The 70,927-nt window shown below is 50.6% G+C and overlaps 1 long non-coding RNA gene across 3 annotated transcripts; it reads left to right on the forward strand.

The window, feature by feature from the left end:
* The first annotated feature begins 16,787 nt into the window (after nucleotides 1–16,787).
* On the forward strand, nucleotides 16,788–26,579 carry LOC138121706 (uncharacterized). Of its 3 annotated transcripts, none has more exons than XR_011156227.1 (3): nucleotides 16,788–16,869; nucleotides 21,376–21,517; nucleotides 23,741–26,579. It is a non-coding gene; the product is annotated as an uncharacterized lncRNA (long non-coding RNA). The 3 variants fall into 3 exon arrangements; XR_011156226.1 differs by adding an exon at nucleotides 19,404–19,543 and having other exon boundaries at nucleotides 16,804–16,869; nucleotides 21,376–26,579; XR_011156225.1 differs by having other exon boundaries at nucleotides 21,376–26,579.
* Nucleotides 26,580–70,927: the final 44,348 nt, after the last annotated feature.

Consider the following 70,927-nt stretch of genomic DNA (forward strand, 5'->3'; position numbering starts at 1 on the left):
TATTTCAGAAGGAATTCTGCTCAGATGTTTTCCTTCCACGTACAAGCACCTGTGGCAATGATTCTGGTAATTTATTTGGTTTTTTTTAGCTCCTGCGCTCTTCCCTCTCCTCAGTCTAATCTGTTTTCTTGTTGAATTTTCACAGAAACCATACAAGAATTTGCTCACACAATCAAGCAGGAAATTCCAATTATTTTTGACACAGCAAGGAAGCAGCAAACTGAGAAATACCTGGAGGTGGGAGAGGGCTGAAATGTGTAAAGCAGCTGCCACAGAGGTGCTTTGTGAGTTTTGCAGCCTCACCTCACACCCTCCACTCTGCACATCCCATGGCAAAGGCTCTCCTTGCCACAAAAACCTGGTTTTTGTGCAGCCTGTCCTTGTCTTTTCCTCTCCATCCCTCCAGTGCTGGGAACAAGACCAGGGACAGGCCCAATCTGGTTGTTTTTACAGCACAGTTCAGAGTTCTGGGCATTTTTTCTGCACCATGAATGATGTAGGAAATCTGGGGTTTGAGTAGCAGTGAGTTAATGCGACTTTTCCTTCTCCTGGTTGGTTTTTGTTGGGTCATTTTTTTAAAAGTCAACTTTGCAGTTAATTAACTTTAAAAAAAAAAAAAATTCTGACAAATTATTCCAGATAACCCCTTGCTCTGTTTTCTACAGTCCCTGGCAGTCAAGATTTAAGCTAAAATAACGAATTAGGAATCAAAACACCAACTGTTAATGCAGGATGAAGAGATGCCCAGATTGCTCTGGTGACAGCAGCGGTCGCGGGTTGTCTGCAAGGGCAGCAGCTCATCATATGTTTTTGGGGTTTGCTTTCTGTGCAGGATGCTGCAAACAGCGGGGGAAGTTTCCATCAGCTCCTGGGCTGGAGGGAAGCAGCAGAGTCCATCGGGGCAGGAATCCATCAGGAGTCTGGTGGTGACAGCATCGTATGGGTGAGTTCAGTGGTGGGAATGCAGGGCAGGCTGAAAACACTGGGGAGCACAAACACAGCAGAGGGGAAATGGAACAGCCCGAGCCAGGCAAATTAACCAAAATACCATAATGAGGCTTGATCTCGCTTCCTTGGTGCCTACGAACTCCAGCAGAACAAACACAGGATTCTCACTTGTTGACTCTGACTCTGGCCGCAGAGCCTGGTGGTTTTTATCCCCAATTACGGGAACAAATTAGCACAAAGACATTGCACTGCAAGAAGGAAAATAATTGGGAACTGATGAACCGCCACGGGTGTAATTTGACCTGCAGGACCCAGGGATGGGCAGGCAGCAGGTGCTGACCAGCTCCAGGTGTCCGGTGCCTTCAGACCCCTCTGACAAAGTGGAGCAGAGCAATCCCTGTGTATAACCTGAACAACTTGATCCCATTTCCACTGAGATTTCTGAATTCTCTCCCCAAACCCCTCAGGGCTGGCACAGACCTGGCTGGTGCCTGCTCAGGGCTCTGCAGGGGCAGTGCCAAAGTGAGGAATTCCAGTGTGGAATTCTGCTCGGGTGAGGCTTCTGTGTCCCTCTGCCCAGAGCAGAGGAGCAGCCAGGAGAATTCCCAGCTCAGGGTGAGGTTTCTGTGTCCCTCTGCCCAGAGCAGAGGAGCAGCCAGGAGGGTTCCCAGCTCAGGGTGAGGTTTCTGTGTCCTGCTCAGAGCAGAGGAGCAGCCAGGAGGGTTCCCAGCTCAGGGTGAGGTTTCTGTGTCCCTCTGCCTGGAGCAGAGGAGCAGCCAGGAGGGCTCCCAGCTCAGGGTGAGGTTTCTGTGTCCCTCTGCCCAGAGCAGAGGAGCAGCCAGGAGAGTTCCAGCCTCCATCCATGGCAGCAGCAGCTCAGAGCAGCAGCACTCAGGGACTGGCAGACCCAGGAGGTTTAATTTCCCAGCATATTTATTTATTCAACTGACTATCATCAAATGCCCGTCACCCTGGCAACCAGGCACTTATTTACAACTCTGGGAGCTCAGAATGGCACCAGGATACCGACACGGAAAGGAACATTCTGGGAAATGGCTGTCACGGCTCTCGCAGAAGGAGCTCCAAAAGAGGAGCAGGAGGGGGGAGGCACAGGAAGACAGAACACAACCCAGGAGAGTCTGAGGCATTTATTGCTTCTTCCCATCGTAGGTGTCTGTTATTTATATTTCTGAGCGTTGGAAACCATCTGCAGTTAATGAGGAATGAGCTCCCCAAGAACCCCCTGGATGCCACGGCCTCCAGCAGCTGCAAGGGGGGATGGAGAACATCGGAGTGATCCCTGCTGGAGGAGGAGGCAAAATTCAACCCGGACACTCTCTGTGCAGGGCTTCAGCTGGAGATGGGGGCAGGACTGATTTGCTCTGCAGAACCTGGCCAGCACAATCCATTTGTTCCTTTGGGACCAAGCTCTAACCTCCCTTTATCCAACCTACAAAACAGCTGGAGGCAGCCTGCAGCTCTCCTAAGGCAGAGCAGCTTCCCCTGCACAGCCGAGGAGTCGGGGTTGTTTAGAGGCACCAAAAATCAGCAGCCCCCATGTGGAACAGAAAGACCTAGGTTCCCTTTCCAGTGGCAGTTTCGTTTTTCCAAAATGAGAATAATTTTGCTGATGAGAACAAACAGCATCTAAACCCTGAGATCTGGAAGTCTGGTTGTGTGTGGAGGTAGGGAACAAAGCACTCACACCCTGCCTCTGCTCAGACTTCCCTCCAGAACAAACAGGAGTCCCTTCATCCACCCTCCCAAAACCCACGAGTGTTCTTGGACCATAATTTTAGATTTGTGGAACATGGGGCATCAACAGCTTTTTTTGTTCTTCTTTTTTGTTTGTTTGTTTGTTTTGTTGGTTTTGGGGTTTTTTTTATCTTTTTACAGAATATTATTGACAAAACCCCAAATCAACTCCTCAGACTGCGCCATTAAAATAAAAACAAAGATAAAATTTGGGACATTCGCAGGAGGCGTTTCATTCAAGGTAATCTCTGCGATATCCCTCACAGCCATATAAAATACAAATCTAAATGCGGAGTATTGGCGAGCTTGAAGGGACACCTGCTGCCAGCGGGTGACATTACAGCTCAGAGGATGCCACAGCCTCTGCCTGTGCGAGGATCAGCGGCACTTTGGGAATCCAGGATCCTGCCCGGCAGGAAACATCCGGAGCTGACAGTGGGAGGAGGGATCTGCACCCTCCAAGGCTGAAATCAGAGTGAGCCCCGTGGGAGATGCGGGGGAGAACAGGGAAGAATGGGATCTCCAGCAGCAGCAGGGGAATTTGGAGACCTCCCCTGCGTGAATTATTGAGAGTGGATTCCACATCGCGGTGATGCAGCACGAGTGGAAGGACAGGTCCTTCCTTTGTCATGGAGATTCGCCCCCCTCTCCCTTTTTTCCTCCTAAATACAAAGCTTTTCAAGCCCTTTTGCTTCAAGCTGGTCCTTGTAATTAAAAGAACTGATAAAACCCCTTCGTTAAAGGGATCTGTACATATTAGAGTTCATTAAAATGTAATTCCCACAGAAGAAGACATTTTAATCTATCCATACTTGGAAAAACAGGGAGGAAAATGAGATACATCCTCCCTGCCCTCCCCTCCCACCCCTGCATGTATCCGTAGGCCATATGTGTTAATTACGACTTCCTTGCCTAAATGAGAAAATTATACATTAGCAAGTGGTTAACCAGTTATTAACTCAATTACACTTCAGAGACTTGGGAGAAGCTGCATTCCCAGACAAGGTGTCCACTATCTGTTGTTATTTTCCATGTTCTTCAGTCTCCAGAGAAGTCATCGAAAGGATTTAAATCACATTAAAAACACTGCGTAGGGATGGGAAGTCACACAGAGCAACAACCCAAAAGCATTTTACAGGGGGCTCCACGATCCTCTGTATTCCTTCACACAGCCCTAAAAAGTCCTTCAGGTACCCAGAGGAAGCCAAGTTCCTCAGTAAACAAACCCCGGAGCCATCAAGGCTGCTCCCATCTCCCTGCCCAGTTAAGGGCTATTTGGCAAAAGAAGAAGAGACCCCTCAGCAATTTGGCAGAGAAGTTCTGAGGAGATGAACTTCTAAAGCAGATTATGCAGGGCTTGGTTCACACCTGGCTGGGGACAGTGGGAATAAAGCTCTGCTTTCCTTCTGCTCCACATCCCCAGCGCAGGGAGACACCAGAGCCGAGCTTGGTTCTCAGATTTGAATACGCAGGGCTTGGCTTTGGAAACAATTATTCCTGTACCAGCCCTGCTGCTGCCAGCCCCTGCTCCTCGGGCATTTATGGGCTTTATCCTGCACCACACCTCTCCCTGAGGCAGGGAACGGGGACAGCGAGCACCATTCCCAAGCGCATCCAGGTCACCCCTGTGTCTGACCCTAAAGCAGCTTCCCAAACACCAGATCCGGGTGTAAACCTGGAGAGTGTCCCTTGCCCTGCTGCCCTGAGCTGTGCCCCGGGTTTGTGGACTGAGCTGCCAGGGGTTTGTTTTCCACGGAAAACTTTTCCAGGAAAAGTTTCCTTTTCCAGTCTGGGAACTTCCCACCCCTTCTCCCGCAGGCACTTCTGGATTCATCCTCCCCCCACTGCACCGAGCCCGATAAAAACTCCCAGGGAATTAGAAAAATTTGCCTCCCACTGTGTGTATTGGATCTTAGATGATGAAAATAAATAAATAAATAAGCCCTCGAGTTTCCCTCTGAACTGCAGTGTAAATACTTCTTAAGAGTCAACCAAGTGGTTTGAAGAGCTTGTTTCACTTGTTCCATGCAAATATCAAGATTAACAGAGAGATTAATTATGTCCCATTTTTCTTCTTACAAAGGATACAGGCAGATTTAGAATAACAAAAATAAACCCTCTGGATTAATATTCATAACACAATGCTGAGCGCTACAAAAGCAACTCATTTTTTATGTAGAAAGGGGGAGAAAACAAACCGTCAAGAGTGCTCCAGAAGCATAAATACATATTAACGAAGGAAGTCTCACAGGATGCTCTTCCCCAGCCTGCTGGAGGAGGGCTGGGGGCTCAGAGAGGGCGTGCAACATGTCATGGTCTGAGGGAATAAAACCCAGTTCAAAGACTCAGACTCGAAATTTCATTTGGGTCATGTCAAAACTCTGCTCCTGCTTGAGTTTTCTGTTCCTCCTCACGAGGGCTGAAGGCTTTGGCTGAGGGCTCTGCTCCGAGGCCCTGGGTTGTGTCTGTTCCCAGTCAGGGCAGCGAATCCCACTGGGAACGCTGGCCAAGCCAAGGAAGAAGCGTCCCCATCCCTGCCCTGCCACTTCTGTGACAAACACCAGCCCCGTTTTCAAACGCTGGAGGAGAAGAATGTAACGCTGCCTGAGGAACAAAGCAGTCTCTCAGTGTACAGCAAATTCTGGGAGAACTTTCTGACCGTTTTTAAGTTCTCACTCCGCCCAAGCCTGCACTCAGCCAAGAGCTGCATGTTAAATACACGACTAAAACACATTTCCATGCTGATAACTGCTCCTCTGTGGCAGTGGTGCCAGGTCTTGGAGTTCTTTGACAAGCCTGGAATGATTTCATTCAGCATTTCCAGCTCACCATCTATTTATGAATTTTGTCAAGGAAACTTTGAAAAGACGTTTATTTAGACAAGCTTTTTGTTTCACCCTTCACTGGTAATCAGAAAAATCAAGGAGAAGTCAGCCCTTTAGTGACATCTTGACTTCTTTTTTGGAGCAGTCTAAGGTAACAGCCCATTTCATACATTGGATGCAACAGAGACAGCATTTAATACATATAATTATGCAGTTTGCAAATGTGACAGCTCTGATGTTGCTGCAATACAAGTCTGTGCCGTTAAATTAGAATTATAATGACAGTAATTACACTAATTAGTCTTTTTTTTCTAGTTTGTTACCAGCAAAGTTTTGCATATTTACGTGGATAACAGCTACTTCTGCTTTCTTCTAAAATCCACCATCACCAATTCACGGGGAAGCTCATTTATCCCAGCCCTGTATGACACGAGCAACATCCACAGATGAGAACGCAGGTGCCAAAAGGGCAAGGCTTAAAATCTGCAGAACGTTTCCCATAAATTATTTACGTGCACGGTCTGCAAGTGTGATGCTCTGAAGTTTAGTCAGGCACAGGGTGAAATGCTCAGTGCAAAGCTCAGGCAGCAGCAGGATTTGGGTGTCAGACACACACAGAGCCAGGGCTGCTCTGCAGTGACACAGGAGCAGGAGATTTCCAGCTCCCTGGCAAGGAAACGAGGTTTGGAGCAAGACCTGTCCAGCAAAATGCTCTCAAATCCTATTGCCCTGCTGCCATATGGAAAACAGAATGCCCTGCTGGCTCTGCATGCAAATAGATCCTGGACAGCAGCTGGGCACTGAGCACACAGAGAGCTCTTCACAACCTCAGAGCTTCCTTCTCCTTGGATTTGCTGCTGCGTTCAGCAGGGGATGTGTTACTGGAATTAAAGCAGTGCTTAAGTGTCCCCAGGGTGTGCAGGACAGCACCAGAGTTCCCAGTCCCAGCACCATCACCAGTCTGGTTCTGCACCAAGTAACGTGCTTATCCTCAAACCTGGGGGAAAAAGATTGGAAAAAGCTGAAAGTTGAGGTCTGGCTCATATTTTATACAATAGCCCTGATTATCCCAAGGTGCTCCATGCCCCGGAACATTCCGGTGGAGCCCGTGAATGTCACACAGGCCCCATGAACAGCTGCTCTGTCTTTTTGATAACTCCATTACTTGAGTTCAGAGAAGGTTTATGGACTAGAAAGCCTCAGATACGGTCATGAATGTTTGATGCCTTCACACACAGTGTTACGGCTGTAACTTCGCTCCCCGTTGGAATTATGACATTCCGACAGCCTTTGGTCATTACAGGCCAAGGGGAGCAGCAGGAGCCTGCAAATTATGGACTTCCCACACTGCTGGATTATTTCTTTTGCATTGAAACTGGTGCTAACTCGTTCAGGGTGGTTTTTTTTCAGAGATAAAAGTGTGAGTGTGGTGTTTGAAGCTGCAAAGGAAACTGCAGCTCTCGGTGTTTGTACAGTGCCTAAAATCAGGCCTGGGAGTGTGAGGTACCTTCAGATCTTGTACAATCTATTTAGAATGACTGAAGAAGCGGAAAACCCCAGAAATGCACAGGATTGTTTGAATACTGCAGGAAATGTGCCATTCCTGCCTTTGTCCCACTGAAGAGAGCGGTGCCCATTTCACCATTTCAAAGAGCCCAGTTGCAGGCTGAGGTTCATTTCCTGCCCTGCGCACCCTGTCCTGGGGGGAGCAGCTCCCAAACATCACCAGCAACAAGGATTTAACGAAGGGAGAGCGGCCAAAGCAACTTCATTCTAAAACCAAATTAAAATCCTGCTTGGAAGCTCCTTGGAAGCTTCACCTTCCTCCCAGAGCTCGTGCATCCCACAGAGCCCTCAGCCCTACCCAGCCCTGGCAGGGCCCAGCCCCATTATCACCCCCGGGATATTTTTTATTGCAGCATTACCTGTAAAAGGCTTCAGTCATTTTCTGTCATTATTTGTCACGGCAACGGCGCCCGAGGCTGCTCTGCCCTGGCGTCCCCTGGGAGCTGCTGCTCCTGGAACAGGCAGGGGATGGATTTGGGCACCTCTGAGAGCCCCTGGCTCCATCCCGGTGCTGCTGCCACTCAGCCCAGCTGCTTTTCGTCCCCAGCAGCCCCCCAGAACCCAGCCAAGGTTCACCCCACTTCCATCACCTCCCCTCCCACCCCAGTGCAGGGGCACCAGCTGGAGCCACGCTCCCATCCGCAGCCATTCCCATCCCGACAGCAGGATTAGGATTCCTCATCCCCAATCCCCTCCTGTGGGGCTGCCTCCAGGAGGGTGCTCCTGTTGTGATCCCAGAATTACATCGTGCCCAAGGGCAATTCGAGCAACTTCTACTGTAATCCTTTTGCTTTATCTTTATTCTGGGAGATGAAAAGTTACCACAGCTCTTCATCTCCGCAGCTCACCTTCTTCAGCCCTAATACCAGGCTGCACATCGTTGGGAATTGTTATGAACCCCCTGACACCGAGGTGCAGAAAACACCATTTGCATTTTATCTTTATTCCAGCATTTGTTGGTCATGGGTTTTAATCTCGACTGGTACTGAGGAACTTAATGAGATTAAACCAAAGAAAAATAGGATTATCTGAGTGCTCAGGGTCTCATCCAACCTCACAGATGGGCGCAGCCAGCACGAGCAGTTAAAACAGACCCCAAAAACAAACAAAGCACCAAAGCCAAACCAAACCAAACACGTGGGAAAGTGCAGTCCTGGCTCTTCAATGAGACAAGACTAAGCACCAATTAATGCAACTGTTCCTTCTTGCCCCTAATTGTGCATTCCCCGAACTGATCCTCCCACAAGGGCCACTTTATTTATCCTTTTAACAGCAGTAATTGTTTTTTCCCCCACAGGAATTAACTACATTTTACCTTTCTCTCAGCCACATCAGCCCAGCTCCTGCTTTGGCTGTTTCCAGCTGTTCTGCTTCGCCTGTTCCATAGGAGACTGGGGAATTGTGTGGCAGAAACTCTGGGATTCTCTTATCAAGACAGTTTGATAGTGAAGTTTCATTGATCTGCTGCGTGCAGAGCTCTAAGGGTTAAATGAATCTGGTGTCCATTGTAAGTAACAGCAGTTTAGCCCCTCACTGCGCTGCTGATCCTATTTTCTAAAAGGGAGTCCCATAAATGGCGTTTTTTTCAGCACTGTGGGAGTCTTTTATTACTGCTGTAATGCAAATCGAGCAGTTATGGTCCCCACAAACCGATCTTAGGAGATTAAAGCCCCGGGGACAGAATTATCTGCTGATGAATTCACCCAAATGGATTTTGGGGGCTCTGATGATCCTGCTGGTGGTGTCTGTGTGCACATGTGGCATTTTCCTCCGGCAGAATTTACATTAAGACAAATGAAGAATGAAAGAACAAACCCCGATTGTGGATATGATTGTGTCAGCATAAACATACTTTATAATTAGATTGCTATTACCACAGAGTAGGGGAAGAAGCAAACCAGAGTAAATCACTTTTATTCCAACCTCATTGCAGCCACCGAGGAGTTCAGAGCAGCATAAGTCTTTTCTAAAAAATATCCTCCCCCTTAGCAACATTATTATTCCAGTAAAATGTAAATGCAGACTAGGCCTTAGATACCAATTAAACTGCACTTGACAGAGATGTTATTGTCTAAATCAAATAAATGTAACAGAGCAAAAAGCAAAATGAGTAATGAAATAAGAAAACCCATGAGCAGATATCTGTGCTGTGGTCAGATTGTCCAGTGAGCCAATGAGGAGTGTGAGGGGAAATTATGATTACATAAATCAGTTAAGCAATTTCTCTGCTAAGAGGATGCTGCAGTTTGGTGAGGGGCTGTGAAATCCAAATGCACGGAGTGAATTCTTACTGCCCTTTGTGTCTCTGTGAACTCCTGAGAACTCCTGAGAACTCCTGAGAACCTGAAAAGGGACCTTGCAAGGTCCCACGTTCGCTGCAGTGATGTCCAGTCATCCCAAAAAGCTGCGGGAACTCCATCTCCTGTAGAACCCGGCGTGGCTCAGGACACTGAGTGGTCTCGGCAAAGAAATCTGTGATCAGCTGATTCCTGGGACCAAAGTGCTGCTGTTGTAAAGGAGTTTATTGTCACTGCCAGCCCCTCAGCAACTCCCACACTGCAAAGCACTTAAAGGAGTTGAACTCTGTGTCCAGAGTCTGTTAATTCTCACAGTGCTCTCACCTCCAGCTTTCCCCACAAAATCTGATTGCTTTCTGCTTCTTGCTCCTTTTCCCCCCTTTCTTCCTGGTGGAACCACTGGGTTCTTCAGAGCAAAGAGGGGGAGAAAGGGAGGCAGGGAAGAAAATGAAGGGCATTAAAAGAGCCATGGAAAAAGATGTCAGGGAGATTTATGGGTCACAGAGAGGCTGCAGGTGGTGAGGAACTGCTGTGGCAGTAATTTATAGTCGCTGGCTGTGACAGACTCCCAGACTGGGGATGAAACAGGTGCCATTAAACAAGAGCAGGTTATGGGCTGCTGCTGTAAACAGGAATCCTCTTATCACAGCTGCTGCAACCCTCAGCTGATCATTCCCTGGGAAATTAGCAGAGCTGGAGCGTTTTCCAGGTTCTCTCTGGGGCCCTTTGAGTCAGGATTCCTCTGATCGCTCGCTGCACTGTCTGAAGTGATAAAGGTGAGGCAGAATAAAGGGCAGAATAAAGAACATTCTGGAGCTGGAATTTTGCTGGAGACCAGAGCTAAAATCTCCGTATTCTGTTCCAGCTCCAGCCTTTATTTTCCTTGGATTTGGGGGGGTTATTTTCTCTCTGCCTCTTCTCCCCTCGTCTGTCCAGTCCATGAATTCCCCGAGTCCCCGCGAGCAGAGGCTTTGCCGGGCAGCTCCCGGTGCATGGGCTGCCCAAGCATTCTGTGAAATACCATTTCCTTTCAGCTTGCAAGTGAGATGGTTCAGAGGGTTCAAAGAAGGCATTAGAACAGTAGTGAGGGTTTGTGGGGAGCCAGTACGAGGCCTGACTGTGCTCCTGAGATCTCCTAATCACTTCCCCAGATTCTGGAGGGGGGAGGGAGGTGCTGCATTCATATTCAGGCACTCTCTCAAGCTTTAAATTTGTCTTTCAATAAAGGCTGAATTTCAGAGCCTTCCACAACACGCAATTACAGAAAAACAGAGCTGAAGGGAATCTCTGGAGGTCGCGTGTTCAAAAGCAGCATCAGCCAGACTTGGCACTCCTCTCGTGTTTCTCTAATCTCTCCTTAAAAATCTCCAATGGGAGAGAGATCCAACAGATTAAGCATTACTTGCTGGATATTGTATTCTGCTTTTTAACTACTCCAGCCATTAGAATACGATTCCTGAAGTTTTTATCTTTACAACTTTCAGCTCCTTCTCTAATTAATATTTCACCAGTGGCTCCTCAGCGTTCAGCAGGAGAGGGGCTGCCATTGCAGCTCCTGTCTCGTGCTTGCTCTGATGGCTGAGGTGAGCAGTGCCTGCATTCGCTGCCTTTGTTCATCCTGTTCTTCTGCAGTAGAGCAGAGTGTTCGTGGTGCCAGTGTGGGAACCCAAACTGCACAATTCAAATTAAAATTCTTCCCCCATGGAGAAGGCAACGCCCTGGCAGCACTCCCCTGGCTCCCAAGCAGCCCGTGGATCTGCCTGCATCCATGACAGCCACTGTCTGGGTTACAAACAATAAATTCTCTGCTTTCAATTGGGGGTGTGCAATAGCTGATGGCTTGGTCAGGTCACGGATCACAGCAGGTGCTCTTCCTAACCCCTGGAAGTCACAGGGGCATTCTTCTCTCATTCTCTTCATCTCCTTCCTTTCTTCCTCCTTGTTCCCTCCCTTTCCATCTCCCCCTTGCCAACCTGCACCTCTCTTGTCCCAGCTGTAGGAACACCACCACGAAATCCCAGAGATCTGAATTCCCCTCCAGCCCATTGCTGCTTCTGAAGGCCCTGTGGCTTCAGCACAATTATTTTTTCTCTTCTCTGCGGAGTTTAACAAACAAGTCCTCCCCACGCCTTTGTTGCTTCCTCTCAGATACCCAAGTGCAAGTCCCCAGTCACTGCAATTATTGGAGTATTCCTGGAGAAGATTGCAGCAGTCTCCATGAAAGGGCTCCCTGCAGGCCGGTGGCCAATTCCCCTTTAAATAAAAGGCACATGGAGCAGTCAGGAACTTAAAGTAAGAGAAGGGAGAGGGAACAAACAGGATTCTGAGGAGCAGCAGGATGGTTTGCAGCGGTCAGGGACAGAGAGCCATGCTGAATTATCGGGGTAATTAGTCTTCATTAGCAAACTGGAGCAAATTATGTTATAGTGCCAGGCTGGATGAACAGTTTGGGATAGTTTTTTTTTAAATCTGGGCATTGCCCAGTTCAGAATAACACAAGTCTTGGGTCTGCATGGGCTGCAGGTCAGATCACAACAAACCCAACTCACGAACCAGGTGAACACTCCAGGACATAGGAGCAGTAAATGTTGGGGGAGCTGAAAGAACTGCACAAAGGACCTGCTGGGAGCTGCATCAAACCAGAAAAATCCAGGCAAAGTTCCATTTTCCAGTCCCCATTAACAGGTGGGAGGAACAAAGGACGAACGGCGGGGGTTCCTCCAGGTTTGTACCTCCCACACCTGGGTGCACATTCGGAGCTGGAGCATTTGCACTCTCTGTTCTCTGCAGCACCCACGCTCCCACCCCTTCTCCTGAAATCCCTGCAGCTTCTTTGGCTTCTCCTTCTTGCCTGGAAGCGTGACAGGCACAGAGCTGTGAAAGGGTTAATGAGCCCAGGCAAAGTTAACAAGGGATGGGCAATAAATGGCTCCAGCTGTGTATAATTAACTGTAATACTGTGAAGTAAATGACTTTTATTGGCAAGCATGTCATAACTTCATTAAAAGTCATATTTACAGCCCTCTCACATGGAATGAGTACTTGTGTAGTCTGCAATTTAATGAGCACTCATTTTCACCTTGTTTCAATTATTTTCCACCCACCCTTTGTCTCAGTGTGGGGAGCAGGAAGATAAAATACAATGGGAGTGTAATTAAGGCTGGCACAGATTCTTTCAGGAAATGCTTTTCTATTCCAGAACAATCACTTCTATTGCTTACTACTAATAATACTTTAATGTTTAAAATACATAGTTTTCCTCGGTCCCTAAAGGATTCTTTAAATAACATTATTAAAGAATGGCTGTGGGAAGGCTTTTCCCCAGCCCAGCACCTCCAGCTGCACACAAAAGCAAATTTGTATCAGTTAGAAGGGGAAATTTGCAATTTAGCTGAATTACAAGAAAAGGATTTTGACTTTGGGAAGAAGGGGGCTGCAGGTGCCTGACAGAGATGCTCCAAGTGTCCCTTGGGACCTGCTCCAAGCTCCAGGATGGAAGGGGCGTTGTGGGACATGAATCCCTGGGCACTGTGGAAGTGACATGGACAGAACCACGGGATAAACATCATTTATTTCTGGGCACAACAGACACTTTTAGCAGCTCCCAGGAAGCCTTGGCCTGGCAGTGTTGGTGTCCCTGTGCTCCACCAGGGAAGTTTCCCCACCCATTTCCCTTCCCGAGGCTCGGTGGTTGTGCACAGCCTCATTTCCTAATGAAGATGCTCCCCTGCATGTTCTACATCCTGGATAATGTTGGGGATGCAGTAATTGAAGGCAGCAGTGATTAATTCCTGAGATAAAATTCGTCCTCGGAACAATTGATTTCACTGCCAGAAATGCACAAACTTCCCGATGGCAACACTTTCATGTAATTATTGTTATTAGTTTAAGCTTGTTTGGGGGAGGGAGGAGATGAAAAAAAAATCAATTACTTCGTATTTATCACTAATCTGTTATGATCACTTTAATACAGAGGAGTTGTAACTCAGGGCATGGTTTTTCTAATTCATGAGCTGTTGGAAAAGTTTACAGAAACTGTGAGGGCTGAAGGAGCTGGATGTTGTGGAAGCTCTAATTTTTAGTGCCCCGGTGTTCTCAGATCAGTGATGGACAGGGCTGGGGCCACGTTCTGGGCCTTTGAGTGCCCTGTGAGTCCAGACCTGCGATTCTTGTGCTCTTGTGCTGCTTCCTGCACTTGCTGGAGGCACCCAGAGGAAGCCTCGTTTCTGCAAAGCCCTGAAAGTCAGGTTGTTGTCTCTCAGGCAGTGAAAAGCAAACTGCTGCAATCACTGCTGGCCCGTTCTGCCAAACGGGCTCTGCTGCAGGAGTTAAGTTCTGGGAGAGGTGAAATCTCCCCATTTGAATGGGGTGGCTGTCGGTGAGAACTGAAGGAAGCCACTCTTGCTGCGCCCGTTCTTGGAAAATCTCCTGTTCCTGCACTGATAATCGCTATCAAAGTGCCAGAGGGTGTCAGCCCGCCCTGGGAAGGATCTGCTGCGCTCAGCCTGCAGGTGACACAGAGCAATTTGTGATGTCGGGGATGAAGGGATGGCTCCTGGTCCTGCTCGGTGGCGCCTTCAGTGCGACCGGCGGTGGCTGCAGCGGCTCTCGCGGTGCCCCAGCAGTGCAGCCCGTCCTGCTTTGCTTTTGGAGCTCGATTCAGCCCCACATCCAGGGCCACCCTCCCAGCCCTGCTCGGGGCACCTGCAGCCCTCACTCCCGCTGTGACTGTGGGGATGTCCCCTCTGAGTGACAGATGTGTGTTACGATAACAACAGGACAGAAAATACACCCACAGGGGCTTCGTGAATGCACAGAAATTAATCCGGCTCTCAGGGCCATGAGCTCAGGAGCACAGCTAAGGCTGCCACCCTCAGTCCTGAACAGAATTTCCCCAGCAATGAAGATGAATCCCTTTTTATTGTGCGGATGAAATAACAACACGACCATAAAGCATAAGAGAACAAGGGGAAGTTGACAAATTGTGTCTTTGATTAATTGCCATAATAGACTGCAGGTTGCTGACTGAGGACATTTTTTCAGGGCTCATTTTTCAGTCTTTAAAATTTTAATGCACAAAGGGAAGACAAAGCAAGCCCAGCCTGTGAAATGCTGTGCACCACTGCACGGGAGTCACCCAGCACCTGGCCTGGAGGACAGCTGTGACCTGGAGTTCAGAGGGACAGGGATGGCCCAGGGCTGAGAACGGAGCTCTCAGAGCCACCTGCAGCTCCTGGCCTCCCCTGGGGTACCCGTGGCTGCATCTAAATAGAGTCACACCCGAGCTGGGAGTTCTTGAAAAAGCAAGATCCGTTCTTCATCTTCTTATTCAGTCACCCCCCACTGAAATTCTCTTTGTCTTTGGAAGCCTGAGAAGAAGTAAATTATTGGGAACCTGCAGATGATGAAACTGAAATGGAATTCAAGTCCTGCAAACCCAGCAATGGGATTCTCCAAAGAACTCCTTCACTTCTGGCTCCAGCAGAGCCCACAGGGACCGTGACACCCCAGAATCCACAATGTCACACTGAGAACGTGACCCAGAGTGACTTCAGTTGTCAGAGGATCAGTGCTGCCGACAGGGCTGAGCCCATGGAACCCTGCCCCCCCCCCCCCCCCCCCAATTAGCTGAGCTAATTAGAGGAAGCAGCGCCAGTCATTAAATAAGTGTGGATTGCTGCTCAGCCAGGATGCAGCACGTGCATCCCCAAGGGAATCAGGGATGGGTCCCCAGGAGGGAGTTTCTCTGCTAAACTCTGCAGAGCCTGTTCCAAATGGACCCTCCTGGACCCGTAAACTCCGAGCTCCAGGATGAGTAAAGAAAACAAAACCTGCTCAGCTCCCTGAATCCTTCCCTGGAGAGTCTGGAATTGAAGCACATTCCCCCCTCCAGGTGCCAACCCTGTAGTTTAAAGTGGGGCATCACCTGCCTTGTTAAACAAAACCCCTCCTGCTCTGGAAGGGAGGCAGGGAGGGCACAGGTGGAAAAGGAGAATGCAGGGATAGGCTGAGGTACAAGAACAATGCCCCAAAGTGCCCTCCTTACCTTGCTGGAGCTCCAGAGGTATCCCCACATCCTGCCATGCTGGACTGACTCTTAGCTGTAGTTTTTGTACTTAATTATCTCACTTTTGATTATGGCTCAGGGAGATGATGAACCAGACAAGGGGCTCGGTTTGTGCAGTAAAGCAGCCCTGGAAGGGGAATCTGCCCTGGGACTCAGCAGAGGGATAAAGCAGGGCTAAATTCTCGGGCTTTGCCACTCTCTACTTGTCCTGAGAACTGGTTCTATCTTTGGAGCTTCCCAATGCATTTTCACTTTCAAAATGGAAAATGGTCTCCAGCTCAGGCATTTATTCCTTTAGATATGCTTCATAAGTTTTCTTTGCATCCAGGATGGTTGAAAATTGGATTAAAACCTCTTATTATGCCCCCATGTTACAGCATTAGGCATGCTTAGCTTCCACTGGGAAGGAGGATGAGGGAAGCAGAGGAAATCTCTTGAATTCTCACTGAAATTCATCAGTGTGGCTCTCCCAGGTCCAGATATCCCTGTAAAAAGGCACCGGGATTCACCTGCCCTGCCCAGCACAGGGTGTTAATGCTCAGCTGCCTTCCCACACATTACAGCTCTTCCACGAGCCCCAGCTGTTTCCAGTAAATTCACCATTATCAGCACTGCTAAAGCGTCTGAAATGCTTCAGGGGGATTCCTACAAATTCAGCTCAACAGAATGGAGAAGGCTTCATTTGCTTTGGCTTTTTGGAGAGCCCAACTCTGCTTTCCATCCACTCTTTGTCCATGGAATGTCTGTGCTCGTGTCAGGAGTGGCACAAGTGCAATTCCCAGTGCAAAGTGTCCACACAGGTGAAACCCCAGACCAAGGACTGGTGAATTCTCCCTTCTGCATCACAGTTCCTGCAGTTTTTCCATAATTCATCCCCATGTTTAGCCACATGAAAGAATCCCTGGTTTGACTTTCACACGATGACACATTGCTGTTGTAATCGAATTGCCAGCACTCTCTGAGAGAGCGTTCCTGCAGCACATCTTTAGACGTTTCATCATTACTCTTCATTTAAAATGTCAACTTTGTTCTGACAAATCTTGTGTGTCTGGTTTGAGAAGCTTTACAAGTGTCAGGAGGAGCGACGCAGTCTGCAGCTTTTGTCTCTTACGACAGCGAGCATGAAAGGTTCTTTTTTGTGGAGTGACTGGATTGAGCTGGAACTGCAAATTTGGGGTTGTTTCTGTACATCAGGATGGCTCCAAAGCAGCCTGGGGAGGGTTTTGCTGCAATCAGGGTGATTGGGTTCAGCTGTGGTGCCTCAGGTGTTGTTGTGTCCGTAATCCCTCTCACCTGGTGCTGATTGCTTTGATTTGCTGCCCACCCCACACCTGCTGGGCCAGCAGGGCCCTGCCCTCACAGGGAGCTGGACAGGAGCAAACTGGGACTGCTCTGCTCTGGGATTTTCCAGGTACGTGGGAGAGGAAAGGAAGTGCCAAACCCTGGCAGGGAGGGAGTTCTGGGCACACAATTCCCAATGTTTGGCTCCGTGGATTGGTGTTTTCTCCTCCAGCACCAGGCAGTGGCCGCAGCTGGAGCCAGCAGTGGCCTCATGGGCTCCTCGCTGAGCTGGTGCAGCCTGGCAAAATCCTGGAATTCACATTCCAGCCCACCCCGAGGCAATGAAGCCTCTGTGTCAGAGCTGTGGGAAGCTGGAGGTGAGAATCTCCCCCAGGAAGGGGAAGGAGCAGCCAGTGAAGGTTTCCCTGGGATGGAGGTGACACCAGGGGTGTCTGCACAGGGCAAGGCTGAGCTCCCTCTGCAGCCCCAGAAGCTTCTGCTCTCCTGTTCAGCCCTCTGGACACCCTTCCTGGGCTGTGGGGGGTGAGTGAGGCGCCCCAGTTGGAGCTGTACTGGTACCAGTGAGGGAGGGACCCTCCACAGCCCATCCCTGAGTCAAACCCTTCCCTGGGCAGATGCAGACAAAGATCTGCATGGAAGTTGTGACTTTAAAAACCACCTCAAATGCGAAGCCTCTCGTCCCCTGCTCTCCCCACAGACCTGCATTTCCAGCAGGGAGCCTGCTGTAGACAGCAAAAGCTTCCTGAGAGAAACAAACCAAAATGAAAAGCAATTTAAAAATCAGCGCCATTTCCTCCGTTCTTCTGGTCTGTCCTGCTTGCTGGCCCTCCAGGGAGAGCTGTACTTTCTGGTCTGTGCTAATACAAAATTCATATTTGTCTGGGCTATTATGTGCAAAATAATGGGTAATCCCTCAGGCTGGAGTGAAAAGCCAAGTCAAATACTCCAGGAGACCTTTCAATTTTGAAAGGTTTCACAAATAAGCGCAATACAAACATATAAAGGGATCCAATTATGTGTAAACAAACTGCTCCTGCAGCCTCCTCCTCAGAAAACACAATTAGATCGCTAGCAAGATTGCTTTTGGATTACCTGGATTAGGCCTTGCATTCAGAGGCTTAGGAAGGACCTGGAATTTCATTTTTTCCTGCGTCTCCCAGTTGTAGAACTCGGTCGCACAGGGCTGCGGGGTCCCTCCTGTGCTGAGCTGCTGCTGCTGCTGGGTCTCAGGTGTGGGCATTGCTGGTGATAAGGAAATGTGGCTGCTGGTGATAAGGAAATGGTTAATTCAGTTCCAACAAAGCCATGGAATGCTCGGCTTCCTGAGCCACCTGAAAGTTAATTAAAAGAGCATCATAGACATAGAGAAATGCAGAATTAAAGCTGTCCCCATGTGATAAAGCACTGAACTCACCAACTCTGCCACGGGGAGAGGGAGATACAGCCCATGTTCCTGGCTCGGGGGGTGTCTGGATGCAGAGAAATCCCAGGGTGAGGGGTTTGGCTGGAGCCTTTCCCCATCAGCACTCACCAGGCCCAAGCTCTGCTTTCAAACTGATGGCTCCTCAGTGATCTGTCAATAAAATCTGCCTGGATTTCAACATGAATTTTAAGAACAGGTCTGCAGGATGGCTCTGACCTTCCCAGTGTCCCAGCCCTGCCAAGGAATTCTCTGCTCCTGGGTGGGGCTGAAGTGGGGGCTGAGCTGATTCTGCCCTGTTTGGCCTGGGCACAGCCTGGGGTCCCATTTTATTCTCCTTATTTTGGCTTCCTCACAAAAAGCCTCCTTGTGGAGCTAAGAGGGAACCTGGTGAGTTCAGACTCACAGGCCAGGGGTGACTGATGTTGGGGAATTATGGAGAAAAAGATTATGAAGAAAAAAATATGACCTTTTCTTACAGGGACAGTGAAAATGAAGGTTGATTTTAATTTCTGTATTTGTCCTCTTGGTATTGTCCTGAGGACTATCCTGCCCACAGTGAAGCTAAGAATAGAAGTGGGAGGTGTGGGCTTGAGGAATAAGGCAGTAAATCAGAATTTTAATGCTATTAAAATCTATTGATTTTGTTGATTAATTATTGCTGGTGCTGATGGGAAGGCCAGGCTCTCTAAGCCAGTTTAATTATTTTCCAGTTAATGTTAATCTCAGTTAATGAAAACTCTCCAAGCCAGAAAAGAGATGACACAAGGAATGACTGTTATTCATGAGAGACTCTCTTAATCTATAAAACATCAAAGATGTCATTGCCAGCATCTTTGCTTTGCCTGTATTTTATTTTTTAAATGATCCAAACACTTTGTTCTCAGGCTCCTGATGAGTCAGGGTGTGACAGTTCAGGGGAGATCTGAACAGGAGCTGATGGAGCCTCCTGGAGAACTGGAGCTCAGCGGCTCAGGTGCCCCTGGACAGGGGGTTTGGGTAATTAATGGCCTGGGGTTCGTTAGGGTGGCTGCACAACCCCTGTGTCAGGAGAGAGGGACTGGGCAGGGCCCTGCTGGAGTGCTCGGGGAAGGGAGGGGGGGAGCAGCTGGGAATCGCAGCAGGATCTGCAGGGAAGCTCTGAAGCTGCCACAGTTCTGGTTTTGAATCTTTTCTGGCTTTTATGAGAACCTTCACCAGACTCTTTCATTTTTTGCATGCAGGCTGCTCTGTTTCTGCAGCACCCTCTCTGCGAGAACAGCTGGGTTAGAAACTTCTCTTTGGAAGAAAAAATCAGTTAAAATAAGGCTGGTTTTGAGCACTCCTGGCAGATCTGTCATCTGCTCCTCAGCCCCGCTGACAAGTGAGTTATGCAGCAGGGCTGTGCAGGGCTCAGCCCATATTGCAGAGCAGCTGCTGGGCTGCCATCACTCAGGGAGTCCACGCAGACACCCCTGGCAGCCCCTTCCCTGCAGCGATTTATGGGCAGCTCTCCTAGCCAAGCTGCCCTGGGAGCGCATCAATCCTGGAGATGCATCAGTCCCACCTCTGCTTTACATATTTTTCTAAGTTCGGCTCTCCACCCCTCTTCTGCCATCTCCATGCCCTGGATTTGTTCTGTGCTTCTCTTCCCAGCTCCAAGGTGATCAGGCTGATGCATTCCAGCATTTCCCCTGCAGCTCCCCAGTCCTGGCCTGTCCATGTTTCGTTTGTCCCTAAATCCCCTAGCAGCGGTGGCATCCCCAGAAGGCAACCAGAGTTCTCCTCTTGCTGTTGTATCTCATTTCTTTGTCAACCCTGCCTTCAATTGTTTGGCCCTTCTCCAGCTGTACCGTGCCAGGGAACACCTGTGGTGATTATTTCAGGTTACTGACTCTTGCCTGGTTGAAGGAGCCACCGCCCTGTCGTGCTCCTCTCTGGTTGTTTGCTTGCCCTGGGTGACTCTCGATTTTCTGGCAGCTTTATTCCTGCCTTGCCCACCCTGGGTCACAGGGACAGGCTGCCCTTCCCGGCTGTGTGGAGATCTAGAGCTCAAAATTGTCACTGTTCCGATGATCTCCGCTTGCAAGAGACTCCTGCTGCAGTTAATAACACGACCCTCCTCTGCACATCCCTGAATTGAGGAAGGTGTCTCATTTCTGCACAGCAAATAATGGCTTAAAATAGCTCTGTGAGCGATTTCCCAGAGATTACCTTGGGGACAACAGCACTGAGTCACCCAGCCATGAGCCAAACCCCGTCCCCCCTCAGCCCAGGTGGGGAGGGAGATGAAGACCCTGGCTGGGTGATGGCCACGCTCTGGGTTTAACTGGCTGGGGGAAGGAGCAAAAACATCGAAAAACTTCCCTTGCTTGATTGTGTAAACAAGGACTGGATTGCTGAACAGCTGCAGCTGTTCCCTGAGTTCTCCTCCTGGTTCTCCCCATTTTACATTTTCCTGGATTATCTGTTTGGATTGTAAATTTCCCTGGATTGTCAGTTTGGATTGTGAGTTCCGTGGCTCCGGCTCTGTGTTTTACACTGCTCTTACCACAGGACACTGTTTGAGCTCCTTGACTCTGGCTGTAATAAACACATCTGGAGGTGCTCTGGATGTACACCCAAAGGTTACTGAGATGCAGCACTGAACTGAGTCGTCTCCACCAGAGACAGGAATCAAAAATAACCACAAATAACCTAACAGTGTTGAAGTTTTGATGAAGAGTTGCCCTGAATTTCCCCGGAGGGGTCGCCCAGTGTGTGCCTGGCTCTGAGCTGTGTCCCCACCCTTGAGTCCCTCTGTGCCAGCACTCAGAGCTGCAGTTCAACACCCTGATCTCAGGGATGGTTTTATCCCATCCATCTCCTGGCAAACCCCTCTGCTTTGCAGGAATGCATTAAACGATCAGGTCTTTCTCATTATGGATTTCTCATCAGGCTTTTAGCTCCAAATGAGCTCTGAGGCCAAGCAAACCTCCAGTGGAGCCGCAGATCCTTCCCTGCGTGACGTGAAAAGCGCGTCCCCTGTGCTCCAGCGTGAGGACAGGCCTGGCCTGGGGCAGCTCAGCAGCACAAGGCTGGGACTGCTCAGGCTGGCAGGGAAGAGCTCAGCTCTGCTAAAGCACAGCTGGGCTCAGGCTCTGCAGCAGGGCTGCTGAGGTGAAAGCACACTGACTACAGCACGTTTAATATTCACCTTCTCCTCTTCCTCCCCAGAATCACCCGGTGGGGAATTCTCCAGGTATTTCTGGCAGGCTGAATTCTCACTGAGTAATCACCAGGATGTTCCACCAAAAGGAGACATGAATCTTCTCTGAGCAGCTCCTGGCACCCCTGTGATTCTGGGAGGATTTAAAAGGTAAGGAGTCCCAAATTAGCTGTGTAGATTGATTTTGGATCCACTTTATTTATCTGCTCTGGCATCAGCTTTATTCCCCAAAACAAGAGCTATTCCTACATTTGCATGGTGGATTTGCCATTTTGGAGAAGCAGCAAGGGGAGGGTGCTGGAGGGAGCTTGGCGGCTGTGATGCCATCAGAATAAAGGTGTAAAGGTAGAAATTGAAGCCAGCTTGTTACACAACTTGAGCAAAAATCATTCTGTTTGAGGAATCAGGTACTTCTGAGCTGTTTCCTCCCCTCCTGGGGCTCTGATCTTTGTGTTTTAACGACAGTTTTTCTTAAAACTGAAAGCAGAAATGAAAGTAAGTGCAATGGAGGGTTTTCCCTTCTGGAGCCAGCTGAAAAGATTGATGAAATGACAGCTCCTTTAGCAAAACAGCAACTCCACCTGTCAGCAACCACCAGCCATCCACAGGGCACAGCAGCCAGGCTGAGGCGTTTTAAACACACTCCCAACTGGTCTGTCAGGAACAAATTGGGCTTGTCACAGTCTCCGAACAGTTTTAGGGAGAACATTAATGATGTTAATGATCTCTGGTCCCAGCAGGAGGGAGAAATTGGAGTCTCCTTCCAGGAAAGCACAGCGTGACTTGCAATTGTTTTGTTCTTGAGGTTGCAGGAGTTTCAAAAAATATCCACTGTAGGCAATTGCTGGGTTTGGAAATGTAGAGTCCTTGGTGGTCATTGTGCCCTGGGTGACATAAAGGTGTCAGCATGTGCAGAACTGACCCAGTATCAGCTCCCAGAACCTCCTCAGCCTCTTCCTGAGCAGCCACAGAAGGGAGAGGGGGCCTTGGCACTGCTCTGCATTCTGGGCTGGTGTGGGGAATTTGGGGCTTTGCACCTGTCCAGGTGTGGGTTTGGATTTCCAGAGCTGACCCAGGCCCTTGGCTGTGTGTCCCTGGGTGTGTGTGAGTGTGAGAACAAGGGACCGGGCAGGTGAGCTGGTGTGAACTCCATGGGATCAGTGCTCAGCCTGTCGGGGGGCAGGTTTCTGCCAAGTTCTTTGGAGGAAATGCGTGTTTTTCCCTTATTTGAATAATTATCAAGAAAAAAGCATTGTTGTAATGGATTCCTGGAGTTATGGCAGTTTAGTCACGGTAACCGTGCGAGGGAGGGGAAATCAAAGTGTATTTTATTTGTTTTGAGCTTTCATGACAAACTGTGTTCTGACTGTTGAGGAATATTAATTAATGAGCTGTCCCTGAGTGGAGGGATGTCCCTGGAGGGTTTGGAGATGAACACTCTCAGAGCACCTGAGATTCCTGCAGGACACCCCAACCCGTTTCCAAAGGAAATGTGTTCCCATACACTGCTGCCTCTGAAAGTCTTCAGGACATCCCTGTGATGTGCCGAGGTCCAAACCCTCCTGAAGCCACGTGAGGGTCTGTGCTGATCACAGCAGACTTTGAGCCAGGCCCCTGAATTAAAATGGAGACAGGAAAACTAAAGGACAGAGGATCTGTGTGCTTCTGAGGAGCAAAGCAGGAAGGAGCCCAAGGGATCAGATTTTAACCCCGGGCTCCATCCCCACCGATCCCACCCGAGTGGAACTGCTCCTGCTCAGGGACAGTAACAGTTACAGTGAGAAAAAATGACAAGTGCCCTTCCCAAAGGAGCCAAATCCATCTCTGCCCGTGACAGCAGTTAACAATATGGATGGCATCTGCCTGGGCTTTTATCTTGGTTTAAATTTGTTTTCCATTCACCAGGCTCCACTGCAGGGGAGCAATATTGAAATGTGCAGGAACCACGAGACACAAATTTTATTACCCCCTCTCTGCTACTCCCACTGTAGAGAGAGAAGTTTATGAGTGAAAAGCATCCCAGGCTATTTAGTCACCTCCAGTATTTGCAGCCCAGACGGGAAGGAGTAATTGATTTTCTAATAATAGAGAGAATTCTTGGCTGGAGGCTCAGTGTTGTGTTTGTAGAACTCCTTAAAAAGCACATTCCCATTCCTGCAGCTCCCAGGCCCCTTGGCCTGGGGTGTGGGGCAGAGCATTTGTGGGGCTTTATCTTCCCAAACACAAACTCCTCCTGTCCTTCAGAGGGGTTCCCTGGCTTGGTCAGAGCAGGCAGCTGGGAGAAGGAGCCCTCTGCCTTTTGCTGGCTGATTTCTGTGCCTGGGCCACGGCCTGCAAAGGTGCTTTTATTGGGAATTATTGGTATTCATGCAGGAAAAGCATCCATGGCATGTGTGAGAGGAGCCAGCCCAGCACAGCCCCACGGTGCTCAAACGGATTTGGAAAGGGCTTCATCTGAATTTCAAAGGGCTCTGGCTTCCAGTCTGCTGTGAACTGCATCAAAAATCCAGCTTGGGTCAGGAATGTTTACAGTTTTTTATGATGTTTACATTGAATTCTCTCACATTCCCTGTCAGTTTGGAGGCTGGGGATGCCCAGCACTGCTCATTTCGCTGTGCAGTTATCACACTGAGCCTCTGAGTGATCAAAAGGGGGAAAACACACGGTAATAACGTCCTGTGGTTATTTTGGGCTTCTAATTACAAAACAGAGTCTGGACAATTTGATTCAGGGTTTGCTCCTGAGAAGGTCGTTTGGCTCAGGATGGGAATTTCTGGTTTCCGACCGTGCAGATAACGAGGTTTGGGGCTGTCCCTGTGCTCAGCAGTGCCTGGGACTGCAGGAGGAGGGAACGTTGTCCTTGCAGGTGCACCCAGAGGAGCTGCAGTCACTTTGAGCAGCTTGGAGGAACCTCCCCAGAGCTCCAGGGTGTCCATCCACATTTCCCTGTCCTGGCCACAATCCCAAGGGATCCCTCCAGCATTCCTGCTGCAAGATTGGTGCTGAGCTGGTCTCTGCTCCCTGGTCAAACCCAGCCTGAGCTCTGCTGGCAGCTCTGTGCAGCTCTGCCCTGCTCCCGCTGCACTTCCCCCTGCACAGGCATTGAGAAGCGGCTGCTTTTATATTTCATAGTTTTACATTCCCAGCCAGATTCCTGCGTTCTGCAGGATGCAGTGAATTCCACCGCATCCCAAATGAATTCCACCGCATCCCAAGTGAATTCCACCGCATCCCAGATGAGTTCCACCGCATCCCAAATGAATTCCACCGCATCCAGATGAATTCCACCGCATCCCAAGTGAATTCCACCGCATCCCAAATGAATTCCACCGCATCCCAAGTGAATTCCACCGCATCCCAAATGAATTCCACCGCATCCCAGATGAATTCCACCACATCCCAAATGAATTCTACCACATCCCAAGTGAATTCCACCGCATCCCAAGTGAATTCCACCGCATCCCAGATGAGTTCCACTGCATCCCAGATGAATTCCACCGCATCCCAAATGAATTCCACCGCATCCAGATGAATTCCACCGCATCCCAAGCGAATTCCACCGCATCCCAAGCGAATTCCACCGCATCCCAGATGAATTCCACCACATCCCAGATGAATTCCACCACACCACAAATAAATTTCACCACACCACAAATGAATTCCAGCCCATCACAACTCAATTTCACTGCACCACAAACGCATGTGGCAGATGATGTGCAAAAAGTCACACCGACCCTTCCTGAAGGTCTCCCTGCACATCACCACTATTGCGAAGAGAGCTTTTGGAAGGGAAATCGTGTGGCAATTTTAATTCTTTTTTTTTGTTTTCCTTATGGGAAAACATGGAGGGGAGCACCTGGGTGTGAGCAGGAACACGAAAGGAAATCCAGAAGCAAGGCCCCAAGGGCCCCGTCTCCAATGAAAACCCCCTCAACTCTGACAGGGCTGAAACTTTGACAGATCCCAGAGTGGAGCTGAAAATCCTCCAGCAAAACAAAACAGATGAAAAAGTAGAGTGAGAATGACAAAACACTTTTTCTTTATTTTCTGCGTTACCTTCCCCGAGCCTGATTTCCAAAGAGCTCTGTTGACATAAGTGCAGCAGCTGGAGATGAGAGGGTTTTAAATCAACCTTCAGAGATGTACAGTTTATACTGGTAAAATAATTATTCTTCAAAGATCCCTGAAAAATTGCGTTTAAGGTGTTTAATGATTAAAAACCTGATGTCCTTGAGTGTAAGTCAGATGAAAGAACTGCCAGGGACCTTAATGCGGTGCAATGATAAACATAAAGGCAGCAATAATGATCAGCCCGAGGTGATTACACTCTCTAATTAGAGCACATGTATCACTTAGGCCCGTTAATCTCCGTCTGTCTGAGGCACTTTGGGCACACTCTCCTGTATCCCACGGAAGCTCCTTTGATCACGGCACGGAGCAGGAGGAGCCACTCCCGGTGTTTGGAGCCTCGCAGCTCTGAGGTTCCCTCTGCAATGCCCTGAGCGGGCTCAGCCCAGCTCCGCCACGGTTCTGTCACTGAATATTTGCACCTCTGGGCCAGAGGAGAGCTGGGTGAGAGCAGGAGTGCCCCAAACCCTGCTCTGCAGCACCCTGGGTGCACAAACCCGCTGGGATGGGGCTGTGTGGCTGCAATCCCAGCTGCAGGGGCGGAATCAGCTGGGTTCCACCTCCTCGTGCTGGCTGCGGCTCTGGGACGGGGATCTTGGTTCCCAGGCTGATGTATTGAGGGGAAAAAAAATTAAATAAAAATCTGTGGTGCCTTCCTGTCCCCTGGAGGTGTCCTCTGCAGAGAGCAGCAGGTGGGAGCGGCTGTGTGAGTGTCTGTGCTGCCCCTGCTCCCCTGCTCGGCCCAGGGAGGGTCTGCAGGGCCCAAGGGACATCTGTGGGGTCTGTGGCTCCCAGGGCAGATCTGTGGGGTCTGCAAGGCCCAGAACACATCTGTGGGGTCTGCAGGGCCCAGGGGACATCTGTGGGGTCTGTGGCTCCCAGGGCAGATCTGTGGGGTCTGTGGCTCCCAGGGCAGATCTGTGGGGTCTGCAGGGCCCAGGGCACATCTGTGGGGTCTGTGGCTCCTAGGGCAGATCTGTGGGGTCTGCAGGGCCCAGAGCACATCTGTGGGGTCTGTAAGGCTCAGGACACATCTGTGGGGTCTGCAGGGCCCAGGACACATCTGTGGGGTCTGTGGCTCCTAGGACAAATCTGTGGGGTCTGTGGCTCCTAGGGCAGATCTGCGGGGTCTGTAGGGCCCAGGGCAGATCTGCGGGGTCTGCAGGGCCCAGAGCACATCTGTGGGGTCTGTAAGGCTCAGGACACATCTGTGGGGTCTGTGGCTCCTAGGACAAATCTGTGGGGTCTGTGGCTCCTAGGGCAGATCTGCGGGGTCTGCAGGGCCCAGGGCACATCTGTGGGGTCTGTGGGATGGTGCAGTCCCAGGGGCTGTGCAGCTTTGTCGCTTCCTGAGCTGTTTTTTGGCCAGGTGGGGTCAGAGAGGAGCACAGGGAAGTAACACGAGGTTTCAGTCAGTCCCACGGCCCTGGCTCTGAGGCTTTGATGCACACCGGGGTGGGAATCTGATTCCTGCAGAGGATGAGGCTCACTCTGCTAATTCTGATTGCTGAGAGGTTTCAATGGGAGCCAGTGACTCTAAATTGGAGGTGCTCGAGCTCAGACTCATCTTCATCTGCGGGGGATAGTTTTAAACACAAAGCAGCTGATGGCTGTGCAGCCCTTGCCATCCTGTTCCTTCTGCAGCTCCTCCCTTTCCCAGGAGGGCCAGGGGCTGTGCCTGAAGAAGGATTTACCTCAACCCAGGTGTAGCTTGAGCCAGAGCTCTTTGCTGGAGCCCAAATGGAGGAAAATCCTCCTTGGTGCCTTGCTGAGATAAATTCACCACAAAGCTGGCAGAGAACGGCCCTGGCTCCGTGGGGAATTCACCCCGAGCAGGGAGTGCAGAACAATCTGTCTGGCACAGGGTCCTTCCTCCCAGCAACGTTTTTTGTGCTCTCATCATGCACGAGAGGCCCCATAAGGTGCACCACGACTTCCAAATCAGCGGGACTGAGACAATCAGACTGGCTGCAGGAGGTGGCTGAGAGAATTCTTCATTAATTTCGAGTGTCCCTCAGTAATGAATGCTGTGGGTGAGAGGTTTTGAGGGCCAGCAGCAGGCAGGTCTTGGAGTTGGTGAGAAGTGTCTGGAGTCAGGGCAGGGGGAGGCAGAAGCAGAGCCAGGCCTAAGAGAAAGGCAGATGCTCGAGACAAATACCTGAGAATGCTGACAGTCTCCCTTTCTGAGGTTCTTTTTTCTCCAATTATTGTGAACCTTGGAGTATCTTTCTTGCTTTTATGGAAATTTGCCACCCTGGGCCTTAGCGGAGCTCTACAGGTGATGGCAGAAGTCCCAGCATCCCCGTGGACCCTGCCACAACCAGCCAAGGATGTGTAGGAGAGAAATTCTAATCCAAAAACTGGGACTTAAAAACTCCCAGCAGTGTCAGCTGCAGCTTTTGGGATGTCTCTGCTGGCAGTTCTGCCCCAAAAAGCTGCTCTGGCCTGAGCAGAGGAGGCACTGCAGGAGACAGGAGAGATTATCATCCTCATCAGGAGAAAATGAGAAATGATCTCACTGATAAAACACCCATTATAGAAACAAAGGGAATTGTGCAGTTTATTCTCTCCGTGGCCATGTCTGATTCCATGTCGCACGGAGGGGGTGTCTGTGCCTCCCAATTAAGCAGAATAATGGCCTTTCTGGGGAGGTGGGGGTGGGTTATATTAGTCCTGCTGCAGGTGGCATTGAGATGAGAGGCCTTGGCTATCGTGCTGTCAATTTGTTTAATGGTTATTAGAGGAGCAGGTGATTTCTTTTAAAGGGAAGTGACAGACTGTCCATTAGATATAGATGCATGTTTATTAAATCGGGAGCCTGGAGCAAGCAGCCTGGCTCATTTGCTTCCAAATTCCAGACCAATCTGTTTCCTTTTGGAAGGGTCGGAGCCCAGGAGAAGCGGGGGCTGTTCCCGAGCAGGGCTCAGGGGCTGTTGCAGTTGTGTTCTCTTCCACCCCGGTGGAGGCTGCAGGGGAAGGGGCCGGGAGTGTGCAGCCTCTCAAATGGGGCTTAACTCCTTCTCTTCTCACCTAGATAGGCCCAGAAGCAGAGGGGCAGCACAAGGGTTTAGTCTGTGAGTGCAAAGCCTTCGTTTCTCCTGCCTGTGTGTCCCCACACCATGGATGGATGGGATACACTACAGCTCCGTCAAATTAGGGGGAAACAAAGCCCAGTCCCTGTTGCACTCGCCCTTTCCTGCTCCAGGGGCCTGTCCCTGCAGAGACAGGGACACAGGGACTCTGCTCTCCTGCGGAGGGGCTGGGGTTTGGGAATGTTCCTGCTCTGGGCACAGCTACAGGGAGCTGATTCCTCGCAGTCCTGGCTGGGGAGCAGGGAATGGGTGAAGGGTTCCTTCTCCAGTCAGACCCTTCCTCCTGCCGAGTGGGGGGCTCTGGTGCCAACCAGGAGAGCTCTTCTCCCCCCTTCTCTCCTCGGGGACTGGTTTGGAGCTCCCGCTGTCCTTGCCTCGAGCATCCTGGAGCCTCAGATGAGCTGATTGCAATTTTGGCATCCTTATCTCCATGAAAATGCAAATAATGCCTCTTGTCAGCTCCCGTGCTCCCCATTCCAAACCCCGCTGGGTCCAGTCGCTCCCAGTCCCGGCAAGGAGAGGGCGGACATCGAATATTGCTGCGTTTACTGTCTGCAGTGAAACATCCTGCACCTCCCTGCCAGCCATTTGCTGGGTTATTATTCCTCCATTCCTCTGTTTGTTCTTTTTTTTTCTTCTGGGCACATGTTTTTCCCAATTCGGGCAAAATCGCTGCTGCCATCCTCAGCTGTCCTGATTGCCTGAAGAAGCAGCTGATTGCATTATTCATCTGCAGAGCTCACAAAAGGCGTCAGAGCTCTCGACCAGACCCCGAGTTTTGATGATGTTTTGCGTCTGTAGGAAGGGGGGAGGATGCTGTGTGAGCTGGTGGCATCTGGTGGCACTGCTGTGGCTGGGAGGAGCTGCTGCCGGGACAGAGCAGTGCCCGGGACAGCCTGGGCTGGGCTCGGTTCTCCTCCAAGGCTGCAGCGATGCTGAGCTGCAAATTGATTTTACATCCCGGTGAGCAGAGGCAGCCGAACTGCGGGGAAACGGTGCCACCTGCGGGCACCAAGCACAGGAATCCCAGCCCCGGGAATGCCATCCTCACACACTGCTCAGCTCGGTCAAATCCTCGGGATTGGGGAGTTTATCAACCCAGAAACAGAGAGAGGGTAACGCAGGGAATGGAGTCAGCAGGGGAAGGTCAGGCTGTGCCTCACCGCAGACACCCGGGCGGTCACAGACACAAAAAGGGGCTGGAGCTGTTCTTCTGTGGTTTAGAACAGCGTTTTTTCCGTGGTCCAGACAGACTGGACAAGGGTGGGGTGAGCTGTGCTGGAAGCAAATCCACCACCAGGAGATCCGTGAGCTTCGCGCTGCATCCCCCTGTGTGCTTGGGGAATTTTGGGGGGTGTCCGCAGCTCCAGCGATGTCAGCAGGATGGTTCCTGCTACAGATCCAGGTCACTTCTGCGCGTGGTGACGCTGGAATTTGCGGGGCTGGAGGGCCCTTTCCTTGTGTCCCTTGGCGTCACCTCCAGCAGCTCCATCCCTGCCAGGGGAGGGCTCAACATCCCCTCCACTCAGCGGGATCGTGTGGGTGGAAAACTGGGAACCACGGGCAGCTCCGTGTGCCAAAACCGTGTTAAATTCACCTGAGTCTCTGCTGTTCTTTTGGCTGCTGAGCTCTTCTCCAAGCCCAGCCTTTGGTAAACAATTTGATGGGAATAAAACAAGGCGACTGAGCAGGAGCGCGCACGGCTGCCTCTCCCAGTCTGTGCCTGAACACACACGTTTTGTAGAATGTTCTCGGGCTAAAAAGATATTAATAAGTAAACCCCTCTGATTGATTTAATATGCCAGAGCTTTGTTCTCAGTTCTTTGCTTGTACTGGTGCGTAACACTGGAAAAATAAAATGGAATCATAAAATGAAATAAATAAAATATAAAAGCCGTGCAGCAGAGTGAGGTGAATTCAATCATCAGAGGAGCAGAATTATACATCAAGAGCAATCCAATATTGTGTTTAATCCCAAGGCATTATAAATCTGACAAACATCTAGGAATATCTTCAGAACAGAAAGGTGGGGGTTTGAGGAATAAACAGGCAGCTAATCCTATTTACACAGATTTCCTTTCAGGAGCAGCATTTCACCTTTGGGGGCAGGTTCACCTGGGCTGGCCTGGGAGACGCTTGGTTGTGTTTCTGATTTCCAGCATTCCTTCCTCACCTGCTTTGCTGTCAGAGCCCAGCAGGAGCGGAGCTCTGGAATCCCCTCAGGCCCTGTCAGATGTCGCTGCTGGAGCAGCAGGGCCGGTGGGAGAAGCTCATTCCCACAGCTTTTCCTGCCACGTTGTACCGCTCCCATCCCTCTGCAAAGCTGCGCTTGGGGCTCCCCCTGAGCCTGAGCCAGGCCAGGTCAGCAAGGCCAGGCTGGAACATGGAAATTGGTGCTGTCAGAGAGCCTGGCAGGCTTGGATAGCAACTGCTCAGAGCCTCAGCTGCACCCGGGGCAGCTCCAAGGCCACATTCTGCGGGATTCCATGAGAAACAGCCCTGGGAAGAGTCTCCTCTGCAGGCTGAGCCCAGCACAGAACCATCCTGGGCCATGGGAGAGTCTGAAACCCTTCCTGGAGAAGCCAGCAGAGGGTTATAAATACGGGAATCCAAAGCATCCCAGGGAATCTGTGTGCTGATGAATAACACCGTGTTTCCCATGTTTCAAATGCTGAAGCGAAGCTGCATCAACAGGCAGTGAACAGCCTCTAACTCCAGGCTGGACACCTCCTCTGGGGCAGGCTCCATCCCCGGCATCAGTGTCAGGATATCAGGAATGGGTTGTACAGCTCACAGAAAAACGTTACAGAAGCCCTGGGATGAAAAACATTTAGCATAAATTGAATAGGAAAATAATGCTGGAGTTGGAGAGAAAGTTGAAGTTCAGCAGTTTCATTTGAAAAGAGAATGGAGCATCAAGCCCTGGGAAGTGTCATTTCCTGACTCTTGTGGAGTAACAGTGAGCTGTAAAATTAGAGTTGCATGGATGGCTGTGGAATGATGCTCATGAAAAATTAATGACAATAGCAGGAGACAGGAAAAATCCAGAAAACATTTCCACGACTGTTAAGTTTTATAAAAGCTTGTTTTCATTAAATCTAAACTGTGTACTTTACCCGAGCTGCCAAAATCCCTGCAGCTTCTCTAAAGCAGCGAGTGCTTATGGCAGAGAGCTGCTCTGTGAGCAGAGACCTGTGGGGAAGGTAATTGCAGGAGATGGATGGGTTTTGTTCCCCCCGCTCTGTTTTTGGGAGCAGGTCCCTTCCCAGTCTGGAGCTGTTCAGGTGCTGCTGGTGGGACTTCGCTGCTCGCTCTGCATGGAGCTCCGAGGATCTGAGCTGAGCTGGAGGATTTTGGGATCCCACACCTGTGGAAGGTCCCTGTGGGGGGATCCCTGAGCTGCCTGTCCTCAGTTCATGCTGGGATTCACACTTCAGGCAGCTCCAGGGATTTTAGTGCACCCCAACAGATCCCTCATGGGAACCGAGAACACTGGGCTGAGGCAGGACTCACTTTGCAGACATTTTTCAAGTACTGAAGCGGAGAAAATAAAGGGGAGAACCAAGCTCTGGTCATCTGGGTTTGAAAGGGGAATGTTCTGAAATGCAGCATTCCTGGAAATCGTGTTTCAACAACTGGAGCAGCCTCAGTCAGCTCACCTTTGGAGTGTGCATCACACGAGGGGCTCGTTCGTGTCCAGAAGAGACTTTGTGCCTTGAAACACTGAAAACTCAGTGAAATATTCCAGTGGAAGGAGTGGACCTGGATTAAAGATAAACCACAAAGCAGCCCAACACTCCCAACAAACCAGCCTGACCTCGGGGTGGTTTCTGATCAAATTTCCTGTGTTGCAGCACTTTGAAAATAGAAATTGCGTGCTTGGAGCTGCATCCCTGGGTCACTGCAGGTGGCTCCTGATGCTCTCACACAAGTTCAGAGCCACAGGCAGTGCCAGAATTCAGGATTGTTGCACTGCCTATGGGGTTAAACCCTGATGTAACTTCTCCCTCCTGGGATACGATGGAATCCGGGAATTCTGTCTCATCCTGGCAGATGTTCGCTCCCCACAAGCTCCTCCTGAAGATGCTCCCAGCACCACAAGGTGGGATGAGACACTCCAGCGCTTTCCTGCTTTGCCTGACTGATATTAACAGTGACACAGAGAGTGCTGCTGGCAGGGGAACATATTTGTCCTGTCACATTTTTTTCTGCCTGGAGAACTCTGGAAGCCAAGTGACTGCTTTCTCCTGTGATTTTATCAGCTGCTGGAAGGATTCAGACAGGTAGCAGCTGTGCAGCCCCATACAGGATATGATGTTCCTAAATATGCTGTAATTACCTTCCTCACCATCCTGAGCACCAGCAGCTGAGGAGTCTGACTCCTTCAGCCCGGAGAGCTGTCAGCTCTGATCGTTCCCTGCATCCTGGACTGGGCACTCTGCAACTGGGGACTCCCCTGGTGCTGCTGGATTTGGGAATCCGTTGGCATAATCAGCATCTCCCCAGTCCAGAAATCCAAGTCCCAAACTGGATTATCTTTATGTTCTGTTAATAGGGTGTCCATGGAAGTGAAGGTGTTGGTTGGGTGGAATTGGCACAGCAAATCAACATCATTATTGTGGCTTCCTTTGGCTCTAGACTCCAGTGGGATGCAGGGATGATCCCACCCTGTCTGGCATTCAGGGTTTGAGTCTGCGCTTTAGGCAGGGCAGCAGGACCCTAAAAATGGGCTGGAAATGTGTCCAACGTGACCTTTCCAGTTCACACCCTGCTGTTCTTCTCCTCAGCCTCCTCTTAGGCTCATTTCTTTCTTTGATTGGGTCTCATGGGGTAATTCACACCCAAACGGGGACAAGTGGAAATTCTGTCCCCTCTGCAAGGAAGGGAATTCGAATTTATCCTCCTTTTCTCTCTTTCCTCATCAGTACCTGCCACAACACGAGACTGATAAACTGAGTATTGGCTTGACAGCCCACAGGTTGTCCAGGTAGCTCCAAATTGATACCAGAGGGTTTAATTGAAGGGAGACAGGACAGTGAGGCTGCCTGAGCAGTGCCAGGTCTGTGGCGTGCAGCAGAAAGGCTTTTGCTATCCTCTAGTGGCTGTGGGAGGCTTCACAGCCAGCTCCTGCTCAGAGGAGCCGGGCTGGGATTGCTCTTGTCAGAGATGTTCATTCACAGAGTTTATGTAGATTAATTAAACAGGTGTCAGGTGATATTCCAGTGGAAGGTGCAGGGCGTTAGAAAAAGGTGATCTTTAAGGTCCCTTCCAACCCAAAGCATTCCATGGTTCTCTGGCAAAGTAAATCCAGAGTTTGTTGATGCAGAAGTTGTGTTAGAGTTTTTGGTTTAGAGTTTTTATTTCATTGACTCGTTCTGTTTCATTCAAATCCAAATATTTCACAGGCACGGCCGAGCTGGCAGAGCTGATGTTGGAGCCGTCTCCCTTTGCTGGGGGTGACTTGGGCGTATTTATTTTCATCGGGAAAGGAAACTCCTCCATTCTTTTTGCCCACATGAGCTTGCAGAGGCTCCTAAATGCTCTAAAGCATTGTCATAGAGGGATAATTTGTCAGTGCTGGCAGCAGAGCTTTTGCTCTCTGGTCCTGAGCCAGAGAACTCTGTCTTTACAATGATGAAACACCAGACACCCTAATGGGGAAGCTGGAACTGGTTCAGCAAGGGGGATAAATAAGTGCCATAGATCTCTAAAAAGCTGGAGAATTCACCCAGAAAATGCAGGCTTTGGAGTGCAGTTATTCCTGTCACCGCTTTTAAGGAGGAAATGGCTGTTTTCTCCAGCTGGGGAATAGAAGCTCTGGACCCAGAGGGGAAAATGCTGTGGAAAACACCTGGGGTGTCCTGCCAGAACTGGGGAATGAACCCTGAGCTGAAAGGAGGAGTGGCTGGAGCTGCTCAGAACTAATGCAAAGCCAGGCCCCAGCCCCACCAATCTTCCCTGAGCCCAGGGAAGTGCCTGCCTGGAGAAGGAACGATGGAGGGAGGGAGCAGAGGGGAAAGGCAGCACGGCGCCCGTTCGGAGACAGAAACCCCATTTTTGCTCTCCTCACACGGCAGCTGGCACAGAGGAGGTGCCTCTGCTCCACGTGGGGCCTCCAGATGCTGCTACAATACCTGCAGTAATAATTAAGAGTCAGGTCTGTGGTAATAATTAGAGTCGGTGTCTCTGGTAATCACTGGAGTCACCGATGCTTTGTTTGTCCCCTGAGCTGTGAGTCTGCACGGGGAGTGCAGGTGTGGAAGGGAAACGTTCACTCCCTACTCGTCTTCCCCTGTGCCATCCGTGGGGAAATGCCCAATATTCGCTAAAACCGGGCTGGAAGCAGCAGGGATTTGGCTGAGCTGGTTCCTTGAGCGATCTGTGCAGGGGGAATTTGGTAAATTCAGGGATGCTGCAGGGGATCCAGCACAGATGTGCTGGAAGCAGCCCAGCAGGATCCTGGTGCTCGTCAGAAGGGAGAACCATTGGAAAATAAAATTTCCCCCCCTTGTTTTACCTGGCATGTTTGGCATTAGAGCAGATACTGCAAACCTTGTATTTTCAGTGCGAGTATTCAGGAATTTGAGTGGCCCCACAGAGAAATGGCCCATCCAGGCTGCAGTAAAACTTCCTGGGTTTATTACATTCATGATTTTATTACAGTAAAAGCATTCCAAAATAATGTGGTGGGAGTGAAAGCACCTCTCTCTCATGGAGTTTTAATTTGGCAAATTAATAATAATTAAAAAAAAGCAGCCAAATGCTCAGGAGCCTCAGAGTTGAATGAACTGCAGAATCTCAAAACCTTTCTCAGATAAATTCTTAAAATCTGTTTCCCACTAAAAGCACCCAAACAAACGTGCACAAATATAAACAGACAAATAACCACCACACAAAAAAATCCCAGTTATCTGGAGGAATCTCTGTTAATTGTATTTTTATTACCTATTTCTCTCAGAGGATAGGTTTGAGTACACAGCTCTGCACTTCCCTGCTAAAATAGGGGGGTTTCTGATGACACATTTCATCTTTTCGATTACGATTACACTCGAAATGCTCCGAATTTCTGCTTTTCTGTGGGAGTCAGAGCTTGGCTAAGAAAAGAAGCGGACATACAACAGCAGCAGCAGATGGCAGCCGAGCCCCGTGGCTGAGCCCTTCCCTGGGCTGCGGAGGGATGGGAGAGGCAGCGGGAGCAGGGAGCCGGCAGTGCTGACACCTGCAGGGCTCCGAGCAGGAGCGTCCTGGCCCGCAGGAGCTCTGCCCATCCATCCCCAGCCCAGCTTCCCGGCAGGGATGGAGCGGAGCCCCAGGCAGCTGCCAGCTCCCCAAACCAGGCTCCCCAACTGCACAGACACCCCAATAAAGTCCCCGGGAATGCACAGCAAGGCACCGGCTCTGCGGGAGCCTCCACCTGCTCGGCTTCCTCCTCGTTTCCAAGGCAATCTCGGATCTGAAAAGGACGAGGTGACATTTCAGTAGAACGTGCATTAATAAAAAGCATCACTGAGGAGTGTGAGGGTGGCACAGGGACAGAGGACGAGGATGGGACAGAGGATGAGGATGGTACGAGGACAGCTCGGAACTGGGAGAGGGAATCGGTGCCCAGGACTGCTGTCCTGCAGCTCCAGGGTCAGCTGGAAATATCAGCAAACACACACACACACAAGCCACCAAATTGTGCTGACTTGTTAAACATAAACGAAAACATAATTAGATTTATAATGTGTCTCTCCTCACGCCCAATCACATAATTTACCAAAGCAGGTGGGGGGAGAAGAACAAGCCCTCACAACCTGCTGAAATATCATTATTAACATGCACATGAAAAGTCAATTATGCCAGAGGGAGGTATTTAAGTGAAGTGAGTTTCCATACTCTGGGATTACACCTTGGGGATTATATATTTCTTATTTATTTATTAATTTCCCCTCAGATCTCTGCTGCTGCTTAGCAGTGAGGAACAAAAAAGGTACAAGGAGATATTTTTAATTCCCCTGAAGAAATAGCCAAATATGTGGATGAATAATTGTTCCTCTCCCCATCAATATTCTCCCCCACCACCACATCGTAAAGACTCTCTGCTCTCCCCAGTCACACAGGTCTGGTTTGTGGTGTTTAGTTTTAAACGACACCAGGGACTGGTCTTCCAGCCCTTCCCTGGGGAGGACATTTGAAAGTGCTGTTATTATTAGTTGCAGTATTTATTATTTGTATTACAGCAGTGCCTTGGGGCTTCTGCTGGGACTGGGATCCCATTAGGTGGATGCTGAACAGGGAAAGGCAGTTCCTGCCTCAGAGAGCTCTCAGCGAAAGCAGAAGGAGCAGGCAGAGGTGGGAGGGAGTGGGGAAGGGTGAAATGAGGTGTTGGAAGTCACAGAGGAAACCTCCCTGTGAACTACAGCTCTTTGGGGCTGACCCCGTGTGACAGCAGAGCTCTGAGCTGATCCCAAAGAACTGGAATCCCAAAGAGCTGCATCCAATTGCCCATTTTCAGGTTAAGGTCAGGCTGCCCCTCTGGGGTGCTCTGCAAATAGAGGAGCTCACTCTGACCTTCTGCTTCCAGAGCAGGGCAGGGACCAGGGGGAGCTTCGGGTTCGGGTCTCTGCTCCATTTAATTTGTGAGGGCAAAGTACACCCTGAGCTGGGGCAGGCAGGGTTTCACAGCAGGTCCCACCTCCAGGGGGTCCAACAGGGCTTATCCAGCAGGTGTGCCTCTGGAATTACCTGCCACCCCTTTTCAGCGTTCTGTGAAAACACCTGTGTTCACCGGGACACCGAACCAGCTAAATACCCGCATTCCAGTCATTCTTTGAACAGAAATTTGCATCTGAGATTGAGATAAGCTTTGGATGTGGGCCAGCCAATGAAAAATGTGATCACACCATAATTTGGGGGACCTCAATAACTTGTAGTGGGAAACAATGAGGCTTGGCCTGTTGTAAGACCCCAACCATGCCTGGTTCAGGGCTTCCAGCACTGCTGGAGTCCTGGGCTATGGTCAGGAAGGATCCCTCCCACCACATTGCATTATCTTGTACATCCCTCCCTTTCTCCTTCTGTTCCCCCACTGACAATGAGCAGATCTTTACATCCAGGAGGAGAACTTAATTAGTGTCATTAAAACAAAGTCATCACAAACCAATATAAAAATCCCTCAGACCCCTAAAACTCCTCCAGAAGTGGATTCCTGAAGGCCTTTAGGACTCCTCAAGCACTGCTGAGCCCCTGCATCGATGCACTTGCTTCACCAGCCATGGCTTTTCCACACATTCTTGCCTAAGGCGTGACAAATTTAATGGTGTGTGTTTTGCTGAGTTGTTGACTCTTGTTTTTCATTCCAGCTAAGTTTCTAGAGAGGCTTTAAAGGCACGTTTGTGAGCAGGGCTCTGTGTGCACAGCCCTGCCGTGGCTCCTTCCCCTTGGCCCTGCTGCGGAGTCCCCTCGGCCGAGCTCTGGGTGAGCGAGAACTGAACCACACTGAGAGGAAAACCAGGTTAAAGAGCTGGGCTTTAGCTCCCTGTTAATTGCAGCTTATCTGGGGCCTGGATAATTGCTCATAAATACCTGCTGAGTTGCCAAGCCTGTGTTAAGGCTTGTCAGTCTTTAATAAATCTTGAAGATTTAAGATGCTGCTCCTTGCTGGTGCCCATCACTCCCCGGTGCAAGGTAGGGCAGAGCCAGGCAGCCGAGCAGGATTCCTCCCAGGCTGCAGGGACGTGTGAGAAGGGCTGTGCAAGAGCTCCTGGAAAGGTCACTGGTATTTTTGGAGCAATAAATCATGGAGGGAAAGATTTGCATTTTGGCTGTATAAAATCCAGGGCTGGATTAGAGAGAGCATACTTTGCAGTAATATTTCTCTCCTGACTTGTTTTATTAGCTTCCTTTAAACATGTTACATTATTGCTTATAGAATTTCATTTACTTGGATTGGCAGCTTGATAAATATGTCTATTGGCGATGATTTGGATTGCTCTGGGCATTAATATTATTAAAACCTGTCACAAGGAAATGTCTGAAAGATGACTTACTGTAAAGATTACAGCATGAAATAAATCATACAATGGTATTTGTTACCGTTTATGGCCTCTTGGAGCCGAGTCAATCCCTTTTTATGTTGCATTATTTTTCAAGTTTTTATAGCCTTACATTATATATCGCTGTCAGAAATGAACAGATGGGGTGTCAAACACGAGCCTTCTGAATAATTCCCACCCTCGGGTTATTTGTATGAAGGACAAGTGTAAAGCTGTGTTCTCGAGAAAAGGAGCGGGATGGAGGTGCAGGAAGTGTTGTTCCAGCGGGCAGCTCCTTTGTCAGCAGCACATTGTGCTTTTGAGCAGTACCTGGGCTCCAGGGCAGGGGCTCCGGGCAGGCAGGAGCAGAGTTTGGCACAGCAAACCCTCACAGTCGCTCCAGCCCCACGTTCCCCCAGCTCTGCTGTTGCTGCTGGAGCAGAGTGAGGTGTGGAAGGGGCGTTCAGCGACAGCCAGACCTCCCAGGGCTGGGGGAACACGCACGAGGGTGGATGCTTGTAGGTACCTCAGACACTTCAGGGGTGGGATTCTAAAAAAAGCCCCCCCCCCCCCCCCACCCCGAACCACACAAATGGCATTTTGGGAGCTTGGGGAGTGCAAGGAGGCAGCTGAACAGATATTTTGGACACTGGAACTTTGAGAACTGATGTTAGTTGGGAAGCTCCTCTAGGAAGAGGTGATAATATTTTGCATCCCACTTTTTGCTGGGTTGAGAATCCCATTGTTCCTGCTCCATATTTTTGAGGCCTTCTCCTCAGAGTCAGGGGCACAGTCTGGATGGAGTGATAGTTAAGCTGATAACACACAGGCAGCTAATTAAGTTTATTTCAGTTACAAACACTCAGATGGGAGCTATGGTCCATCATTTTACTTCTCGATTCAGTTTGGGTTGGATTTTGTAAATAGGCCTCCAGTTACTCCTTTTTTCATTCCCTCTCCTTCTGGAGAGCAAAACATTTGGAATACTGAGAGAAAACCTCTCAGCCCTTGCCTGCCCTCATGCACAGGATTTTTCCTTCACTTCGGTTTGTGTCCCACTGGCTGCCTTTGGCACCCAGACTCCTGTGAGCTCAGCCAGCCATTCCTGACCAATTCAGTCAGCTAATCCGGAGTTTATTCCAGCTGCTCTCCAGAGCTCCCTTCCCCTGTGTTCTCATGCCTCTCTGGTTCCTCTGAGCCTCCCCACTGTAGATCAGAGAGCCTCTCCCTGTGCTCCTCAGCCTCTTTTCTCTGCTCCGTGTGAAAATGCACCACCTCTCCCTGCTCCAGGCCCTCGTCCCACATCCATCATCAGGAGTTTTAGGGATTCCCACTCACCCTGCAAGGAGCAGTTGTTCTGCTCCTCGTACCTGGAGCTGCACCCACCTGGGCCCACTAATCCCACTGCAGGTTATACAATGGCATAATCACCTGGAGAATTTGCATGACTGATGGTGTGAGTTCTGAGTGCATAAGGATAAGTTTCATAATTAGCTTTCCCTGTGAACTTGTGCAAACCAGCCTATTTATAATTTGGTCAGCTCCTGAGTTTTAATAAGGGTGCTGAGAGGGACTGAAGCCTCTGGCAGCATCGTTTCATATTTTAATTACCCACAGTAATTCTGACAATTACACAAATGTCATAAATCACATCATAATGACCCATTAAAGAAAACACCCCTATTTAATGATTGGATGAGGATTTAAATTAAACAGACGCGCAATGGCTTAACAAGAAGCCAAAAGCTCCATGGAGTTTCAAAGTGTTCCAAATCTTTTTATTGAGCCACGGCTCCAAAAGATGAAGAAACTTCATGCAAAGTTTCTTTCACAGGCCAAGTCCTGATTTCCTTTCCATGGGGTGGAATCCATCCCTGTGTCCCAGGCTAGGACTGGACTTCTACATGATTAGAGCCTTCATTGGCCATTCTGGTGTCTGTCTTGTAGTCCAGGAGAATTTAGGATGTCCCTTGCTGTTGGCAGTGCCAATCCCGTGGTCACAAACATCCCTGGATGTCACTGGAGCTCAGTGACATTGGATTTTAGCCAGGAAACTTCAGTTTTAGGAGGGGTAGCATCGAGCCACAGCTCACATGTTCTGGCAGGGAGCTTTTGCTGCACTGTCTGGGGTTTAATGCAGTCTGAATTTGTCCCTGAGTGTGGTGTTCCATGCCCTGCTCACCAGGGACTCCTGCTGAGGGGGGCAGTGGATGAGGAGTGCTTGGCATCACTTCTCCCCCCTGGTGATTTCTCGTGCCATCTTTTAAACTGAAGCAGGGCAGTGCTGGGCTGGGCTGCAGGTGACTCCCCTGAGGAGCAGAGTCCACACAAAGGTGCCACCAGATCACCCCAAATGGGGCTGTGCCTGCCAGCACAGGGTTCAGCTGGGCCCTGGCCCCCTGCTTTGGGCCCTCCATGAAAATCACTTCTATTATCTCAGGTCTCGAGCGAGCCAACTCCTGCTCTTTAGATTATTTTGCTATTAATAACGTCACAATAAGTGGGTGGAAGTAGCTAATGGCTCTAAGCCACAAATGATCCCAAATGTTCCCAGTCTCTGCTCTCCTGTAAACCTTGACAGATTGGGAGTGCTTAGTAAAATATTGTAACACTCAACACGCATTTACAAGACAGAGATCCGTCCCATGACGGCTTCCAGATGTGCGAATGTGTGCAATTTCATAATTCAGGAACAGACTCTATTGCCCTCTGCAGATCCCCCATCAGGCTGTTCATAAATGCTGCTCATAATTAAATTAACCCACTAACTAGCCATGCAAATTTTGATAAGCAGTGACCAAAAAAATGAAAGCAGGGAGCTGTTGAGATGCTCTCAAAAAATGACAAGGTTGTCTTCAGGGATTTTTTATCATTATGAGAAGACTTGTTTTTTCCCCTTCCTGTTTGCCAAATTCTGCTTTGTCCCTTTGTACATGACAACTGTTTCAAGGTTTTAATCTAATAATTAGGAGCTGAATTTTGCCACCCTTCCTCAAGCTGTCTGCTGCCTGCCTCTCGGAACAGCCTCCCTGCAATCAGAGCAGCCTCTGCTCTGTGTGTGGGTAGTGGGACCAGGCTTTGTGTTTTGAAATGCAACCTGTGCCCAGCCCAGGAGCAGTGGGAGAGCAGGAGGGAAGGGATGGGGAGCAGGAAGGAAGGGATGGGGAGCAGGAGGGAAGGGATGCAGTGTTTGTTTCGGGTGGGGGTTGGATGCAGAAATGGAGAGCAGGTGACCAGTGGCCTCCCTTCCGTGCCACTCTGAGGTTTCTGCAGGGCCCTGATGCACCGAGCTCAATGTTCAGGCAGTTTGGAATTTCTCCATGAACTCTTCAGGCTTTGCCACAGGAATTCTTCCTAAGGCAGCATCACCTGGAGCCCGGTCACCAGAGAACCTTGGCTCTGTTTTAGTGTGGTACCAAACACCACCTACTTCACACAAGGATTCAGCCTTGGTGCGTGCATTGTGTGAATCCCAGTGCCACACAGCTCCCTCCGTGCTCTTTCCTCAGTTCAGCTTAATTTACCTTTATTGCTCCTGTTCCAAACTCTAAGTAAAGCTGGAGTCCCTAACCTTGGTGGGGGGCTGGAAGGATTGCTGCAGTAGAGATGATAACTACAGACTATTTTTATTTTAGTGTTTTCTGTGCAACTGCACTGACTTCACTGGGATTACACGTGCATTGCTCAGGGGCAGATTTGGTTCAGTGGATGTAATTAAGAAAAATTTAAGTACTCATTTTTAAGATTGGTTTTACTTGTTGCTTGATGTATTTGTTAATTATGGGATGGAATACTCTAAATTATAATATTTTGCAACAACACGTAATACCCCTGTGTCGAGTAATTAAACCTTGCAGTTCCTCGTGAGGTAGGGGAGGCTCTTTGATGCTTTGGAGTGATTTAATCCAGGAGGATGAATCAGCCAAGCCCAGACAAGCCCCATGTCCTGACAGTGCAGGGCTGGGAGTGAGGGAAGGGGCTCTGGGGGGCCTTCAGAGGCACAGCCAGTGTTCATTTGTGTGTGTGAGAAACCCCACTCCTCCCCAAGGACAAGGGCAACACATGTGCGGGTCTGGGAGCGAGTCAAAACCAGTGAGAGGGTTCCCAAATGGGATGAGGACGGAACAGGCCAAGTGTTAAATCATCCCCAAGGCTGGGAAGGAGTCGGGGTTGTGCTGGTGGAGCCCCAGCCTGTGGGATCAGGCCCTGACAGGGCTTTGCCCTCACAGACCCCTCACCTGGCTGCGTTTTTGGGAACAGACTCTCACAGGGCTTTGCCCTCACAGACCCCTCACCTGGCTGCGTTTTTGGGAACAGACCCTGACAGGGCTTTGCCCTCACAGACCCCTCACCTGGCTGCGTTTTTGGGAACAGACTCTCACAGGGCTTTGCCCTCACAGACCCCTCACCTGGCTGCGTTTTTGGGAACAGACTCTCACAGGGCTTTGCCCTCACAGACCCTCACCTGGCTGCGTTTTTGGGAACAGACTCTCACAGGGCTTTGCCCTCACAGACCCCTCACCTGGCTGCGTTTTTGGGAACAGACTCTCACAGGGCTTTGCCCTCACAGACCCCTCACCTGGCTGCGTTTTTGGGAACAGACTCTCACAGGGCTTTGCCCTCACAGACCCTCACCTGGCTGCGTTTTTGGGAACAGACTCTCACAGGGCTTTGCCCTCACAGACCCCTCACCTGGCTGCGTTTTTGGGACCAGGCACCCACAGGGCTTTGCCCTCACAGACCCCTCACCTGGCTGCGTTTTTGGGACCAGGCACCCACAGGGCTTTGCCCTCACAGACCCCTCACCTGGCTGTGTTTTTGGGAACAGACTCTCACAGGGCTTTGCCCTCACAGACCCCTCACCTGGCTGCGTTTTTGGGAACAGACTCTCACAGGGCTTTGCCCTCACAGACCCCTCACCTGGCTGCGTTTTTGGGAACAGACTCTCACAGGGCTTTGCCCTCACAGACCCCTCACCTGGCTGCGTTTTTGGGAACAGACTCTCACAGGGCTTTGCCCTCACAGACCCCTCACCTGGCTGCGTTTTTGGGAACAGACTCTCACAGGGCTTTGCCCTCACAGACCCCTCACCTGGCTGCGTTTTTGGGAACAGACTCTCACAGGGCTTTGCCCTCACAGACCCCTCACCTGGCTGCGTTTTTGGGACCAGGCACCCACAGGGCTTTGCCCTCGCAGACCCCTCACCTGGCTGCGTTTTTGGGACCAGGCACCCACAGGGCTTTGCCCTCGCAGACCCCTCACCTGGCTGCGTTTTTGGGAACAGACTCTCACAGGGCTTTGCCCTCACAGACCCCTCACCTGGCTGCGTTTTTGGGAACAGACTCTCACAGGGCTTTGCCCTCACAGACCCCTCACCTGGCTGCGTTTTTGGGACCAGGCACCCACAGGGCTTTGCCCTCACAGACCCCTCACCTGGCTGTGTTTTTGGGAACAGACCCTGACAGGGCTTTGCCCTCACAGACCCCTCACCTGGCTGTGTTTTTGGGAACAGACTCTCACAGGGCTTTGCCCTCACAGACCCCTCACCTGGCTGCGTTTTTGGGAACAGACTCTCACAGGGCTTTCCCCTCACAGACCCCTCACCTGGCTGTGTTTTTGGGACCAGGCTCCCACAGGGCTTTGCCCTCACAGACCCCTCACCTGGCTGCATTCCTGGGGCCAGTGGTGCAGGCCTTGTCTGTTCTGAGGGGATTTGTGAGTCGGCCCTGACCCCGTCATCTCTCTGGGCAAGATTTAGAATGACCAAAAAGCCCTGATTGCCGAGGATTTGCTGTTGTTCTGTAGCTGGAGCCCAGAAGGAGCCTGAGCCCCCAGCCCTCGGTGTGTACACGTGACTCCAAGGCTCATTGTGGCCACGTTTTCCCGTGACAAGGGGTGGAAGAGCTGACGTCGGGAGACTGCAGGCGAGGGATTCAACAAAGCTTTAGGGCTTTGCAGAGGCATTATGAAGAATTTAAAGATAGCTTGTCAGCGGGAAGTTGTTGGCAGCTCACAATTTGATAAAAGGACTTCCACTCCCTGCCTCCTAATGCTACAGACAACTGTTAATCACTTATGTTAGTCCTCAAATGAAGTTTGAAACATCTTGGATGTGTCTGGCCATCTTTTAGCGTAGCTGAGAGCTACATTATCTCCTTTGATTCATGGAAATGTGAGTGACTGGTTTGCATTAGGCCATGGGTGAGGGAAGAGGCAAAAAAGAAATGGAATTTGCAGTGTGTGTGGCAGAAGGAACCCTTAATTAGAGAGGGGCTGTTCAGTCAGGGTGGGCTTGGCCTCAGCAGGGTGGGGCCATCACCAAGAGAATTTCCCGCAGTCTCTTCCCTCTCTCTCCCACTTCAGGGATCCAACAGGTGCCTCCTCCCAAGCCGATATATTTCCCACAATATTAGAACGAGGAGCTGTCATTTCTGACAGGTTGTGTACAGAGATGATGGCTTTGTTATGATCGGGATGCATCCATTGATTGATTGGTAAATCTGAGTCGAGGAAGGAGCTCGTGAGAAGAGGCTCTGACTTGCCAAAATGCCATCGGATCTGTGGCCTGGGGATTTGCTGTGTGAGGAGGGGACGTGTGGCTGATGGAGGCACTGGCAGAGATTTGATGGGGTGCGTGGCCCCCCTGCCCTCCAGTCTGGGACCAGTTTGCTAAATTCGGGCAAACCACTTGGACGCCTCTCCCTGCTCCTTGTCAGAGATGCAAATTTACCTTTCCTCCTGCTGAGGGGTGGGTGATTCACAGCTCTTCCAAACGCTGCTTCCCACGAGGTGCTGTCTGCCTGTGAAACCTTTACAGGAACCCTGCAAGGGGCAGAAGAGAAGAGCAGGGACAGGAGTCGTGGTGCCTTTGGCCACCTCATGACTTCCCCAAGAATTCAGCTCAGTACCAGGCTCTTCAAGCAGCTCCTGCTTGAGCAGCACCTGCTTGAAGCTTTTGTTTCACGTGCTCCTGCTGCTGCATCTGAGCTGCCCCAATGCTCACAAACACAGCACGAAGCTGGAATCTGAAATTGGCCTCTCAGAATGTCCTGCAATGTGGATGTAATTTAAAGTCTCTGAAGACAAGGGGAAAATTCCTGCTGACTTCTCTTTGCTCTTAATCAAGCCCATGTTTATATAAATATTGCTTCAGTGAAGGTCCCCACTGAAGAACTCATTATTTAAAATAATCCTCGGGACGGAGTCCAAGCAGCAATAAACATCACAGCTGATACAATAATTCAAGGAAACACTTTGCAGTATATTTTTCCTTATGTTTGTCTCGGCTGACATTGACAAAGGAATTCCTGCACCACACAGCCCTTTCCCCATCCTGGCATGGTTAATGTGTGACTCACACAACCTCGTTTTTCCTTGCTACTACAGACACGAAAGCTGCGATGCCGATAAGGAGGGCACCTCAGATGGGATCTCAGCTTGGCTGAAATGCAGCTGCTGAGGGGGCTGTTGTGGGCTGGGCAGCTCCTCACTGTGTCCTGGGTTCTGCTGGCCAAGGAGGGAGCAGCAGAGTCCTCCTGGATCCTGCAGGAACGTTCCCATGGTGCTGCTCCACTGCAGGAGGCTCTGCTGGTGGCTGGGGGGGTTGCTTTTGGCGTCTTCACGTGTCCTCCTCCTTGTTCTCTGGGAACAAGCTGGAGCTTCCACTGCTCATTCCACAGCCATATTTCCTTGTGATTTAGGTGGTAACCTGGGAACAGAAAGATCTCCAAGGTAACGAGGGATCAGCGATGCCTTCTGTGTTCAACCAAAGCAGGGCAGGCGCCTTCCCTCAGGAGATGGACACAGAAAGGTGTGATTGACGCTGGTTTTACTCTGGAATTTTGTGTGCTGTGTTCCCAGGCCCCTGGGCCCGTGCCATTATTGATCAGGAGATCTCTAAGACAGTTTGGTTTATTTATTTAATGCGCCTAATCCGTAAAAGAACAAACCCCATCTCTAAATGGCAGGTTGTGCTCAGAGCTGCCAGAGAGCTGAGAGTAGGCAACCAGATCTTGCAATGAGGTGATCAAAGATTTCATCAAAAATACAGAATGTTCAAGCTGTTCTGCCAGCTGGGAGACTTGTAGCAGGCTGGAATTCATGCTGCTTGAAATGCTGCAGCTTCCTCCCAAGCAAATAAAAGGGCCCTATTGCCCAGCAACCTCCAAAATAGAATTAGTCACTCCAAACGGGCAGATATCCCAACAGGACTGGGAGCTCAGCTCTGGGAATTCAGGGTGATGTTTGGAGAAGATCTTACGGACAGGTTTGCATGAGGGAAAAGCTCCCGAGTGCTGGTGTGCCCCATCTCCCCTGTGCCACTCGTGTTCTGTGCTGAGGGGTTTGTGTGGCTGGGCCAGGCTCTGCAGGGAGCTCTGTGCGAGCGCCAGGAGCATCCACAGAGGGAATCAGAGCAAAAATGGCTTTTGCACTTGGTGTCCCTGCAGCATCTTCCTGTACAACCACAGTTCTGGCTCAGGCAGGGCCTCAAAGACCTGGGAGCCTGAGATGCATTTCTGGGAGGGAGTTGGGTGCTTGCCAGAGGCCCAGGCTGTGCTTTGGGTGTCTGAAAACTTCATTTTTAAAGTTGTTTGGGTGCTTTGAGGTGCAAATACACTCCCAGGGGCTTTGCATTTCCTTGTGTTGTGAAACCCAGGATGGGTGGATGGATGGATGGATGGATGGATGGATAAAGGATGGATAAAGGATGGATGGATGGATGGATGGATGGATGGATGGATGGATGGATGGATAAAGGATGGATGGATGGATGGAAGGATGGATGGATGGATAAAGGATGGATGGATGGATGGATGGATGGATGGATGGATGGATGGATGGATGGATGGAGGGATGGAGGGATGGATGGATGGAGGGATGGATGGATGGATGGATAAAGGATGGATGGATAAAGGATGGATGGATGGATGGATCCATGGAGGGATGGATGGATGGATGCATGGATGGATAAAGGATGGATGGATGGATGGATGGATGGATGGATGGATGGATGGATGGATGGATGGATGGATGGATGGATGGATGGATGGATGGATGGAGGGATGGAGGGATGGAGGGATGGATCCATGGAGGGATGGATGGATGGATCCATGGATGGATGGATGGATGGATGGATGGAGGGATAGGTGGAGGGATGGATGGATAAAGGATGGATGGACAGAGCGATAGGTGGAGGGATGGATGGATGAAGGATGGATGGCTGTACATTACGGAGTTCCTCCTTGATTGCCATGCAAAGCACAAGTCATGAAAACACGTGTCACAAAATGATCCTCTGATTTTTACCTGAGGCATTAAATATTCATTAGGTTTTTTTATTTTAACATTGATCCAACGTGACCAAGATGTTTGGGAATTAAGGTGTTTTTTCCCCCTTGACCTCAGTAATGAAGGGATAAATGCCAGACCTGGCCAGTGCTGGTTGGGAGGAAGGTCCAAGTCCTTCCTGGTGCCTCACCTGGCCCTGCTGCTCATTCCCTGCTCTGGCTGCTCCTCTCGGGCTCGTAATTGTGCATTTCCTCTGCAGATTTCAGCAGTAATAGTTTTTCCAATTGTTCCTATAAAATAAGCTATAAAATAGATTGTGTTTTTAATTGTTTAGCTTCATTCAGCAGACTAATCGTTGGACTTCAGGCATGTTACATTAAATACAGCTAAAGGTTTCATTATTCAATTTAAACTAATCTAATTAGTTAGAGACAATCATTTAATTTGGTTATGATTCTAATCTCTCATCAGGAAACTTCTCCCTGACAAACTCCCTGTTTTCTCTTTGGGAAATAAAACTGCCAGGGAGGGAACGTTGTAGGGAATTAGCCAGGAGAAAACCACCACGCCAAAGTCGTTACTGAGCTCCTCGTATTAAACTGGTGCTGCTGCCTTGTTCTAATTTCTGATGTTTGAAGCCAACAGGGATGAAATTTTCTCTGCTGTAGGGGACACTTGGAATCCAAATACTTAAAGGGGAGATGCTTCTTTATATATAAAGGGTCACCCTCCCCAACCCACAGAGGTTACACCGATAAGGAGCGGTTTAAATCTCTCTGACTGAAGAAAGAACCCCAGTAGCTGGGTTAGCAGAATTCTGGCTTCAGCTGGACATTGCAAGGACCAAGGAGCGTGGAAGGCAGGAGTGATAACCAGCACTGCTCCGAGGAATACGGGAGCTCCTCCTGCAAATCCCGAGTGAAACCCCAAGGTGTGCGGGAAGGAGCCTTGGCTGGAGGTGAAATGGTGCCAGGGACAGGGACTGCCAGGTTATTTGTCCAACAGCAGTGAGGGGAGGCCCCTTCATCCCTCGAAAAGAGAAAAACAATCCCTTTTCCTCGAGGCTGGGGAGGGAGGGTGCTCAGCTCCAGGCAAACAGAGCTGGAGCTCAGAACTGCAGCGGAAGCAAAACCAACTCCAACCCAGCAGAATATTTATGGCATCTCTTCCTTCCTTAATTTGGCGAAGGAGCTGAGATTTCTCCTCTGGAGAACGCGGAGTATTAATTAACTGAGGACGGGCTGAGAAATGGATGGCTCTCCTAAGTGTTTTCCCTATACTTTATTATCAGTCTAGGCTTTTAAAACAATGGCTGTGCCAAGGAAAAGATTAGAGTGAGGCAGAGACGGGGTTTTTTTAATAATAACCAGACAAAATAATATCAATACACAGCATATACCATCAGAACAGGAGACAAATTCATTACAAGGTGTATTTGAGTAAGAGGTAATTGTGACTTGAATAGATTACTTTTATCTAATGTATTTATTGCTACATAAATATAAAGATGTATAGAACTCTTCTGATTGTATCCAGAGAGGAAGTAAATAGTATGGATTTTTATACCTGTAATTTATGTCTCTCCATCTGCAGTGACAGATATAGATGCTGTACCTCAGACCTACCCTGCATCTTTCTACCTGGGTGTGGAAAAGACACTCAGGGCAGGAAGGAGATTTCAGCCCTTCCATCGCTGTCCTGCTCCAGGGGGTTTTGTTTTATCCCTCAGAGCCGGAGTACCTGGAGTGCAGGACACGAGGCTCTGTCCCTCAGCCCCTCCCAGCTGCCTGGCTGAGCTCCTGCTCCCTGCTTCTCTCGGACGTGGCAGCTCTGGCTGGCTCTGAGTCCTTCCAGCAGCACCTCAGGGCTCTCCCTGGGCCCAGCTGGGGAAACTGAGGCACGGCTTGTTGGGCAACTCACCAGGTGTGTCCTTGTCACATCCCCCTCCACCTGCACACCTGGGCCTTTGCTTCAACTCACACACAGATCTCTGCCCTCATTTTCCCCGGGGAGATGGGCATGGGAAGGGTTGCATCAGGAAAAGGGATCCCACAGGTTTAAATCTGCAACACACAAATGCAAATCGCTCCTGTTATTGCCTGTAACTGATCAGTTATTCCTGACAGATGGGTTCAAACCAGAGCACGGGATTCTCTCCCAGCTGCTCCCACAGCCCTGTCCCACTCCAGTGGATAAAATGCTGTGTTCCTGAGCCAGCCCTGGTTTACCCATTTTGGGTGTTTCATTTTGGATCTCAGGCTCGGTGATGGGGAATTGTCTCTCCATGAGCTGACTACAGCTCCAGTCTAATCAATCTTTTCCTGCACAGATAAGGCTGTTGCTCAGATTTGCAGAGTTTGCTGCGGACAGAAAAGCAGGGCTGGTTACAGGATGTCATCATCAGGGAGTAAAAGGGATTTGCAAAGTAAGGCTGAGACAGAGGTTTCACGTCTTCATGTCAGCCATGAAATCTGCCAGTGAGAAATCACCTCCCTCCCAGTGTAGGGGTTTGTCACTGCTGGTGGGACAGCAGGGGACCTGGCTGGATGCCCAGTGACCCTGCCCATCCACATCCTCCCTCGTGCCCAGCCTGGAGAGACAAAACCAGGGCGTTTTGCATCCTGGCCATGATGGAAAACAGCCTTTGGGATGGAAGGCCCAGGGACACTGCGGGCGCCTGGGGGGTGTTGCAGCAGCACAGTTTGTGTGGGGACTGCAACAAAGCCCAAACCCAGCACAATTCAGCTGGGTTTGGGTTTCCCTGTGAGCATTTCACAGCCCAAAAACCCCGGCCCGTTGTGCACATCCCCTTCCCCCCAGGGTGGGGAACCAGACAGGTCTGAGAGATCCAGACCCACACGGAGCAAACGCTGCTTACCCCTGCAGGAACGAGCAGTTGTGGGGTCACTGCTGGTGCCAAGGGCTTCTCATCTTTCCCATGGAAAAATTTAGGTTTTCCAGTAATGCTGTAATTACCACCCTGTCATGTCACCAAGCAAACAGGTCGGCAAACCAAGGTACCGAACTAAATAATCTGTGGCATAATCTAAACATATAATGGTAATTAAAGCTGACAGCTTAATAAGATACTGAGATTCAAATGTACAGTAGTAATCTGCAATTAAGTAATCTTTTGTAATAGTACCCTGCCAGTTTGTAAAATTTCAGGTAGAAGGCTGTGTACTGTTCCACAGCAAAAATATTGACACAAGGAAAAGGTATCCAGGAAACGATCAGACATCCAAATCCACCGGTGCCGTCCAGGGAAGGCACAACACCGTGATTCATCCCAGGCACTCGGCTGCTGCCACCAGCTCGCAGCCAGAGCTGCCTTGCTCAGCCTGGGAAGGGCTTGTGCTGCTGTTTTGAGGGATTTCATGCCTGGCATTGCTCATGAGGGCTTTTGGCAGTCCATTGTCTGCCCTCAGAGGTGCTGGGTTGGAGCTCCAGCACTCCCAGGACTCGTCAGGGGTTCTGATCTCCATCACTCCCCTGCTCCTCTGAGCAGGGAGGATCCATTCTACAGTGTCTGAACTGGAAAAAAAATCCCATTTCTGGCAAAATCTTGAGTGGAGTTGAGATTCCATCTTTGACTTTCTTCCCACCATGTGCAATATGGGAGCATTGACACAGGCCCCAGAGGCTGTGCCAGGTAGCAAAGGCAAAATTTAGCCTTAATGGTCAGAGAGACAGGATTGGATGTGATCAAATCCCAGAAAACAGACTTCAAATTGGAACCTGCTAAATCAGCTCGCTGGTGAGAAGCCGGAGGAAATAGGACACGTGCCCCAGGAACTTCTGGATTTCTCCTTTAAGTCTTTTTGGTTGCCAGGTTTCAAAAAAAAATTATGGATTTGTCTTAATTCTTGCAGCACCTGTCCCATTTCATGGGATCCCATTCCCCCTCGTGAAGGGGAAGGAGGAACAGTCCCCTCCCTCAAAAGCCCTGGGAGCAAATGGCTTGGGGGGGAGTCGTGCCCACCCCCCTGGGTCCAGGGCAATCACATTTTAGAGGTGATGTCCGTGAGCAGCTCCCAGGAGAGCTTTTCTGTTTTAATCCTGTGAAGCTCTGGGTGAATAAAGCAAGCCTCGGGAAAGCAAACCAAGGCAAGAGACTTTGTAAATACAGGCAGGGCTTTGGGGTTTTTGCATGACAATGACATTCCCGGGCCAAGGTAAGAGATTTCCTGCGCGTGTCGGGTTGAACCTTTGTGCCTTGGGTTGTGCTGCCTTCTTTTTCCCTTTCTGCTCCTGCTCACTTCCCTCTCCCCTCTCGCTGCCCTTGACTGTTTGTACAGATGCTCTTTTCAGAGCCAGAGCTTTGGGAGCCACTCCCAGCCGGGTACAAAAGGCTCCCCAGCGCTGCACAGCTGAACGGGTTCTTTAGAACAAATCCCACGGAGGCAGCAGTGCCTGCTGCATTATTTATTCACCCAGGCCCTTTCAGAATGCACAGGCAGACAGCAACAAGCGCTGCGCGTCCAAGGGACATTAAAAGGTTTGACTCAGGTGTTAATTCAGCGGCTTTGAAGGAGTCAGGATGGTTTATCGGGAGAATAAAGGTAACGGAGTGTTACAAAGGCCTCGGTGTGCAGCAGATCTCCAGAGCATCTCTTTAGGAGAATCCTGACATCCTTGGGTTTTTTCTACCGGACCTGGGTTGAGTCCCATGGCTGCCCCTTCCCCCTGTCCTTCCCCACCTCTCTCAAGGAGATAAACCAGAAGGGTCTTGGCCTGGTTTACCCATCTCCAGAGGAGTAGGAGGCACCACCAAAGGCAGCTCAGGTGAGATCCCAGCTGCCCTCTGGGGATTTTGGAAGCACAGAGAGAGGCTGAGTGCCCAGCTTGCATCCCACCACCAAAACAGGAGCTCTCAGCCCCTCTGAGCCGATCTTGTGCAGTGGAGTTGACACCTCCAGGCAGGGAGTGCAGCCCTGTGAGCTCCCTCCAGGATGTGGTGTGTCAGCAGAGGGAAAGCATCTGCAATCCGTTGACATGGCTTGGGTTTCAGTCGTGTCAGATCTCCAACAAAATAACAAATTGAGCCCAGTCCTGAGCACATGGATTCCTGCCCTGGTGCAGTCCCGAGCAGCACAGAAATATGTTCAGATTTGCAGGGATGGGCTGGGAAGCAAAGTAACCCCAGGAATTTTGAACCTGGAAGCACCAAACAGCTAAACAAAACCAGCTGGAGCTTTCCTGTGATTGAACAAGCTCTCCATGAGTCCCTGTGGTAGACCTCGACCAGGACAAACACTCAGAGCTGTGCCCACTCCTCAGAACAAGCCGAGAGGGGCAAAGCTTTGTCCGTGCCAGGCAATCCCCCATTTCCCAGCCCCGAGGGGATGAGCAGGGTCTGGCACACCTCAGCCACAGGACAGGACCCTGCTGGCTCTGCTGCTGCCTGACCTGGCCAGAGGAGAAACTCAGACCCTTTATACCTTCCGTGCAGTCCTTCCCCACGGAGGCTGGTAGGAGTTTCACAATTAATCAAGCTCATGCAGGACCATTAATTGCTGAGCTCAGCACGGGCCCTGCTGAGCTGAGCACAGCTCCACGTGTCAGGCGTTTTCTGAGCTTGTGAGATGATCTCTGGGCTCAGAGGCAGGTCATAAACGGTGCCTTCTCAGAAACAATGGATTGGAATCCAAGAAACCCTCGCCACGAGGAGTCAGGGAACCGGGGCAGAAGCAGCAACGTGTTCCGTAAGGAAATAGGAATGCTGCAGAGAGAAGGGTGGGGAGCAGCAGGGTGGCCCCTCTGCTGTGCCTGCAGCCCAGGCGTTCCCCCGGAGCCTTCCAGGCTCCTCAGAGCCCCAGGGGGGAATGCCAGGCGCAGGGCCAGGCTCAGATCCGGGCGGGTGCGATGTCTGTGCTGGGCATGCAGGGCTGAGGGACGGCACCGGCACCGCGAGACGGCAGCGCATGAACGGCGCGGGGATTCGGCTACTTTTAGTCATCTTTAAAAATGATGGACTCAAATGCTTCCTGACCCAAGGGGATGCACCAGGAATCAGTCATCACTCAGGGAGTTACTTGTGCTCGCTCTCTATTTTTTAATGGGAAGTTATGGGCTCCTGCTCTCAATCCCTCTCGCTCTCCTGCTGCTCTGCTGCCGTTCATCAGCTCTCGCTGGTGCTGCTGGAGTGCCAGGACTCGCCCAGCACGTTCAGCAGCACAGCAGGGCCCTGCTGCCCGCGGGAACTTCCCTAGTTCCCTGAAAATGGCAGAGACAGTTGAGCAGGAATCACTTTCAGAGCAGGGGGAGTTCTGCGAGGCTCTCTCAGCCAGTGAGGGTGAGCGAGCAGCCAGTGGAGGTCCCTGTCACAGCCACGGGAGGGACTCTGTGGCCCCAGTTCGAGCCAACACAAGCAGCAATTGGATTTCTGTTGAGTCAGGAAAACGAGGGGCAGAGATGAGATTTTTATTTCCTTTTGCAAAATGGGAAAGTTAATTCTGAGATCTTAAACCAAGCCTGCAGGAACAGAGGGCACCTGGCAGTGCCACCCCGGTGCCGCCACCATGTCAGGACTGACTGATGCTGTCACACACAGGTGGGTCACACCCTGCTGGAGCTCAGCCACGGTTCTGGCAGTGGCTCAGCCCCTCCACTACCATCCCCACCTCTCCTTTGTGAGACCCCCGTTCCTCCCGTTCCCCCACTCCCCACGCTGCCCCTGCTCCCAGCTCGGGGCCGAGGGCAGAGTGCTGGGGTGGCACTTTCACAGCACTCAGATAAACACAAAACAAAGGATAAGCTGTCCAGGATAAGTGTGTCAGGCCCAGTTACGCTTTCCTGGGAAGGCTGCGGTGTTAGGAAAGTATTACATTGCTGCTGCTCACTGATATGTCAATCAGCCAGAGGGTAATTAATGACTGCCGCCGTCAGTGCAAAAGTAACTCCAGACACTGCAGGGCCTGTCTGAAAGGATAAAATTTCACTCAGGCACAGGATTCTGAGTCTGTCCAGGAATGGTCAGCACTCAGCTCTGCTGCAGAGGACAGGGGCACTCGGGGCTGGTCCAGCCAGTCCTGAAATCCAAGGAACAATGGGAGAAATCCAATATTGCTGCAGTCGCAGTGTCAGGGACAAGGTGTGTGCACGGGAGGGGAGGGCAGGGAGGGAGCCTCCAGCAGCCCAGAATCCCCTCTGGCTGCCTTTGGGAATTTCTCAGGACACTTGGAGCAGCAGTGCTGGATCAGCTCGAAACGAGACCAGCAGAGGAATTTGGGTGGCACAGCGTGAGCTGTGAGTGAGATGTCCCCCCTTGGAGGCTGGAGCAGAACTGCCAATTGCTTCAACAGCTCCTGGGGTCTCCATGAGCAGAGAACATTTCAATGAGCACTGTCCCATGGCCCAGGTGCTCGAGTGAGCCCTGAATTCCCTCCTGATCCAGCCATGGGTTCCTGAGCTCTGCAGGACCAGCTTTAAAAGCTCAGTAGCAGCACAGGGGCAGTGGTGACAGGAGCAGATTTTGGCCTGGCCTCTGTGTGCAGAGGTGTTCCCAGGAACGCTGCTGCCTGGAGCTGCAACCAAACATCAACTGGGGAAGAAGGAAACATCTCCTGGGCATGTCACAGAAATGCTGCTCCTTTAAAGTCAGCTTCAAACCCATCCCGGAACCGTGTGTTGTTCCCGAGGATTCACACACACACACACACACACGAGCACACCTCCACAGCTTCCCCACCTTTCAAATCCCTGCAGTGTAACTCAGTAAAGAAAGTACAGAATGAGGGTGACATGCAAATCCTATTAATTCATCCAAGTATGGAAATGCAATCCTTTTGATGTCAAAAAGTACAGCAATGATATGTTAAAGAGCTCAGCACGCTTCTGTTAAATATGTAAAGTGCAGATTCCCCTGCAGCTGTATCACTCCTGCATCACCCTGGACTATAGCTCCTGACTTTAAAAGACTGGGAATTACTCTAACAGCATTATAGGCCTGTGCCCAACAATATGGTCAGATGTTGGTAAGAGGATTTGGGATCAGCGTGGATTTAGTTACACCATTCTTCCCTGAGCTCGTCTGGGTCCTTTGCTCAGGCAAATGCAGGTGACAGATTCCACAGAGTGGCTCCGTGGAGGGAATGAGCTTTCAGAGGAAGGGTGGGAAAGAAGTTATTTGATGCACTGCAGGCAGAGGAAACAATTTTAGAGTAAAAAAAAGAGATTGAGAGAGAGATAGAGAGTGAGTGGCACTCCAGGCCTCTTTTTTCTTCAGTCTGAATTCGAACCACAGTAGGGTTTTTTCCAAAAGATGCTCACTGAGATAAGGGCACAGAGAGATGTTTTCAGAATATGGCAACTACAGGGACAGATGGAAGAGTCCTGGTGGGATTTCAGAGTTTCCAGGCAGAGGGAACCTTCTCCTCTCACCTGCTCTACCCACTGATTCTTCCCATGTCAAGATTTCAGTGATGGTGCAGCTTCAGCTCTCCTAGAGAGACATTTAGTCTTGATTTAAAGTTTCTGAGCAATCAAAAAATTCATCCCATCTTTCTGCAGCTGTTCCAGAGACTAATTAGCTCTATTTGAAATATGTGCATGCCATTCCAGAGCAAAACAAAACCATTCCAGAGAATTCGGTGCGTGCCATCAGTCATTGAACCCAAAACATCTCATGTGCTGCTGCTTCTCCAGGTCTGTGGATGCTTTGGAGGTGCCTCCCACGGATCTGCAGCTCTGGATTGTTCCAGGCAGCAATGCAACAGCAGCTGGAGTGCCTGGCGTGGGGTGGGAGTCGGAAACCAAGCAGGGAACAGGTGAGACACACCTTGGTGCCAGTGCAGAGAGACTGGGAAATGCCCTGCAAGTGAAAATGGTGCAGGTTATGAATAAATTGTGCTCTTATTTCTTAGCAGGGGCAGTTTGAATTTGGCTGAACATTAATGTGAGGGAGGTATCACTGAGAACAGCGTTGTTAAGTTTCAACAACAAACATTTTGGAGAGTAAAACACTCTGTGAGGGAAAGGGCAAAAAACTTGAGTTTCTGCTGAGCTCTGCACAGAACAGACCCAGCCACGGAGACTCCACTGAGCCTCAATATTCTCTGCAGAACTTCCCAGAGCTCAGAGACTCCAGCACGCTGAAATTCAGGTTTTTTGCAGTTTGAGCCAAAGACACTGGATTGATAAGCATGAAAGAAACAAAAAAAGCCCAAACAAAAAATCCCCCTGAACTTGTCCCATAAATCAGGCCCTGCCTGTACGTTTCCGAGTCAGCTGAGGGAGGAGAGTGATGGTGTTTGGTGTTTTTTCTCTCTCTCTTTCCCCTAACACTAATTAGGTTTGAAAGGCTGCAGCTTGAGTCCAGATACCACATGCCGAGAAGAAAGGAACCCAAACAGCTGACGCAGAGTTCAGACTAAACTAACTGCAAGCTCCCCAGGGACATCACAAGGTAAACCTGATAGTCCCTGTCATTTACAATCATTATCAGGCAGCAGAGGCGCTGTAATTTTACTGGGGAGCCAATTAACAGATTCCCGAAGCTCGGGGATAAGGTCTTGGTCCTTTTTTTCTGGTTTAGACAGGAAAAGAGGGGAAGAAAGGCTTTGTTTCAAGGGGATGCTCCGGGAGCTTTCCTGCCCGGGGGAATGGGCAGAGCTGGGCTTGCACTTTCCCTCTTGAGGGAAAAGAAAAGAGCAGGGGGTGGCAGAGGCAAAGCCCTGGCTCTGGTGCCAGCTCTCACAGCTGGGTGAGGTGTCCAGCTGCACCCCAGCACCGCACACGGGCACGGAACAGCTTTCCTGTCAGCTGAAACAGCGAGGACTGGCTCAGCACGGGGCACTCAGGAGCTCCCCTCAACAACTCGAGTGAGAAGCAAAAACCTTGGACCAAAGCTCCAGATGGAAACGTGTCTGTGCTGGGGAAGTTTGGGGTTTGGATCCAGGTCTGAGCGTTAATGTGTTGGACTCATCCTCCCTGGAACAAACCGATCATACATTTGCAGTTCAGGACAGATTGCGAGGAGGACTCAGTGAACCATGCTTGGAGCAAACAGAACACAGAGGAAGTGTTCAGCTTTCCCCCTGCCAGCCCTTTGCAGGCCTGAGCCGGAGCCAAGGCAGTCAGCTGAGCTCCTGGTAGGAGTTTTTTGGCCTAAAACCACTCACTGGATATGCAAACTTAGATAAGAATTTGTGCACCGGGCTCTGTTTACCCTCTGGCCAACCAAGCCTCGGCAGCAGAGTCTCAGGCCAGGCCTTAGCACGGGTTATTGTAAACACACAAGAGAGCTGGAAGCTGGGAGGAAGGGCCTGGGCAGGGTTTGCAGCCTCTGATTACAGAGGATCCTCACCCCCAGGTCCTGCAGGGTTTCTCTGTTGTCACCATCTGAACCTTCCCTTGCTTCCAGCTGTAATTCTGTCCGAGCAGGGCACGGAGGGGGTGACATCCCTTTTTCTGCCTTATTGTTTGCTTCCTTTAGATAACCACACGTGCCTGGGCCTCTGTGTTCTGATATTAAGCAGATTTTGTGCAGTGCCAGGGCATTTTGCACTAAGAAAACTGCAACACCAAAACCTGTTCACAGGTGACTCCTCTGCCTCGCAGCCTTTGTTCAGCTGCTCTGCCTGAGCCAGCAGTTCTGCTGCTCGGGAAGGAGGGAACAGGCAGAGAAATCCTAAGAAAGGTAAAAGCATTAATGGGTCAAGGCCTCCTTTGCATAATTCTATTATCACCAGGAAGATGCTGCAATAATCATGTTAGGCATGTGCTCTGGAGCATCAAAGTGACTTGTCTTACCTTACTTTTTGATGTTAGACAGGTTTAAATGCTTTGTACAGCTGAGGCACCTCAGACAGCTGATCAAGAGAGCCTGTGCTGTTCAAGCAAAGCAAAGGCCTGTTTTGCCTTTTTTTTAATGTCAACAATGCCACATTCTTCCAGCAAGGAATAATCTCTGTTGTCACAAGCTGTGAAAAGCAAAGGTGTGGGAGAGTCTGTGTGTGGGTGCCTGCAAACGCTCCCTGGAGCTGCCACCTGGGAATCTTCAGCATTTCCTGCTTTGTTTGGGCCAGAAATGCAGAAACCACCGAGGTAGAGAGTGTGTGCCCCATGGTTGGTGATCTGCACAGTTCTGGGCTGCAAAGCTCACCGGGGTGTGGGGGATGATTGGTGTCAGCAGGGCTCAGGTTTAGTCTCTGAGTGAGGTCCAACACTTGTTGTGTCAGAGCAGGAACGGTCCCTGCCCCTCCGAGCTCAGGTGCTGCATTTCTGGTCTGAAAGATGCTTTTCCTCTGCTGAGATAAACTCCAGACACCTGATGGTTTAAATCAGGGCCTGAACAAGGAGGTCTCTCAGTCAGCATTGGCAGGGGGCTCTCTGGGCTCTTTGCTGTTTTCCATCCATCTCCTTCCCTGACTCTCCTGAGCTGCCACCAGTGCTCCCTAAGTTCCATCCAGCCCAGTCCTGTTCCCAGTGTCGCTCTCGGTGCCAGGGACTGGGGCCGTGTCCGTGGGATTGCTGCTCCTGGCTCTGTGCAGGACACGCTGAGCAGCAGCAGGGAGGGAGGAGGCATCTCCCCTTCCCCCAAACCAGATGGAGCTGGAGCAGAGGAAGCGCAGGCACAGCCCTGGGCTCGCTCTCCCCGTGAGTTTTCCCAGCTCCTCGATCCCACCACGGGTGGGAGCTGTGTGGGGATGAGATTAGAACTGGCTGCTGCTCCTGACTTCTGCTAAAGCTCCCATGGAGAACTTGGGGGTGCGGGGTTGCCTTGGTTTGGGGTTTTTTTTCCCCTGGTGGCACAACAGGATTTTTGTTTCCAGCCAGAAGGAGGAGCCAGATCAGTCTGGAATGTGGTTCTATGTTTGGTTTTCTGCTAAAACAAAACAAAACAAAACAAAACAAAAAACCAATGAGATTCATGCTTTGCCTTTTGGGGCCAGGAGAAAGGAGTACGAGTTTGTTTTGTGAGGGAGGGATGGATTTTTAAGTCTTTTTTTGCAAGTTTCAGAGTTGGGATTAAAGCTTTAGCCCTGTTTTCCTCTCGTTCTCATCCTTGACTCCGCCCATTCCTTAAAGAAAGCTTTAAAGAGAAGTCCTGCTGTAACTTGATATTGTGACTGTAGGACACAATCTGAGCAGGAGGAGCTTCTTCCTCCCTTTCTCTCTGAATCCTGCGCAATACCAGCAGTGAAATGGTCCCAGTGCCTTCCCTCCTGTGGGAGAGCTCGGACTGGTCTGGCCAGCCCCGAGCCCTTTGTTCCAGCTCTGGAGCTGCTCTGGTGTTCTCCCTTCTCCAGGCAAGCACCAAAGAGAAGCAGAAGTCCTAAATGCCAGCCCAGAGCATCAATCATAATTCCTGAGCTGCCAGCAGTCATGTAACTGCTTAAAGACCTCAGCAGCCCTCTGGCACTTAAAGAAAAAAAATCATCTAATTAATCACAGGTGAAACAGCTTGGACCTGCTCCAAAAGCCCCTGAATTTACTGCCAAGCTTTGATGCTAATTTTCCTTCTAAGTAACCCCCTAAAGAAATTTACGATTAGGTAATTAAAGTGATGAATAAAGAGATACTTAGAAGAAAGGAGAAGAAAGAGGGGGGAAAAAACCTTGAGTCAAAAGTCTTAAATCTCCTCCCCTCCTCAAAGAGAAATGTTAGTCATTTCTGCATGTGCTTTGTCTCTGGAAATTGGGTTGGATTCCCACAGGAGGCTTGAGAAATATTCCTTAAATTAATGTTTGCATAACCAAATAAAACAGAAAAGAAGGAACTCCTAAACAGATTGTGATGCCAATGTGGCTGAGGGGAAAAGGGACTTGTGGCTTCTCTCTGAGAATCACACACTGAATAACTTCTGTCAGGAGCTGCCTGCTGCCTTTCCCCCCGGGTTCCTGAGACCATTGTTTTAAAGGTAATTAGATACCCAGGAATGCCATCTAATTAAAAAACGTAGTGATATCTAATTAAGAACTCTGGATTATGTAAATGTTTAAAAGTCTGACCACAGGCCCTTAGCAGGTCAGGAGTGCTGTGTAGGGCTCTGCAGTGTCCTCTCCCTTTCCTCCTCTCGTTTTTCCAGAGGAGAAGGATCTCAGCAGCCTTTGGTTCCTGTGCTTTCTTCAGGCAAATGTTCCACACCAAACTCAGCACGAGGGGTGTGAGCTCAAACTCAGGGACAGAGGCTGCAGAGATTTGGTTGTTTCCACTAAAAATGCACAGATGGCTCCAAAACAGAGAAAAAAAAATCAGGATCCAGTGTCAGTTCCACTCTGCCTGACACCCCTGACCTTTCGCTGTCCACAAACCCCTGCTAACCCATCACTGCCTCCCTGCACTGAGGGAAGAGCTGCTGGGGGATTTTTGAGGGGACCAGAGAGGATAAAAAATGAGAAAATGGCAGATTAGATCTGAGGTGACAGAGATGAGGAATAAAAGCCATTAGAGCCCATTTGCAATGTGCCCTCATTGAGTCAAGTTTCAAGGTGTTTTTCCAGATTATTAATAGCCTGACAGCAGTTTCTGTACAGGAATCTGATAGGGGAAATAACACTCATGTACACACACTGCGGTGTGCAGGGAAAGTGGAGGCCCTTCATTTATTTACTTGGGGAGATGTGAAATGCAGCAAAGCAGCAGCTGGATCCACACAGAACAAACCTCCTGTGCTACAGCTGCAGCATCTCTGGGCACACATCCCTGTAACCCTGCAGAGCCACCAGAGGAGCTCCTAGAACCTCTGCAAATGGACCCTGGGCTGCGTCCCCATCATCCCAGCCCTTGGTGAACAGAACCTTGGGTTCTGGGGGATGTTCTGGACACTGAAAATCTCCCAGGCGTCCAATTTATTCAGTGTGGCCTCTTAAACTCGGTAGAGCACCAATCCTGAACAGCTCTTTCCTGTCTCGTCCCCCTTATCTGAATTATCTCAGCTGTACACAGTGAAATGAAAGCTGGGGCGAGAGGGAGGCGAGCACAGCAACACTCGGGCGTGTGGGAAAGAAAGGTTAAAACATTCCCAAAGTTGCACTTTGTAGTTGCGAGCTCGTAAAAGAGAAATACCAGGTGGGGAGCGCTTTGAACTTCCCAGGCTGAGTTGTCAGACGTGAGTAATTGCAGCGCTCTGCGTGAGCAGGGGGTGGCCCGGGAGGGCGAGGGACGGAGCTGCGGTGCCTGCGGGCCAGGCAGGGCCGGGCTGAGCGGGAGCAGCTCTCCAGGCTTCGCTGGATGGGGGCTGCTGCTTTCTATTAAACTGCAGCTTTCGCTTCCCCAGCTCGTGTCGCAACTTCGCTCTGCTTGTGAGGATTAGAAATAGTCAAGTCTTGCTTTTTATTACATGTTGTGGAGGTAGCCAAGCCCGCTGCCAGTGAGAGTGGACAGCAAACAGTAGGGACGCGCTTTAGCCCTTTGTTCCGCTCCTCCCCACCCAGCACTGCCTGGAGGATGGGCTGCTGTGCCAGCAACTGTCCCTACAGAAAAAAGGATTCTCTGCTGGTGGCTGCAGAGCCTGAACCAAACGCAGAGGAGTTCAGTCCTTCCCCTGAACCCCCATCCCCTGAGCTGGGATCGGGCACGTGCCATTCCTGCTGAAGTCGGTAAAACCCTGCAGGTGCACAGGTGTTTCCAAATTCCATCCCTGTGGAACAGAGCAGTGCCGGGGCAGAGAGGCAAGGCTGAGGGCAAGGCTGAGGGCAAGGCTGAGGGCAAGGCTGAGGGCAGGAGGCTCCCAGCACCTCTTCCTTCACACCCTCTCAAGAGCTCTGGGACTCGCAGCAAGTGTTGAGAAGCTCCGGGAGCTCCTTGCTCAGCACTTCCAGGACTGCACGCTGCTTTGGGAGCCCGCAGGTTCTGAGGCAGCTTGCCCTGATCCAAATCCTGGTGGGAAGCGATTCCGATTCCCCACACTTGCACTTCCAGTCTCAACTCGGCACTCGGTGCTTCCCAGAGAGGTGTTGGGAATCAGGCGCTTGGCTCTGGGGTTCCCATTTGGATAAGCTCTTAAGACCTGGGATTTTGTCACTGCAGAGCACTGATCCCACCTTGGATCAGCCTGAGGCATTCTCTGTTGGGGAATTGCCCAGTATTCTCCTTGTCTTTGCATTCTGTGCAGTGTCTTGTGCCCTTGGCCTCCCCCTTTTCATCCTCAAGGCTGCAGCTGATAAATTCAGCTTGTCTGACTCTAACAGGACACCCCCTGTTCCCTCAGCTGACTAAAAACTGCTTCCTACAATGGAAGAATTTGTGTTTCTCATCATTTAATTAAAGGTGTCTCTCACCTTTTACCGTAACTAGTTGCTTTTATTTTCAGGTGAAAATATAAATTCCTCCCCATGAGAAAAAAAAAAGCTTTCCTTCTAAGAATATCTAAAAAGTGACTTTTTCGAATGTAATTTCTTCATGCAGTTTTTCAGTAAGGTTTTTCCTCGATGCTGTTCTCCAAACTGTAATTTCTTAACCAGCTTAAGACCGAAATGGTAAATGATATTTCAGCCCTGCGAGACAAAACACAACCCCAGGCTCAGCACTGAGCTCTCCAGCCTGCAAACTGCCGGCCCTTAGGATGAAAGGTGCCTGTAGAACAATGAGGCCTTATTGCCCTTCCTGTATTGCCCTGCACACCCAGAGCTTCCTGAGCGTGACCCCTCCTGCAGTGCCTGTGGTGGAGCTGTCCTGCCCCAGCACTGCTGCCTGCCTGCTCCTTCCCTCCCCAACTCTTGCCACGCTGCCCGTGGCAATTCCAGTGGCCGAATTCCTTCCTCCAGTAAAATCTTAACAAGTTGAGCTGAATCTTCAAACAAATCCACGCCTCCCTCAATAAATATCAAAAGGGAAATCCAGTTTAATATAAACAAAGGATGGTGAAGTGGTGCTATTTATATGGCTCAATTTCCCTTCAGTTAAACCGCTAATGGCACTTGGAGGGCTCGTAATTAGAAGCCACATCTGACAGAACAAAGTCATCCAGGGAAGCCAAGCCAGGGCAGGATGAAAGTGCCACCAGCACAGGCCCAGGGTCTAGATCTGAACTTATCTTGGTAGAGCAGTGCTTGGCTCTTGTGCTCAATTCCAGCTTTTGCTTAGAAAAATTCCAATATCCAGTGATTTGTGCCTCTTCCTCTGCCTGGCTTTGCTCAGGCAGACCCTGACCAACGCCTGGTTCCCCCTGACTGGGCAGGATTTGCTCAAACCCCACGAATTCGGGGCTGATTAGAGATTCCAGCTTGTCTGTACTTTGCTCTTCCAGAGCACCAGAACTGCTCAGAAGTACAGAGCAGATGCGAGCCCAGAAAAGGAGCAAATGATTAACACCGAGCGTTCAGGCTGGAGCTGCAGTCGCACCTGATTGTTATTTTGGGTTTTTTTCAGTACATCTCGGCACTTTTGCCCAGCCCTTCCCTGTGCCTCTCCCCAGCACAGCCAGAAGCAGCCCATTAGCGTGAGGGATGCGTGTCACTGCCTGCTGATCTAGGCCAGGGCTCGGGCTGCTCCTCAGAGCGAGTGCCCAGAAGCACAATTAGACACCAGCCAAGACTCTCAGCGGTGATTTAAAACGGATTTTGATTTTAAAGGTACATCTTAAAAGCACCTGGTTTTGTAAAAATATAAAAGCTGCTCAGTTCTCAGTATCTGCAAATTAGCAGCTCTCAAATGAGGTACATAAAAATGGCAGCATCCCACAGTGTGAGTCTGCTCTGGAAATATCACCAGTGCTGTTGGAGCAGAGGTTCTCTGGGCCTCACACCCACCACGCTGATCCTGGAGCTCCGTGCACAGCAGCTGTTAACCCTTCCACTGCTCTGCACGCAACAAGGCTGGAAATATTAACCATATTTTGGCCCAGGAATTCAGTTATTTAAAGTCATCTCTCCAAGGCTTATAATGGCTACTGGTTGTTATGGGGAAAGAAGATTTATCTGTCTGCAATAAAACCTGAGCAAAGCCACAGCTGCTCAGAGTCTTTCAGCATTTGCCCCTTTTCCTTTTTTTTTTAATGCAATTCAACAAGTTAAGCCTGAGCAACTGTGTGTGACCCCATGGCTACAGTAACATCTGTGACTGTCCTCTGTCATTTGCGAGCTGGAACGGCTCTAATCTCTTGAGCACACTGCTCTGCGGTGACATTTCCAGGACATCCGCACTCCAAAAGGCAGCCAGTGGCCTTGGATCAGAGTTTAAAATAGAAACGTGTTTGCCTTTGTGCACAGCACGGGATTGCTGGGGAGAGGCGGCTCTGGGAGCAGCGGGGTTGTGTGACCCGGGCGGGACCCGCTCCGAGCTCCGCATCCCCGGCACGGGAGCGATTCCTGGCACAGCCAGGGAGAGGGCTCCTGCTCCCCCACACACCGCTCGCCTCAGCGCAGACACTGCTAATTAACACCGGCTAAATTAGAGCAGAACCGAGGCTGGTGCTGGAAAGGGCTGGAGGAACCAAAGTGCTTCCAACGCGACATAAAACCAGGAGCGCGCTCCCCATGGAGCGAGGGGATGGTGTAGGGAAGGTGCTCTCGTTTCCCTCGAGGCAGCCCCGGCCTGCTGAAGGCGTGGGGGGGTCCTGGGGTCAGCCAGGCTGGTCTGGGGTCAGCCAGGCTGGTTTGGGGACAGCCAGGCTGGTTTGGGGACAGCGTGTGGTGGCGTCGGTGCCGTGTCTGAGCCCCGGAGCCTTCCCCGGGAGCCGCTGTGACAATGCGCCTCCTGCTCGTTTCGCAGGCTCAGCTGGTGGCAGCGCTGCTCCTTCTCCCCTTCTCTGTAATGCAAAGCAAAAATCATTCCGCTCGTGTTGCTAAAGGTGCTTTTCATAGCTGTGAGCCTGTTAACGCTGGTTTCCTAACAAATACCAGCTGAAAGCCTTTTGTTTGTTTGTTTTGGGTGCGGCGTTTTCAAACACTCGCAGCAAGCTGCTGCTCAGCTCCGTGTTGGTGAACAGGAGCTGCCGGCTCTCACCTGGGGAGGGGCGGAATCCGAGCGAAGCCTGACCTGCCTGGGTGGAACCGGGACAGGGCGCGGAGGGGCAGCTTCTTGCCTGAAGCTGATTTTCCCCCTGAGCTGGGCCCTACACAGCAGTTCCTGCCTCTGGAAACTCCTTTGGAACTCAGATTCCCAGGCCAGGTTGGACGGGGCTTGGGGCAATCTGGGCTTGTGGAAGGTGTCCCTGCCCATGGCATGGGGTGGGACTGGATGGGATTTAAGGTCCCTTCCAACCCGAACCCTTCTGGGATTTGAGGTGGGGAGTCTGGAGGTCCCTGTGTGGCACAGGGAAGCGGGACCAGTGAGAGATGGGTGCTCAGCAGGCTTCATCCTCCTCTTCCTCCTCCTTCCTCTCCCTCCTCCCAGCAGCCCAGCGCAACTCACTGGGGCCCACTGGTGCCCATCCTTGTGCCGTGGCAGCCTCCCGGGGGCTTGCAGGGAGCATCCGGCTGATTTACGGCTCCCAGCGCCTCTCAGTTTGTAATAAAGTTTTCAGCAGCTCTGTCGCGCCCGTCCCCGCCCCCGCGCACGCACAGCCCGCGCTCGCTTTGTTCTCCTCGCACTGAATGTCAACTCATAAACCTTTCATCAACTCAACCAGGTGGAAAAAACCCATTACTGAAAGAAGCGTTCATTCAGGTTCGGAGGGGGATGGAGGGGAAGGCGGAGGAGAAAGTTCCCCAGTGGAAGGAAACCAGAGGGGAGGGGGCGCGGAGGAAACGCGAGCGCGCTGCTCCTGCGAGGGGCTCCGCAGAGCCCGGCAGCGCTGCCAGCCCCGGCAGGAGGTGGGAACAGCCCTGGGCATCCTCAGAGAGGCAGCGCTTTGGGCCCGACACCCAAAAGCTGCCGAGAGGCAGCGCCAGCGCGGGCGGGCCGTGCCAGCCGCACGAACCCTCGGTGCCCCTGCGGCCGGAGGGGCCCAGCCCTGGCCGGGGCTCCGGTGCTGAAAGACGCGGTGGCCACACAATGAGCGGCTGACAGCGCTGGGCCGGCTGCAGGCGCTGAACCCTGCGAGTGGAGAGGAGAGGAGGACAGGGACAGCGGGGTGTCCCCACGGCAGCGGTCAGCCCAGGGATGCTGAGCTCGGAGCTTCTGCTGCCACACGGCGCTGGAGCGGCGTCCACGCTCATGCATCCCTGACCGGGAGCTGGGAGTGGCCGGCGGGCAGAGACAGCGCGGCAGGACCTGGGCACGGCCCCTTTCCTAACTGAATCCCTGCCTCCCTGGGTCTCACCTGCTCAGGAAGACACTGCTGCCTGCACGGGTCATCGATCCCCATGGCCAGGAAAACGTTATTGATTGGGGATGGGGTTTCAAAAGGGCCGTAGGTGGAGTTCACTGAAAAATGAAATCTTTACCCCAGCGTGTTTGTGTTTTGGGCACACGCTTCTGGGGTTGATGGATCTTTCTGTACACACGGTGTGTAAAGTTCTGCACAAAAGTGTATTTAAGTTTGAAAGCACTGCAGCCCAGAGGTAAAGCTCTGGAGAAGGGCAGGAGGGCACTAGGGGATGGAGAAAGGATGAGAAACAACAAAGGAGAACAGGCAGTGACATCTGTCACTAGTATTTTATAAGTTAAAAATTCAGCATAATCTCCTGCCACCCTGTCCGCTGTACTGAGTTCCAACAGCAACAGAATTGTCATGATTTCTACATGAATTAATTCAAATCTCTCTTTGCATGATATGGCGTAAGAAAGGGGCCATCTGGTTTATGTTCAGGGTGTCAGAACCACTCATACCAGCACACTCGCAGAGTGCAAGATGGAAGTTGACTGCACATATTAATGTCTCCTTACCCTCTGCCTCCGCAGGCCCCGGTGCTGCTGTCCCATTACGGTGCTGCCGCTCCCACTGTCAGTGGCAACCACGGCCCTAATGCAGAGCCCGGGGGGCTCCCGGCACCCCCAGCCACAGCCATGCCCGGGGGCTGCTCCCCAGCACAGGCACGGGGCTGGTTTGTCACACGTGAGGGGCTCGGGGACGTGGGGACTGTGCTGTGAGCACGGCAGGAGCGGCCAAGTGCACGCTCAGAGATCATCCAGCTCCACACCAGCAGGGTCTGAGCAGTGACCCCGTCCGTGCACACGCCGTGCTGGCCTCCCCTGCACACGGGGCTCAGCAGCAGCTGGGGAATAGCGCCGTGTGTGAGGAAAGCTGCCCATCCCACCGGGAATGACGCCCGGAGTCGGGAATCTTCTCACTGCCGTGGAGGTTTAAATTCTGCCTCTTGGATTAGGAGCCCGTGATAATAACTTAGATAACAGTAACGCTTTAATTGGGATATCTGGGGGTGCTGGCATCACACGGGTTTACACTGCCTGGTTTTCCTGGATGCATTAATTTTTATCTGCATGTATTAATCCTCCAAACACCCTAAACCAGTGCAGTGCTTGCAGTTCCCAAGTAATTGCAGGGAAAGAGAAAAGGATCAAGGAAAATGGGTCTTTTGGGGCTGTAAACCAGTGCACCAGATTTCAGTTAATTACTCCAGCAATTGGTGTTTTTCTTGTGTTACGTCCTGGTGACAAACTGGTTCACTGTGGTTTTTCCAGCAGTTAGTTAAATATGCAAATTCCAAGTAGAATTGGTTTGCTGAGAAAAGGCACCAAAGCCCCAAGTTCTGTTCCCTTTGCTGGTTGAAAGGGGCTCAGGAGAGTGGGAAAGAAACCCCAAAGCAGAAAATCCTCATCTAGAACAGATTAGCTCTGTTTATATTGCAAAGGCTCTGGCTCAAGTGAGGGATCTTTTGCTTAGAAATATTGTTTTAGCATGAATTTATCTTCAAATGAATTTTGTGGTAAATAGAATTCAAACATGAGCTTAAATTTAAGGTCTTATTTAAGTGCTTTCCTACTTCACTTGCCAGCTGAGGATCTGGCCTGAGCTCTGAGTATCTTTGGGGAGAAGAAGCAGATTAATGAGATTAGAACATTTGCAATCACTTTTGTGCTTCCCTGGGCTGCGTGATCTCTGTAATGCCTTGTCTCCACGGGCCTGTGGAGTGTGTTGGCTGGGTGCTGATAGACAGGGGTGATGAAAACAGGGCTCGCTGAGCATCCTTTCAGCTTTGGGAACACATTCCATGGCCTGTGGGGAGTTCACTCCCAGACGTCAGCACGTGTTTAATCTCTGTGCTCTGCGAGATCCAGCCTTTGAGCGCTTCACTCCCCACCCCACAGGCCTCATCTCCTGGCTGAGCTTTGCAGCTGATGTTTCACAGTCAGCAAATGAAACACGTGGTCAGGGAAGATGGAAAGGGGTGGCCTGGAACAGGCAGGGCTTCACCCAGAGCATGGAAACCCCAGTGAGGTCTGGACTGGTCCCTCCTGGCAATTCCTACTGGAACATCCACTCCCGCCCCTGCGACTCCATAAGCACAAGGCAAATCTGTGATATTAACCTTTGCAATTTTTTCTTTGGAGAAAAGTTTGGGGTGTTCCAAATTGTGCTGCTGGATACTCCTGGCTGGCGTCAGGGAGGGCAAAAGCACTAAGACAAACCCAAAATCCTGTTTGTTCCAGTCACAGGCACAACCTGGAGTTTATTTAATGCAGGATTGCCCAGAAATGCAGCCAGAGTCATGCAGAGCTTGCACCCTGTGGGCAGCTCATGTGTAGAGCCAGCACAAACAGGGCAGGAAATGCAAACCCCTCTCACAGCTCCGTTTCCTGCACTGGAAGAGTAATTATAATTAAAAATAAATCACCACTGCTTTTAGTTTGATGAAATTACCACTTCTATTAAGAGCAGCTCGATCTTACTGTAAATCATTTTCTGCAGGGTGTCACTTTGGGGTTTGCAGTGTTTGATGGGCTAAAGGATGTGTTGTGCTGCAGCTGCAGAAGGAAAGGGCAGAGCAGGAATAACACAGGGGCGAGAGCAGCACGTTCTTGTACTCCGGGGTGCCTGGAGTCTGGAAGAAATGAAATTAGCACTTCTGAAAAAGGATTGATTAATGCAAAGATGCTCCCAACTACTCAATTCATCTGCCTTAATGGGATGTGGGAGGCAGTTTTGACTTGCTGGCCAGAGGAGGCTCTCCCAAAGGCATGAACTCAGTTGACAGCCATCACTTCCGTGCTTTTTTGTTTCTTTTAATGTGTCAAAACTCGGCTGCTCTCCAGAATTGTTAGAAGCTCAGAACTAAAACTTTTCTGTTTTTTAAGAGCATTTTCTGCAGTTCTGCATTGCTGAGGCGTGAGGGAAAATGGGAGCCTGAACTCCTGGATCCTGAGAGCCTGGGCTTTACGAGGCTGCAGAAAGCCTGGTGAGCACAGGCCCAGTCTGGAAATGCATTTAAGACACTCACGGCTCGGAGCACATAAATAGTTGCACAGAAGTCAATGGGACATAAATTTATGAATTTGCCTAAGTGCTTTGCTGGATCTCTGCCGAAGGAACCACTTACCAGGAGTTCCAATAACAGAATCAGAGCCCTGTTAATGAGCAAACCCCTGGAGCAGAGCGTCAGGGGGACGTGAAATCCAGCCCCACGCCGTGCCTGCGCTGCTGAGCCTGATCCCATCCCCACGGACACTCACCCTGCTGGGTGACACTGCTGTCCCCTGCCCTCTCCACACAGAGACTGACAGGTTCCATTTTACACTGGGAGCGCAGCAGGGCAGTGCAGGAGGGGGAGCAGCCTCTGCAGCAGCTGGGGGGGTGCAAACCCGAGCTCAGATCCAGAGGGCAGGCACCAGAGCAGCTTTTCTTCTAGAAAAAGCCTGTTCCAGATCTTCTTCAGTGAAATGTGCCTTTCACCTTCCACTTTTTTCTTTTAAAATTCTTTTGGCAGCGGAGGAGGCTGATCAGGAGAGAGAAACACGAGTGACTAAGATCAGTCAATATTGTCAGATCTCTGCACGCTCCATTAGTGCTGGCAGGCACCAGAAATGCAGATTTTACTGTGCAAGAGCTCGTAAATCACGCTGGGAGCAGCAGCTGGGGTGGGGATGCTGGGGAGGGAGAAGGAGGTGGCTGATACCCACAGAGCCCTGCAGGTGGGTGGCAGAGGCCAGGTCAGGTCTCCACTACACAAGGCACAAACACAAAACCCAAACCAGAACCAGAGCAGCTCCTGTGCCACGAGGATGCACAGGGTAAATGAACAGAGGAGCGT

This window comes from Aphelocoma coerulescens, chromosome 22 (assembly GCF_041296385.1).
Source record: "Aphelocoma coerulescens isolate FSJ_1873_10779 chromosome 22, UR_Acoe_1.0, whole genome shotgun sequence".
In the NCBI taxonomy this organism is placed as follows: Eukaryota; Metazoa; Chordata; class Aves; order Passeriformes; family Corvidae; genus Aphelocoma; species Aphelocoma coerulescens.